This window comes from Euleptes europaea, chromosome 5, assembly GCF_029931775.1.
Source record: "Euleptes europaea isolate rEulEur1 chromosome 5, rEulEur1.hap1, whole genome shotgun sequence".
NCBI classification, from domain to species: domain Eukaryota; kingdom Metazoa; phylum Chordata; class Lepidosauria; order Squamata; family Sphaerodactylidae; genus Euleptes; species Euleptes europaea.
Genome location: NC_079316.1, coordinates 53,795,491 through 53,867,579, shown reverse-complemented (window position 1 = coordinate 53,867,579; position 72,089 = coordinate 53,795,491).

The window sequence follows — 72,089 nt, the reverse complement described above, 5'->3', positions numbered from 1 at the left end:
CACAAAGAAGCAGGGAGAAGAAAATGCAGCCTTGGACGGCCGTATGAAACCCCGCTTCAAGTTCTTGTCCAGAAATTCTCGCAGCACTGTTTTCTCGTGAGGACTCATGGCATAAACTCGAGCCTTGGACGGTTTCACATCCTTAATCAGTTCGATGGCACAGTCCGTTGTGCGATGAGGAGGCAATAAATCACAATCCGTCCCTTCAAATACATCGGAAAAGTCACTATACTCTGGGGGTAACGTGGGCATCTCCAAAGCAGCGGCGTCTCCCCCTTCCCCTCCAGGTAAATCATCCCGGCTGTGTCTCTCGCACTGGGGAGCTCCAAATACCACCTGCCTTTGTTCCCAATCAATGCTCGGGTTATGCCCCACCAACCAATTGATGCCGAGCACCACCGGGTAGGAAATTTTAGGAACTACCGTGAAGTGGATCTGTTCCCAGTGATTTCCCACCCCCAACCACATCTTGCGAGTGCGCAAATGAACCGGCCCCCCCCGCAGGTCACTCCCATCCATTTGATGGAAGTGTAGGGACTGGTCCAGTTCTCGAGTCCCAATTTTCAGACGCTCTACCACCGCCTGATCAATTAGGGTCCGGGAGCACCCGGAATCCACTATAGCCACAACAGCCACAGGTTCCCCCCCTTGGGGGTTTCGTAACACCACAGGTATCAGTAATGTCTCTCCCTGATCACTCACCCTACATGGAGCCGGTTTGGTTTCTTCCGCGGGTGCCCTCTGTGCCGGTTCCCTCACAGAAGGCCGTCCTCGTTTTTTGCCGGTGAGGGGCTTCGGAAACTATCTCGGGTACAACGGTTGTGGAGATCCGATGAGGTTTCAGCTTGCAGGGCCGCCGCCCCACGGCGACCGTTCATCCCCTCCGCTCTCCTGTGCTCCAGATTCCGAGGTGGTGTCGCCTCCCGCTCTTGTGTCGCCCTGTTGCTCGTCCCTTCTGACGGCGTGTTGGTACATTTTGCTGCAAAATGGCCCATCTTCCCACACTGGAGGCAAGCTCCCTCCCTGAACCGACGCGCCCTGTCGAGACTGTAGACTCCTCGATGTCTTCCCTCTCGCCGGGGGCCTACTGCGTTGTCCCCTCTCGCGGGCGGGATAGGGGTTGTCTTCGAAGGACGATCCCTGGAGAACTGGAGGGTAAGCTTGCGATTCTCTACCAGAGCTGCCAAACTTATCCACTCCTCCACCGATTCTGGATCTCCCAAAGTCAAACAGCCATCCAGCACTTCCCACCGCAACCCTTCGCGGAAATGCTGGACCTTTGTGGCCTCGCTCCACTCCCGTATCTTGCACGACAAAGATAAAAAGTCTTGTGCATACTCACTTACTGAGCGGGTTCCCTGCTTCAAACGACGCAGGGCAACCTTTGCCTTTTCCCCCCGGTGGGGGTCTTCGAACCTGCGTCGCAGAGCGGACAAGAACTCATCCAGGGATGCCAAAACCCTAGGCATAGTCTCTGCCGCCGTCACTGCCCACTCCACCGCTTCCTTCTCCAGCAGGCTGATCACATACCTGACCCGAGCCTCTTCCGAGGCAAAGGTCTCCCCCTGGTCCTTCATGAAGCCGGAAATTTGGAGTAAGAAGTGAGGCAACTGTGAGCTGGATCCGTCGAAAGATACCTTCAGGTCTCTGGCCGTAGGGCGTCTGGGCGTGGGAACCTCCCCAACAACGAGCGGTCCAGTAGTCGGCCGCAAATCCGTTTGGGGTGGTTGCACGGGCTGTCCAAGCCCCCTCACTGCCCCTAGAACAGCTGCGAGATCCCGCTGCAAGGTGTCTAGCTGAGTTTGCAGGTCCCGATTCTGCAGAACGAGCATCTGATTCTGTCTGCGTATCAGAGTGGCCGCTTCTGCCGTGAGGGTAGGGGTGTGAGCGAGCGTGGGGTCCTTCCACCCTTCCCCCTCTCCATACCAAGCGGCCAGCGGTCCCCGGTAGAAGTCGCCTCCTGGTTCTGACGCTGCTCTCTGCCGCTGCCCGGCCCCCGAGAGTCGGGGGGTCCACGTCAGCCTTCCAGGGACATCGGTAGGCCCGGGTGGGCGCTGCTCCGGGGTCGCTTCTCCTTGGCCAACCTCAATATCAGCGGGAGTCTGCCGACTTTCCTCTCCCGCGTTGAGCGGCCCCGAGGGTGGTACAGACATCCTAATACTACTTCTGACCCGAAAACAAAAAAGGTTGGGATTGTAACGTACTGTCAGATTCTAGGACTCCGTTGCCTCTCAGGAATCATCAACTTTACTCCAGACGTTAGCAGAGAGTTAAAGTAGAATTTATTTGAAAGGAAGGGTACAGTAATCTATGAAACACAACGTTACAATGGCGCCAAATCATTTGGAGGGTATTCTTATAGAGTACACACGCTAGCATGTTTACAAGTAACATCTTTGAAATGCAAAACATCAGAGGTTCCCCAATACCAAGAGAGAGAATTCACACCTTAAGATCAGAGCAGGATTACAATCAGGAAGTCACTTTGAAGTGGAGATCTCTCGAGCCTTTTGGCTGTTGCCTCTTCCTTCCCACGGGAAGGAGAGATGAAACAAAAGTCACCTCGCTATCCCGGGTCCGATTGCATGCCCTCGCTGACACTAGCATCCTGTATGAACTGAGCATGCATGCTACAATATGCTCCAGAATCCTTTGCAATGTGTATTGGTTCCTGGAGATAGTGGCTTGACTCTATTGATAATTTTTGCTGATGGGAGGCATTTCTATCAGTAGAGAATGACTTTCTCATCTCACAGCCCAAAATGTCCCCCAAACGCTGCTCCTGGAGGACCTGTCCAAAACAGCATGCGGGGGATCAAAGGTCAGCAGCGGGAGGGGGGACTCTCCCTCTCTCATCTGTGGGAATCTTCTACTAGATCCAATCTAATGAGTAGTTTTCTGGAAGAAGGGAAGTATGGTCTTGAAAGATTGACCTGAAATCCAATAGATGCTAGTTCATCTTCAAAAATTAGCAGAGATTGTCTTGGTGCTGTTGATGTGGAGCTGCTAGTGCAAATGAACACCGTTGCTAGAAGAGTAGCTGTGGTGGTATGTTGAAGCAAAAATAAAGGATTGCCTTGCAGCACCATCAAGACAAAGACCTGGAGTAAAAAACTTTTGTGATATGAAGCAGGTTGTAGAACATTAAAATGTCTGCCACAATAAAGCAATTAGTTTTTAAGGGGCCACAAGAATCTCTGTAATTTTATCACTGCTTTGAGTTTATTGATACCGAAGTAAACCTTAAGATCTTTCAGTTCTGAATTTTTGAATAAGGTTTTTTTCCACATTTGGGGATTGCTCTGTGAAAAAGGTTGCGCTGTTTTAATATTATCCTAAATTTGCTCACACATTACAGAAAATTTGAAATCGTGCCATTTTTGTATAGCGTGGATTTTTGAATAGAGCTTTACCCATTTTGGAAGTATTCTGTGCAAACATGAAGCAAGCAAGCAAACAAACAAACACATTTTATTTGTATCCCACCCTCCCTTGGTGAGCCAGGCTTAGGGCAGCTACCTTCATATAAATACAAAGTATAATACAAAATACAAGTATAATACAAGTTAAAACAAACTAAAATCACAACTGAACTAATAATCCTATCCCGATGGTACCCAAACTACTCCATCTTAGGGAGGATGTTATTTCCAGATGGCTGTGCATCAATTTACCTCTGTCAGTGTCAGTCGGGGAGGGTATGTGTGTAGCATGGTGTAGTGGTTCAGAGTGGTGGTTTGGAGGGGTGGACTCTAATCTGGAGAACCGGGTTTGATTCCCCACTCCTCTACATGAACGGCGAATGCTAATCTGGTGAACTGGGTTGGTTTCCCCACTCCTGCACATGAAGCCAGATGGGTGACCTTGGGCTAGTCACAGCTCTTAGAGCTTTCTCAGCCCCACCTGCCTCACAGGGTGTCTGTTGTTGGGAGGGGTAGAGAAAGTGATTGTAATCTGGTTTTATTTTCCCTTAAGTGGTAGAGAAAGTCGGCATATAAAAAACCAACTCTTCTTCTCTCTCGTCTCTTCTTCCTTCCCATTTTCCATAACTTGATAGAATAAATTAAGAAACCCCACCAATGCTCAGTTTTACAGGGTTTTGTGGTTATTCCTTTTTGTATATGTCTGGCTTATTATTCATTTCCTTTTAAGCAGTCCAATAATGAGCTTGCCCAGCATCCCTCTGCAGCTTGTCCTCCTTATATTGACATCTCATTACCTGCAGGATTTAGCTTTGACCTTAATTTGCACGGTTTTGCTCTCCCACTGGTATCCGAGTTAAACTCTCATACTTTCAGGTTTAATGGTAGGGGAGAGCAGAAATAGAAGGTAATAGAGAGAAACACACACACCCATGTCAAGAAAAAAAATCCAAATATCCCCAAGGATAATAATGGCAAATTAAAGGTGGGGAACTCATCTGGCAGCAAGCATTTTCTTCTCTCATCTGGGAACAGCAATGGAACAAGACCATACAGGCGTGCATTTGGATGTGTCATATTAGTCTAATACTGTCACTCAACCAAACAACTTGTGATATCTCTATCTCTGGAGCTTGTGGTATTTGTATCTCCAAGAAAGCCCTAGAATTGTAAGTACCTCAATGTCTGCATACTCTCATGACTGGTCTGGGAAAGCTCCACTGCCATGATTCTTACTGGTTCAAGCTTTGGCCAGTAACTTTCTCTCAGCCTAACCCATCTCACAAGGTTATGGTGAGAGGAGGAAAGAATTGTGTATACCACCCAGAGTTCATTAGGGGATGGGTAGGATAATAGTTGCAAATAGTGGGATAATAGTTGCAAATAGAATAGTTGCAAATTCTGTGCCAAACATATTCGATAGGCAAGCATATAGAACAGCTATTATCACCCATGATCCAAACCATCAATCTGGTTGGCCTGTCTACCATCTGCCTCAAATGGCTGTCAAACAGCTGTGCAGTGGCTCTAGTGATGGGAGTTTCATTTCTTTGCCTTGCATGTGCTTTTGCATCTGTGCAGTCACTGAGATGAGTCTATGCAGGTTCCTGGATGGCCAGGTTAGGTAATTAAATGGAGGGACTACACTTTCCTTAATGCTGTGTAAAAATGTGTGTGCATGAAATAACATCAACAACATGGACTTAAACAGTAGAAAGAGCAAAAGTTTAGTAGCACCTTAAAGACTAACACAGTTTCTGGCAGTGTATGTGCTTCCGTGAGCCACAGCTCACTTCTTCAGATAACTTAAACAAACAGCAGGTGGTAAGGTTTTTTTTAATGTGGTGTTTATTAATAAGAGCTGATTGACTGACTGATTTGCTCACTGTTTATATGACTAGCTGCCATGAGGTGTGCAATTACAACAGGCTTATGAAAGAGGGGGGGAAAGTGGGACTCCCATCCAACTGTGTGAGAAGGTGCATGTGTGACACACTGCTGATTGCATTCCACTGTACTGTTTCAATGCATGAGAAGTAACCTGATGAACAGGCTCAAAATGGCTGCAAACACCTAAACTGACTGATGAAAAACAGCTGCCTGTTCATCACTGACAAACAGACCATGAACTGAACTAGCAGGTTTTTAAGCATCCCTATCTTAAAATGTAACAGAGATAGCACAGTCTGACTAGTGCACAGTCATGGGCCAGATGAAAGCTTAGTGGAGAAATCTTCATATCTGAATTCGAAAGTTTTTGATAATCATACAGTATAAGTATTATATTTATGCCATGGGCTTTTGATTGACACCCTAATCTGACACTTGCCAGTCAGCTGAATGTCTCGGATCTTGACCACAAATAGATGATTTTTGCTACTTTTGTGTGTAAATACCATTTTCCCCCTGATGGATCCTAAGAACATAAGAAAGACCATGTTGGATCAAACCAAGGTCCATCAAGTCCAGCAGTCTGATCACACAGTGGCCAACCAGGTGCCTCTAGAAAGCCCACAAACAAGACCACTGCAGCAGCATTATCCTGCCTGTGTTCCAATGCACCTAATATAATAGGCATGCTCCTCTGCTCCTGGGGAGAATAGGTATGCGTCACGACTACGTCTTTTTATCATGTGCATTGAACTGTATGTATCATCTCAATAACAGCAACAGCCACAAGAGTAATAACTCTTCATATTATTCCTTGTCAGTCTCTCATTTAAATACCTAAGAATTAGACATTAGAATGTTATTTATGAAGTCCTGCAGTTGCACAATAGATATTCTGCATAGATATTGTGAGGAGCATATTCCAATAATTCCCACTGACTATTGAGTCTCATATTCTAATTGCTGAGAGCTTTTCATTTATGATAGGCCTATTTATAAAGTTCAAGAGGGAATAAGCACAGAATGGTGGGCGGCTGCCAGAATGTTTCAGCTACAGAAAACATTACAATTTTAAGGAATTAATTTCCTATCCCACCCCACCTCCTGATGCACCCAAGATGACCATAAAGATGCTGGATGTTAGAATGAATGCTTATGAGAGATGCCATCCCTTGTGGGCAACAGATTCTGGACTGGATCCTTCAGGTCAAGGTGACACACCCATCCTGAGGTACTCTCTACCCTAGTTTGCTCCTGATCCATGAGGTAACAATTACTGATGCTTCCAAGTCTTCCACAGGATGTTCTCTCAGTCATTTATATCCTCACACATCAACTCACTGAGCTTGGACAAAGTCCTCTGTAGATCATCACTGTTGTTTCAAGCAACTCACTAATTTCTACTCACTCACAAAGGAGAGCAAACAAGCCCCTCTGATTTCCCAAGGAGGCCTGTGCTTGAAACAGGAGACAAGATACTGCCTGTAGTTCTCAAAGTGGCATCCCCCATCACCCCAGGCACAGGGCTGTTTGTGTTTGCAAACCTAATCAGGATCATAAATAATAATTAATAAGAAGAAATAATGAATAATAAATATCAGACACCCCATGGCCAACAGCCCCTTGGGACTTCACACTAATCTAATTAGCAATATGCACAATTTACTGCACAAATAAACTACAAGCAGGGATCAAGAGTTCCCAAGGAAAATGACAAATGGGAGAGGTGAAAGTGTGAACAGTTGTCAAATCCCTGCATTAAAGGCATTTTCACACTTTTGTTTCACACTTAAACCAGTCCCTGCCATTACGGGCTCTTTTCTATATTCATTCCCGAGCAGATGAAGTGTGTGTTTTTGAATGTGTTTGCATACATCTGTATCTATGCGTATCTCTGTCCCTAGGAGTTACACCAGAAAAACTGCCATAAATTCAGAACAATGTGAGTCTTTCTCCAACACAGGCAGTTTCCTTATATGTACTGTTAAAACTTTTTAGTGCTGTCATTTTAATAGATAAAGGATCCAGTGCTGCAAGAGAATTTATATAATTATGAGGAAATCTCAGAAATCCCATGAAGTTAGGTGGACTGAGAACCTTGTAGCTAACATGCTCACTAGGCAGGTAGATCTACCTAAGGCCAGCTACATGACCCATACATCCACCAAAGACACAGCAAATTCATTAAGTTTGTGATAGACTGAGTAGTGGGTATGAGGGAAACTTGCTTTGCAAAGAATGTTCTACTACCAACTAATAGTGACATAGTGCCATACTATACTGTCTTTCACTTGATTGCCATCTTGTCATGTAGTTAAAGGCCACAGAATTAGTTCTTGAATGTTCTGTCATTATCATGATATGAGAACAATTTGGCCAGATAGAGGTAATACTTATAGTGATGATATCTACTGTTGTTTTGGGGCATAATAAGGTAACAAATTACAAGTTAAATCATATGTCTGAACTGGCTGTTAAAGATCATTTAGGAAGTATAAATCCATCATACCAAAGAAGATGGTTTTTTTTGCAAAACATACCCCAGAAGTGAAAAGCCCAGGAGGTACAAGTTATGTAATCTGTAGGAAAATTCTGTCCTGGACACACAGTTATGATTGCAAATTACAGCTATACACATGGGAACCTACAAGGACTTGCGGGAGGCATCTCATTTCCCCTTTCCCCACTATTTCCTCTTTCCCTTTCTTGAAAGCCCACATAGCCTCTCCCCCTTTCCTGTTTCCTTCTCCCCCAACAGCCACCCTACATTTATTTGCCACTTTGTCTTCAGGTCTCCCTCTCCCCCACCCCCTCAGCAGCCTCTCCCTAGGAAAACTATGGCCCAGTTGTACAATGCTGGCCACTGGGCCAGGCCCACTTGCATGGTAGGGAACCCTTAAGGACTTGTGGGGGTCCACTTCACTTTCCCCTGCATCCCCTCCCCACATTATTTACTGTTTCCCTCCTCCTATCAATACCCTTATCCTCTCCCCTTTCTCTGCCTCATTCTTGCCTTTTATCTGCCTCCCATTTCCATCTATATTATTTATTTATTTCATTTATACACCAGCTTTCTCTATCATGGGGACCAAAGCAGCTTACATTATTCTCCTCTCCTCTTTTTTGCTCCTCACAACAACCCTGTGAGGTAGATTAGGCTGAAAGTATGTGAGTGGCCCCAAATCACCCAGTGAGTTTCCACAGCAAAATGGGGATTCAAACTTGGGTCTCCCAGACCCTACTCTGAATCTCTAACCGCCACTCCACACTGGCTTTCATAGGATGGCTTCTATTGAACAGTAGCAAGCAGCTAGGCCTAGCTGAGTTGTGCAGATTGAGTGGTATCAAGTCATCTAGTGGTAGCTGCCAGGCCGAGGGTTGACTATATCCGGGGGGACCTGGACAGGGTTGACAACTCCAGGTTCAGAAATACGCGGATATTTGAGGGTGGGAGAAGGGGGTTTAGGGAGGGGAGGGACTTTGGTAGGGTATAATGCCATGCAGGCCACCTTCCAAAGCAGCCATTTTCTCTAGAAGTGGAATAACTGTTTTAAATAAATAAATAATAAACAAATAAGTGATTTATGTAGTCTGGAGATCAGTTGTAATTCCAGCAGATCTCTAGCCCCCGCCTGGAGATTGGCAATCCTACACTTGGAGATTTCTCAGAATCATGACTGATCTCCAGACAACAGATATTTGTCCCCCTGGAGAAAATGGCTGCTTTGGAGGGTAGACTCTGTGGCATTAAATCTGGATGAGGCCCCTCCTCCAACCCCACCCTCCCTAGACGTCACCCCCAAATCTCCAGGAATTCCCCAACCTGGAGCTGGCAACCCTACACCCAAGCCTGGCCCCTATAAGTCCTCTCTCAAAGGCCAAAAAACAGCCCTGGAAAGGATCCTGCCCCCTCCCCCTCCTTTTTACTCAGAGAACCCAGCCTAGAATGCTATGGTTGCCTAGCAACAGCCACCAAGGGAATCTGTTTGTTAAAGCTACAGGTGCTCCTTTTAACATTTTGAGGTTTTTAAAAACTCCAATGTTGTCTTTTTTAAGATTTCACATTTTTCTACAACCCTGTGGCCTTTTTCAGGTTTGTAGAAAGATTTGTCTTGCCTGTTCACAGTTCCAGTCACCAGATTTAAGTATCCTCAGATTTTGCCAACTTCACTATTAGTATATAGATTCCACTTTTCTTCCAAGGAGATCAGAATGACATTCCTGTGGTTTCACTCATTTATATTCACAACCACCCTCAAAGATAGATTAGGCTGATATAGAATCACTGATCTACAGAGCTGAGCTATATTACTTGATGTACAACTAGCAGCATGGATGAGTGGGGATTTCCACCCAGATCTCCTTGGCCCAAATCCAATATTCCATCTACATTGGTTTGGATCCATCAGAGTGCTCCCCAGATGGAAGGATTTCCACCTGTGAAATGTGACTTTCTTGCCCCACCTCCACTCCGGCTACAATCCAATATGCCCCCTGTCCATGGGAATGATCTGGTGGATCTAAGCCAACCACTCTCCCATGGAGTGATAAAACCCTGCTACATATGAAATCATTTTATCCAAAAACTCTATGCACTTTGGGTAACTTATTGCCCACAGGCTACATTCACATATGGGCTGGAGGCTCAAACCATGGGGAATAGGTGAATAGCTGTAAATTGCTTTTGACTTTTGATCACTTTAGATATAATGTTCTTCCAAATTATGTTGTGGACAGTTGAAAACATACTGTGGACTCGTATGATCCTTCCTTCCCCCTCCCCAAATTTCTCCCTCTCTCATTGTTTCTCAGCAAATGGTCATCCCATTTAAACCAAGCAAAACTCACAAAATAATGTAAATTACAAAATAGTGTGCAAGCTAGAGTACTCAAAAGATTACAGACGGTTTTGAGCTGGGCACTGTTTTATTGTATTTTATGATATTAGAAGACTAGAGACCTGAATGAATAGTTAGATTTTCTTTTTGTACTGAACATCCAGCCTAATGAAGAGTTCTAGAGAGCTCAAAAGTTTTCACACTGGTACATGACATTGGGGTTGGTCTAATTAAAGGGATTCTGTGACTCTTTGCAGGGGCAGGGTGTGTGACTGCAGACTGACATGGCTGCTTGCAACCTCAGGAAACTATAGCTTGGGCAAGGTATTGATGACAAGCTATGGTCTGCTGAAAAACAAGGGGGGGGGGAGAATGAAAAGCAAAGAAGAGTGGGGAAGGTGGAGGCTCCAGCACAAACAAGAAAATCATGGTTTGGCCATTACAAGCAAACTGAGCCTATGACTCAGCAAACTAAGTCAATGGGAAATTGAATGTTCTTCACAAATATTTGCAAGTCATCCTTTGTGCTGAGAAAGAGACTCATTAGTATCTCAGTGCTAATTATTTTCAGTGAAAGAGGGGAGAAAAGTTAGGTCAATAAACATACTTCTTTGTAGGAATTCATGTTTGCGTTCACAAGGCAGATGGTATATAGTCAGTTCAGTTCACCACTATAGCCATTATGTTCTATTTATGTTTAACTTTATTGTTTGTTTGTTCGCAGAGGGTTTTTTTTTTACATTCCTATTATTGTTTCATTCTTGAAGAGAAGGAGGATATAATATATTCATCTTTATTATGCAAAAAAAATGGTGTAGAACATTTAATAAAAAGCTGCTTCTTCACAGCCAGGAGTAGTACAGTTCGCTGTTCTTATGTTAATGTTCCTATTAAAAATTGCTTATGACTGCATTGACCAAAGAATGGGGTCAAAGTTGACATGCTGCTAAACAAAGCTGTGTGTGGCACTTTATAGATTCCCTGATTTTCACTTTAAGATGAAACCATCCAGTTAGACAGAGGCTCTGTTGGCACACATGACTTCCTGCAGTGCTCGTTCATTTTGTTATTGTGGTTTTCAAGTATGATCTTTGGATGAAAATGTTGGAATAGGCAATGACCGATGTACAAAGAAGAAGAGAAGACCCTTCAGGCATCAGCAAGAGGGCAATTAGATAGGATAGTACGGTCAGCACCTTTTCTCCTCTTAAGTGTCTTTCCGTGTCTGTCTCCAGATGTAAGACTCCAGCGCCTCATTGCGTTTCTCTCATAAGGAACTTTACTCCAGACATAATCGCGAGTTTAAAAGTTTTATTTAAGAAAGCCAGAGAGTTCAGTGGGTCCATTGAGACATAAGGCTAGAATGCAGACATGGGGAAACACCAGTACATTTAAAGGATTCATACAATAGGATTGATTAGTTTCAGGACACAATACAAAAGGGCTGAGTTGAGGCAGAGTTGCCTTGATGGTTTAGGTATAAGGAAATAATACAGAAGGTAACAGCCGGTAACTATTCACAGGAAAAACCATACATGAAACTAATGTGTGAAATAGCTAGGTGATTGCAAGGGCTCCCAGGCATTGTTCCGCGGGACCTGGTAACTCAATAACGATTAGCAGTGGCGTAGCGTGGGTTGTCAGCACCCGGGGCAAGGCAAGTAATTTGCGCCCCCTAACCCGTGGATTTTAGCACTCGAGTCTCTTCCACTAGATTAGTTAAAGAAACCCTTACCCCCTAAGCACATGTATTGTTTGTTATGAAAATACTGATGTAATTAAAGTAAAATGCATCTAAATACAAGTTTATTTTCAAACACTTTATTGAGTGCGAACATGCATTACACATTCTCCACATTTTCAGCAGGTCTATGAATACAAATCTACAAATGTAGTAACCTAGCATGGGCCATGCTATTATATGTCGTCTCACAACCATCGTAAAGAACAACAAATATCAAGAACAAAAACTAAACATCAAAATGGAACCATACCCTGGAGATGATCCAAGACTGGGCTAGATGGAGCCAGCTTCCTCAATCCTGTACCTCTAATTGTAATTCTTTAATAGAAGTGCAAGATATCAATCTGTATATACAGATTAATTTAAATTCGCCTGCTTTTAATTAGCGCAAATTTTTCAACAACGGAATTGAAATCTACATTAAAGTCTCTCTCAATGGACAGTATTGCTAGATTACTCAGTCTTTCTTGGCTCATTGTAGATCTCTGATATGTTTTAATTAGTTTAAGTTTTGAGAAACTTCTTTCACAACTCGCTGTAGAAACAGTGATAGTAAGAAAGATTCTTAATGTGACAACAAAGTTAGTTAAACTTTCTTGCAGCTTCCACTTATACACCCAGCGAAGCAAATCTAAAGCTGACCAGTTTGCAACCTGCTCATCAGGATTGACCTCCTTATACAAGATAATGTGGTGCCGAAGTCGAGTTATTTCGGTGAGCATAGATGCAGCATTCAATTCTGTGTACTGAGCACACATGTGCTGAATTTGTTTCTTAATAAAATCATCTTTTTCAGTATCCAACAATGTTTGGATTTGCAAAAAAGCAAATCTCTGGTGAAGCGTATTCATCTGCGTAGTACGTTTTTTAATTTCTGCCTGGAGCTGATCAATTGCTTCCAGTTGTTCTCTGCTTGTTTCCTGTATTAAGGTCAAGCCAGCATCGCAACTGTTCTCACCATCCATCTTCTTGCGTCTTCCAACTCTTCTCTCTGTAGGTATGCGATAGGTTTTGCATACCTGCAGAGCTTTCTCAGTTGCCTTTGACACTAGACTATCACGTTTTTCATGACAAAATAAAGCCAATGCTTTTAACTTTTGCACGCATTGATCAAGAGCAAGTCCTTCTTGCTGCAGGTAGATCTGAGTATCATTTACTTCGGTTAGTACTGGGTTCCAAAAATGCAAGAAAGAGAAAAAAACATATGTCATTATGCAAACTAAAAGACTTCCTGCATCACCCCTGGTTTCAGAGGTTTCTTCCGGCCCATCTCTCAACGCTTCCAAAGCGTCTATTATTTTCTCAGTGTGTTCAGCAAGTACGCATACAGCTTCATGCTTTGAACTCCATCTTGTGTTACACGATCGCTTTACACGAATTGGTACATGTTTCTTAAGGATATCCCACCTGTGGGTGGAGCATGAGAAAAATGCATACACCTTTTCCACAGTGCCAAAGAAAGTAACAGCCTTTGTCCCAACACCAACTGCATGCATCCCAGCAAGATTGAGCGAGTGATTGTTACATGGCACAAACATTGCTTTGGGATTCATATCCAAAATACGTTTTTGTACACCACTAATGTGTCCAGCCATAGTCGCAGCATTGTCGTATCCCTGGCTGTAGCAATGCTCTAGTTTAAGGCCATCAGCTTGCAACTTGTCACAAATTTGTTTTGTAATGACATCAGCTGATTTCCCATATAACTGAATAAAGTCAATGAAAGACTCTGTCACATGGACTCCTGAATCTTCAATATGCACATATCGAATCACTTGGGACATTTGGTCAGTGTGTGAAATATCAGGAGTGCTATCAAACATTATAGCAAAATACTTGGCCTTTATGATATTTTGAAAGATGACTGTTCGAATGTGATCGCCGAGCAGGCTAATAAACTCATTCTGGCTCTGTGGAGAGAGATAGGACACAATGTAACCATCTGTGCGTTGTACTCTGTGAAGATGTTGTTTGGCAACTGGGTCATATTTGGCGAGTAACTTGAAAGTTTCTAAGAAATTTCCACAGTTACCATCTGTATTTAAATCTTCAGAGTGACCACGTAAGGGTAAGGTTTGCCTGGCTAGATACAGAACACAATCAAGTATTCTGACTAAGATTGCCTTCCATTTTTCAAATGACCTCTGTTGTGCAAGCTGGGCAGCAGCATCAATAGTCTCCTGTTTATGCAGCCGCATTTCTAATTCTTTCCACATTGTAAATGCACTCAAGTGATATGAACTGCGCTCATGCTCTAGTAATCTAGGGCTTAACTTTCTCCATGCATTAAATCCACCTGACTTTCCAAATGAACTTTTCCCTTTAGCCTTCTGAAAAAGCATGCAAGGAAAGCAATATGCAGCATTGTTTACAGGAGAAAACACCAACCATGTCCTTAACATAGTCTCACCATTCTCCAAATGTATGTAGAACCAATCCTTGGAAAATGACCTGCCATTACTGTCTCTTGGAAACCATGCATCCTTATTCTGCAGTTCCTCTGTCCTTCGCCTGACAAGTTCAGTTTTCAAGGTTTCATCCATGGTTTCAGGCCAATAGCCAATATCAGTATAAACTTTTTGGTCAATATTTTCTGGCAGATTTGGCTGAGTATAAACATCCTTAGATGAAACTGTCTCTGCTTCTAATGCAGGAACAGGAATGTCCACCGACACAGGATCAGGATTATGAGTCTCCTGTGGTGCTGCTGATGGTCCTGCTGTAATTTCAGCAGTACTCACCAAAAACCGGTGAAGGCTTCCAACTAAGTTAGCTTGTTGCTCTGTCTCTATTTTTCTCCTTTTCCTGCCTTGTGCACCAGATTCTTTTTTGTATGGCATGATATAGGTGTAGTATTCTGCTAAAATTCTAAAAAAAAAAAAAAAAAAAAAAACACTTTCTTGCCTTGCTGCACTTTTAGCACCCCTTCATTGTATAACCATTTCTTTACTCTTAACATAATGTTTATTCACCCTCATGCCTATTGCCTTACTCTTTCAGCAAAATAAATAAATAAATTAAAGGTTGCTAGACCCACTGGCTTACATCAACTTATGTTGAGCTGGAGCAGCTACATATGGATCGAAATCTGTCTCGTCACTGTTGAACCAACCAAACATGGAGGATACTAGTCTCAATGGTTAAATAGAACTTCCATGTTCAGAGGCAGTGACCCTTCAAATACCAGCATGGGGGGGGGGGGTTCAACAAAGAAGAAGAGATGGTTTTTATACCCGCTTTTCTCTACCGTAAGGAGTCTCAAACCAGCTTATAATCGCCTCCCCACCCCCTTGTGAGGTAGGCTGAGAGAGCTCTGAGGGAACTGCGATTAGTCCAAGGTCACCCAGCAGGCTTCATGTGGAGGAGTGGGGAATTGAACCTGCTTCTCCAGAGTAGAGTCCGACGCTCTTAACCACTACGCCAAGCGGGGTCTCAACAACAGGGGTAAGTCTGGCCTCCATGCCCCTCTGGCAGGTCTTCCAGAACTGGAGGTTCTGGGGACTGAACCTGGGGCCTTCGGTATACCAAGCAGCTGTGGGACTTGCAAATACCTCTGTACTTAATAATTTGTGTTTAAGAGGTGTTTGGAAGATGCAATACAAACCTTATGCCTGCTTGTCTTTGGGCCATACTCCTCCTGTGTTGTTTAGGTGGAAAGCAGCCACTGGCTTCCTTTTGGGACTTCATGTACCCCCCCCCCCCATTCATTTTCATATGCCCAAAACATATATTTACTGTTTACTGATATGATGCTTGCTATACACCTCTGTGCACATCCTGGCCACAGGAAGCAAAGATGAATAGTAAATTGGCCCATGCTGCAAAACTAAATTAACTGTATACAATTCAAATTCACCAATTAGTAATAAGTGGAAGATGAGTTTGAAAAAGAAAAGTCCAGGAGGCAATTCTCACTAAGCATCAAATTCTAATCCACAAGTGGTTTCTCTAACAATGTGTGTGTGTGTGTGTAAAGTGCCGTCAAGTCGCAGCCGACTTATGGCAACCCAGTAGGGTTGTCAAGGCAAGACACTAACAGAGGTGGTTTGCCATTGCCTTCCTCTGCATAGCGACCCTGGTATTCCTTGGTGGTCTCTCATCCAAGTACTAGCCAGGGCCGACCCTGCTTAGCTTCTGAGATCTGACGAGATCAGACTAGCCTGGGCCATCCAGGTCAGGGTCCTCTAACAATACAGCCCGCCAATGAACAGGCTGTAATTTGTATAATCTCTAGTCAGTTCCCCAGTCCAGAGATGTAGAATGCCTGAGCACCATCACAGACTGGGCAGAGCATCTATTTCTAGCCACACAGCTGCACAGAAGGGGCCAGACAGCTCTGGTTTCACCCATTTACCTTTCAGGACGTTAAGGATGAAGAAGAGAATGGGCCCCGCTGCTGGTGAGGGGGCAGAATACACAGTGTATTCACCCAGTGAAATATTCAAGGGTTTCACAATTTCCGCCTGATAACTCCTGAGGTCATCCAATGTCAAAGTGCCACCTGAAAGATGAGATGAGAGAATTTATAAATATTTATAAACATTTATAAATATTCTAAGAAGATATTTAAAGAATAGATAACCTTCTTTGGTGTTTGAAGTTATGAGATAATGGGTTAGCCAAGAATGTGGACCCACGCGCCCCCCCAGAGGCCACTTACCGGCATCATCTTCGCCCCGAACCGCATTGAGGCGGGTGGCGCCGGCTCCCACCACCCGGGACCGAGGCGGAGACCAACGGCCGAGGCCTGGAGGAGTGCGGCGGCCTCGCGTGCCCAGGAACCTGTTGCAGGCGGCGCTCCCGGGCCGGTGGGACGGCCCTCGCGGGACCGGCGCCTCTCTCAGGGCCCAGCGCCGCCCCGCGCCCTTCAGCTTTGTCTCGCCTTCGCCCCCCACCCCTCCTTCCCCGCCGCCTCTGCTCGCCACAAACAAGACGGCCGCCGCCCTCCAGCCTCCTCTGAAACTCCCCCCCCTTCCGCTGGCCCGGCAGGGAGGAGCTGCTGAGTCCCACCCCCAAGGTGGGCTGGGCCGGGTGAGGCCGACGTTGTGGGCTCCGCCGTGCGGCCCTGCCTCAGCGGCGAGGGGGAGGGAGATTAATGCCTGAGGCGGCCCTGCCGTGAGTTGGGGAGCGGGGCCGCGGCTTTCCCGCCCCCTGGAGGCCTGCTGAGAAAGGGTGGCCGCGCTTGGCATTCCCAGCGCTGGATCAAGAGTTTGAAAATGTTATACAAAAAACACCGCTTTGAAAGGGTTTTTTGGATACCGCGGCTTATGAATGGTTGGAAGACGTCTTCACTGCAGTGAGAGAGAGTGAGTGAGTGAGCCAGGCAGGGGCAGAGAGCTGCGAGTGCGCCCCCCCAGATGTTGCGCCCGGTGCGGCCGGCCCCCCCTGCACCCCCCACGCTACGCCACTGACGATTAGCCGGGCAGGTCTCCATTGAGATGTAGATGCCGGGGGGGGGGGATGGGCAGAGGCCGAAAGCCAGGAAGCCTTAGCTGACATTTCACCTCCCCAAAGACCCCTCCCCCGGATCTCTCGGTCTGGTGGGGTAATTACGGTGGAATTCAGCTATCAGGGTGGGGGCATTCACGTGTACAGCGGGCACCCATTCATCATGGCTAGAGTTCAGGTGTTTCCAGTGTACCAGGTATTCCAGCTGGCCCCTCCGTGCCCTGGAATCTAAGACCTTGGGAGTTTTCAAAATGCTGTTCCCCTTGAACCATGATTGGAGTTGCCGCAGTGGGTTCGGGGTGCCACTCAGGGGCCGGCACAAAGGGTTTCAACAAACTTACGTGGAACACTGGGTGTACCCCCTGTAAGGTTTTAGGAAGGTCCAACTCTACGGTGACCTCATTGATAACTCAGGAGATTGGGAACGGTCCCACATACTTTTGACACAGTTTCTTACACAGACGTAAGGACCTGAGATTTTTCGTGGAGAGATAAACCTTTTCCCCAACCCTAAGGTCCCATTGGGGTGTTCTGTGTTTATCCGCCTGCGCTTTGTACCTTTCCTTCGCCTGTTCCAACTGCTTCACTAACTGGGGCCAAGTATTCCTTACTGTGTTAGCCCACGCAGCCACTTCTGGGGTCCCCCCCCCCGGCGGGGAATCAACTGCACCCAAGGGATCGAAGTCCATTCCTTAAACCACCTTGAACGGACTCACACTTGTAGCTGAGTGTACCGAATTGTTGTACGCATACTCAGCCAGCAGTAGTAGGTTAACCCAATTGTCTTGGTGGTAATTCACAAAACAACGTAAGTAGCATTCCACCACCACATTCACCCTTTCCATCTGACCATCAGTCTGCGGGTGATAGGCCGACGATAAACCCTGTTGTACTCCAACCAATCCAAGAACGCTTTCCAAAATTTAGACACGAACACTGACCCCCTGTCGCTCATGACCTTCTGTGGAAACCCATATAGAAGGAAGATCAGGTGAACAAACAGGCGAGCCAACTTGTGGGCCGAGGGCAGCCCCTTGCATGGTATAAAGTGGACTTGCTTAGAAAAGAGGTCCGTGACTACCCAAAGAACCGACTTCCCCTGACTAAGCGGGAGGTCGGTGATGAAGTCCATACTGATCACCCGCCAGGACCCCCCCCCCCCCGGAGTCTCTAGGGGCTTTAACAATCCGGGGGACTTCCCCATCAGGCGTTTATTAGTAGCACACACCGGGCAAGATTTGATGAATTTATCAATGTCCTGGCGCATCCCTGCCCACCAGAAATGTCGTCTCACCAGGTGCAAAGTCTTTATGAACCCAAAATGGCCCCCCATCTTGGAGCTGTGGCTCCATTCCAACACATCATGCAGCAGTTTCTGGGGAACATAGGTCTCATATTTAAGGGGTCCTTTGTCCTCTCCCAACTGGGAAGGGAGGGATTCATTCCCCCGCTCCTCTTGAAGAGCCCCAACCCACCTTCCTTGTACCGCATCGGGAAGTTCACCCGGCACACTTTGGCTGTTAACGCACTAGGTATTCCCAGCGATGTATTAAGAGTTTGGAAATGTTATAAAAAATATTGTTTGCACTTTCTATGTATTCCCACTGATGTATTAAGAGTTTGAAACTGTTATAATACTGTTCGCACTTTGTTTGCCCCCTTTAGCTGTGAAGACGTCTTCCAACCATTTCTTAACCATGGCATCCAAAACCCTTTTAAAGCGATTTTTTAATAACATTTCCAAACTCTTGATACATCGCTGGGAATACCTAGTGCGGTAACAGCCTTTGTTAAGTTTCTGTTTTTCTAAGATGTTGAGCAGTAGGGAAGAGACAGCTAGGGAAGAAAATGGCTGAGCAATATATACCCTACAGGTATGTTGTCCAGCTAGAACATTTAGCCCATGTATGCTCCACATACATGTATGCTCCACCTCTGATTAGCATTTCTGTTTATACCTTGCCACCAAACACTGCTTTGCTAAGATAATTAATACACACAGTGAGTAAGAAATCCCAAGTCTGTGTTCAACCCTGGGGAAGAGATACACCTACCCATTACAGATGTTAGCTACCTTAGCATAACCATTGACTGGTTTCTTGTTTTTTGTGATTAAATTTGATTTTTACATAACTACATTTCACCCTGTACTTCCTGTATTCCATGACTGCATTTTGTTCATTCCTCCTACATAAAAGATCTGTCTACTGAGGAGTCAAGCATCAGAGGAAGGAAGCATCTAAACCAGGGGTGGGGAACCTTTTTTCCGCCAAGGGCCATTTGGATATTTATAACATCATTCGCTGGCCATACAAAATTATCAGTTTAAAAATTAGCCGACGACCAACCCCCAAGCAGGCAGATGACCCCCCACACACGTGGGCAAGCAGGCAGGAATCCAACCAGTGGCAAAGGATGGTCTGTTGCACCAGCCGGGCGTAGCCATCAAGCCACACGCCGGAGTTGCTCCTGCTCTGCATGGTTGGGGCTGGATTCTACAGCCACCTCCTGCTACCTCTGCCTGCAGGGATGAAACGAGGACACACTGGCTAAGAACTCCCCCCCCACACACACACACATTTTGGCCCTGCCCCCTTTAACCCCTCCATTGTCACCACTTCTGCCCCCAGCCCTCTTGTAGTACAGAAGGAATACATTTCTCCATGGCCTGGGTAGAAAAGGGTTAACACAGTTTCTTGGGAGGTCCTAGCAGCTCTATAGCTAACGACTTCTGCAAGGAGGGGGAAAGGTTCCTTTTCTTGGCAAAACAAACTCACATCTGCCTTGAGTAGAGGCTATTCCTGTCTGTGGGAGGGTGCGGATCACCAGTCTTAGATCCTTCTGAGCTAGAGATCTGCCAGAACCACGAAGGGCCAGACCAAATGAGTCCGCAGGCCTTATGTGGCCCCCGGGCCTGACATTCCCCACCCCTGATCTAAACTATGAAAGCTTATACTAAAATAAAATTTTGTTAGCCTTTTAGGTGCCGCAAGACACCTGTTGCTGTGACAGGTACTCCTCTGTAATCACTATGTGATAAAGACTCCTGATGGAGCATTTGAAATCTCTAATTGACTAAATACAATAGGGGGAACAATTATGTATGTGCCCACCCATCCATATATAAAGCAGGGATAGAATAAACGAGCATTTGTTTGTTTTTACAAAAATGGGAAATTAAGGCTTCTATCTGTATGGCTGCACCTTTCTGCTCATTCAGGACCCTGGACAGCAATCTGTTTGAGCCAACTCATGGGAGACAAAATCCACAGAATTTTGAGACTTTCTTTGCCTCTCTAAGGTAGCAATGCTGAGGGGTTTGCAGGGCACATGCAGAGAGCTCAGTAAAAAAGTAGCAACAGTATATTCAAAGTTAAAGCTACCTTTCAGACTTTTGGAAGTCTTTGTCCCTCTTCACTGGATGTCCCTTTCCCCTGTTCAGCCTTCTTACCGGCTAGCAACACTCTATGGTTCTGGTACCACAGATAAACTATTTCATCTTAGATACAAAGATAAGAGATTTTTAGAGAGGGTTGTCATTATGACATTTAAGAATCTGAACACAATTATTAACAAACAAAATTATCTCAATTCAAACCGGACTGAAATGTTTGAGCACATCCCTATAATCGTATAGGGGTTCTGCTCCTGAATGCTTACAATACATAATCCTGTTGCAGTGCAGTGCAGGGCTAACACATATCAGAGTGCATCATGTCTGCCTAAATCCACAATTGTTGAGAAAGTTTTAGGTGGAGATAACTCTAAATGAACAATCCTCAGTACACACCAGCAAGATTTTCTTTGCAATTACAAGGAGCAGAAATGTATGCTTCCATTGGAAAGAGAAACATCATATCCTTTATTGTTTTACTATGCAATCAAATCCCTCATCACAACCCTATAATGTAGATCTGTTTAATACCCATTTCACCAGTGGGGAACTGTGAATGAGAAATAATGACTTGCTCGAGGCTTTCCAGTGAATTTATAGCCGAGCTGAGCTCGGATGAACCCAGGTTTTCTGGATCCAAGTCCAAAATACTGTCTGTTGGATCCACTACATTGTGTGTAGTCTCTGCGTACAAGTCTCTTAAAACAGAGACAAGCGTGTCTGACATTCTTATCTTTTGAGAGCATGGAACACGTAACTGAAATCATCAAACATGTTAAGGAAAAAATGAGAAAGCTGCAAACAACTGAAGATAAAAGGTCCCAGTCAGAGAGAGAGAGTCCAGTAGCATATCAGTAGGCATAAGAACAAGGAACAGCCAAGTAAAAACTGTATAAACTGTAATAAAAGTCCATCCCCGGTGAAAATCTGGGCAGGATATAAATGGAAAAGGAGGTGTGCATAAAGCTTGAATGGTGGCTTTATTCAAGAGAAAGAGATGAGCTGTCCAGGACACAATAGGGAGAGAAATAGCAAGTGCCAGTGAGGCTTGCTCAAATCCAAGTCAATGACCTCCCTCCCTGTGACCTATAGCAGCCCAGGTAAAACTGAAAACACAGTGTTCGGGGAGTGAAAAGGTGAGATTGAACTCCTACTGTAGGTTCCTTGGTCAGCCTGTGTAGCTGTCACTCAGATACAATAGCAGAGCAATCACAGAAAAATGTGTATCAGCATTCACAAGAAAGCAATTAGCCTTGGTCTCGCACATTGGTTGGGTTCACGGCCTAGCCATGCAGGAGTGTGTTGTATAGAAGTGAGAGATAAAAGCTCATATTCAAAGGGGAAGTTGGGGGGCTGGGGACATCATATGAATGGCTCCAAAGGTATTTCTGAACTCAGTCTCAGGCTGTTTGGGGCCTGTAGGACTTTTGCAACTCCAAGGCAAAGAAGTTGAAGTTCAACTGCTGTTGAAGTTGCTGGAGGAGGCCGTGAACCAGTCTTCAAGTCAGAGTACTACAGGGTATGTGCAGCTTATAATGAAAGCTGTATGGTGCTTTTTTAAATCAGGAGAGCATAAAGTTAGGATCCAGGGAAACTATGTTCTGAGGCTGAGCCTGTCCCTTAGAAACTTTATGCTATGCTGCTGTAAGGTGTATGTTAGCCAAATGAAAAGGCCCTGTCATGATCCCCCGGGTGCGTTTGCTGAGGGAGAGAGAGGGAAAGACTGCTTTCCAAAATGTTTGATTGGAGTTTTAATTTTTCTCCTCAGTTCCCTTTACTTATTTTACCTCAGTAGAAATGAGACACCAAAATCTGTACAAGGGATGGTTTTGGAGGGAAAACTATATGTAGGACAAGCATAGAACTAGGGCTGTTGAATTAAAAAAAATTCAGTATAGTTCGGATTCGGTGGAATTCGGCCCGTTTAGATTCGGGATATGCCGAAGTCCGAACTCCCCCACTTCGGGTCCGTGCAATTCGGCGGGAATTCAAAGTTCGGGGAAAAAATTCGGCCAAATAAAGCCATTAAAAACACAACCGCGCCTTTCCGCGGCTCTGGGGGGGGCATTTTTGGGGGTAGAGGTCCCAAACTTTCAACCGAGCTTCAAAGGACGTTTCTTGAAAGACCCCCCAAGTTTTGTAAAGATTGGGTCAGGGGGGCTGAGATATGGGCCCAGAAAGGGGTCCCCCCACCCTTAATGTGCATCTCTGAGCAGAGCTTGCCGCTCACGCACAAAGCTCCCAGCCCCGACAAACAGCTGAGAAGTTTGCAAAGCATTGCAACACAACTGCAAAGCAACACGACTGGAAAGCAACACAACCTTGTAAGCAACACCTTTGCAACTGTGAAAAGCAACGCCTGACACCTGGGAGTTTGCAAACCATGGAAAGGGACAGAGGCAGCTAGCTATGCATAATGAGCAGGAGGGGTGGAATTTCCCCTTTTGCATGGGACTCCAAATGCATTCTTTAAGTCACCATTTGAAAACCAGTTTTGAGCAAGCATCCAAATAGACCTAACCGCTCTTATGAATGAGGGAAAACCTGAAGACACACAACTGAAACCCCCCCTCAAACCAGGGAGAGAGAGACTCGAGGGGGAACACGCACCCAGGCAGAACCAGCAAAAGCCCCCTTTGGCTTCCCCCCCACCCACAGAAACTGCTCCCTCCCCACACACACACAGACTCTGCTTCCCCCCCCACACACACACACAGGAGAAAAAATATAGATTAAAGCCCCCAAAGGGGTCTTACTGTGGCTGTCTTCTGTTCCATCAAGAGGGGCTGGGGAGGACTGGGTAATCCAAGACGATGGGACGTTTTGCTCTGGAGATGCATACAGGATCAGCTGATCCATTCATCCCAATAGGGAAAAGGGGAAAGGGGAAAGCCCATATCTCGGGACCCCCTAACCCAATGTTTACAAAACTTGGGTGGTCTCTTAAGAAGGCTTGTCTGAAGCTTCGCTCAAAGTTTGGGATCTGCACCCCCAAAAATGCGCCCCCTGCAGCCATGGAAAGAGAAAAGAGGGGAGCCGATATTTCTGCCCCCACTGAACCCATCTTTACAAAACTTGGGTGGTATCTTAAGAATGATTGTGTGAAGCTATGCTGAAGGTTTGGGGGCTGTATCCCCAAAAAAGCGCCCCCTGCAGCCATGTAAATGGAAAAGGGGGGAGGGAAAAGGGGGGAGCCCATATCCCAAGACCCCCTGACCCAATGTTTGCAAAGCTTGGGGGTATCTTAAGAAGGTTCATCTGAAGCTCCACTGAAAGTTTGGGGTCTGTACCCCCAAAAATGCGCCCCTTGCAGCCATGGAAAGAAAAAAGGGGGGAGCCCATATCTCGGGACCCCCTGACCCAATGTTTACTAAACTTGGGTGGTCTCTTAAGAAGGCTTGTCTGAATCTCTGCTGAAAGTTTGGGGTCTGTACCCCAACAAATACGCCCCCTGCAGCCACAGAAAGGAGCAAATATGCACAAGCACCCCCCCACACACACACACACGAGGATTTCCCTCTCTCTCTTCTCCCCGGCCGGGCCGCACATCAGCTGATTCCTCCAGTACTCAATCCTGACTGATTGGCCAGAAGAAGACCCAGCTTGGCCACCGATTGCCCGGGGAAGGAGAATGCTGCTTACTGACGGTCATGCTGCTTACTGACGCCCCGAATTGGTCGGATTTATTTGTGAACTCCCGAACTCGCTGAGCTGTTTCACTTCAGAGAAAGCATCGATCTTAGATGGCTTAGATGGTACACAATTACAATTTTTAAGTTCTCAGATTCCTTTCAGTTCCCAGAACTTTTTATAGATGTTCCTATTCAGACTCTGCTGCCTAGCTAACAGGAAAGTTAGAGATTAAACAACCTCTCTTCCCCAGAGACTACAGAAGTATGGAGATTTCTCCTTAAATCTCTCTTCCAGTTCTCACTATAGAACTACCCCACTCCAGTGGCAGTCATCCCTTAACAACACACTGTATTTGGAACATCTCCTTCCCAGAGCCTATTCCCCTTTAGTGACCTGAGAAAGGGCCCTTTTCCTCCCAATCTCTGCCTGCTGTTACTCCACAGGATCTGTTTTACACCAGGAAAATCTGAACCCTCAGGTTCTCAGAGTCAAACACAGCTGCTGATCACGCAGGTTATGAAAACCAGGATCCAATTCCTTTCTTCAGAACTCAGTGAGCTCCTTAGCTCTGCCCACTCCCTTTTCTCTGAGCTTCTCTCAAAGATTAACCCTTTGTTCGTCACAGGCCCCTTGAGGAACCCGGGCAGTAGCAAGTCCTTTATGAAGCTAGCCAGTTATTAAGATGATAATCATCATCACAATACTAAGCATTTATAAGGTACTTCCAGTGTTAAATGAACTTTAGATAAGTTATCTCAGCAATCTTTTGAACGACAGCCCTATAAGACAGGTGAATAGTATTATAACCATATTGCAGATGGGCGTTAGGCAGACAGAAAGAGCAGTTTGCCTAAAGCCGCTTACAGTGCAATCCTGTACAGAGTTACTCCAGTCTAAACCAATTGGTTTTCAAGGGCTCGGAGTAGGATTGCATTTTCTATGAGCTTGTATCTCATATGAGATGTGAACCAGAAACTTCTTGTATCACAGCTCATTCTCTTAACCCCTATGCTACTTTGATTTCTAGAATGCCTGGTGGTAAAGAACATTTTTCTTGTTGGGAATGATAACTTTTTGGATCTCCATGGGAATAGGGGCATTTGTGATGCCTTTATAGGCGAAAGAAACAATTTTTAGTGGCAGACGTCTCATGACAAACCATGATGTTTCACATGATGTTTGAGAAATTCCAGTTTGAATGTGGGCAAGCTAGAAGTATTTCTGATACAGGTGACATATCACGTCAATGCTAAACCAGGAGATACTTTAGTCTAAGACATTTTGGACAAGACTCGGGAGTTAAAAAAATTTCAGGCCACCATACCATTGTCAGCACCGATCATTCCTCACTAACTCTCCTTCCTGTAATCATCATTTCAATTCTCAGCCAGTGTGAACTTAAAAGGGCAGTGAAGGTCACGCCTTTATTTATGGGAAAAACTGAAATGCAAGAACATGACTAAAGTAACAGTCCACTGTCCTTTTTTTGTAGATCCATAGTAGACCCACCTCCGAGACTTCATGTGTTGCATGACTATACACAAGCATAGACAAAGTACAACATTTAGTGCTGCTTGTAGAATTTAATATCCTGAGAACCATCGCTTTCATTTTTAAAAAAAAAAAGGCATTCTATCCGGCCAAAATGAAATCCTATATATTTCCATGGGAGACGTCAGCACTTGTTTAATTCTCTCCCGCTGAAACCAATGGAATTTACAAGTGTTTCACTTGGGGCCGTATTATTTCCCAGATTCTTAGCTCTTATGTTTGCAAAGCTGACCTTAAGACTGTGCAGGCAAGATCTGATGAAACATCTGATCCAGGGATGGGGAACAAAGGAATCAAAAGGATTTCTAGTAGCCAGGAGGCGTGAATTCAGTACCTGGCACAGCTTTATGTACTTCCCCAATAAGTAGCAGAAGCAGTATAAATTATGTAAAATAAACAAGTATATGCCAGTTTTCTCACTAACACTCCTAGTTACATTACATAATTTATTCATTTTGATTGCAGAATTTATTTTAACTTCAGAATTCAGCTTTCTTTGCTCAAAAATCTAGTGACCTGAGCTCTGAATTTTGATCTTTTTTAAAAAAGATTTTTTAGCATAGATCACCAACAATTCACCAAGACAAAGGTGTACTTTCTTATGGCAAATCTGTGGACCAAAATAGATTGCAGACATGTGAGACACCTATGAGAAACCCATTAACCTAGATGATATCAATAGTACCTATTAGCCTTAAAATCAAAGGATCATAATCCAGCCAGGTTCCACTGATTTCAGTGAGAGAGATATTAGCCCTTCTTAACTTTCCCTTTGAAATAAAAAGTGAAATCAATTAAAAAAAAATCTGGACAGTTTATGTTGATTAGTTTATGAATAAGACCCACATGGTCTTTTTCAGAAATAGGTCAGTGTATTTTTAATAAACAATTAAAGCAACTTTGGCGCAGAAACAATTATTAGATGTGGCTTCTTTTGTTTATCAAAAAGAAACAGGAAGTTCAATTCTGATGGATACACATTGGCTACGTCTCTAGGTGCTGGATCCCATCAAACACTGATCCCTATACAAGTGATATTAAGCCCACGTCCACACATTTAGTGGGCCTGTCAGTGGCAAGGACTGTAAAGAAACAAGCAATGGCTGATTTATGCACCAGTGTCTCTGCTCCATTCCAGCAGAGCTGAAGTGCCGGTTTTCCTGTACTGGGCCCCATCATGGTGTGAGATTCTGCCAAAGTGCGAGTGAGATGTGCGGTGGGGAGTGTATCAGGGGTGGTATTGTCTACACGCAAATGCTCAACTTTATGTACTTTTAACTAGAGGTGTAACAGATGGTTCCGTTTCAGTCCAAGCAGTGGAGAACCGTGCCCATTCTGCCTGTAGCCAATCAATCCAGCCACTCTGGGGGAAAACTGCAAGCTGGGCTTGGAAGTCTGGCTGCCAGCAATCCAGAGGAAAAGCTTTTACACAGGCTAATGTGGTCGGCTGCCATGTGAAACTGGGGGAAACGAGGAGGATGGGATTAAAAATACATCAACGTAAACAACCTCATGCTGGGCTTTGGTCAGGAATAATGGCTGGGAGAGGAGAAGAGCAGCCACAATTTGGAAAATTAAAAAATGTGCTTTGGCCCGAACCATTAACACCCGATCATTTTAAACTGGCAGGCATAAGGGAAAGGGAAATTAACTACTTTATGAGAAGAGAGCTGCCAATAGAGGAGTAAAAATTTGATGTTGCACAAAATGGCTGTAGCAGGTTGTCTTGGCCTTTTAAATGCTTAAGCATCTGCACATGGCTTCTGGAGCCAGCCTTCACAGCGAATTGGCAGAGCAAAGCAAAGCCCTACCCTCAGCATCTCTTTGTCTGCCTGTCTGTAGTATAATAACTTTCTGGAGCAGCGTCAAATCCATTCAAATATTTCAGCAGATGCCCTGAGCATCAATGGGCAGATCTTTCTCTGTGTTTTGCAGAAGCTTAAAAAAATATCCTGCTTTAATCTGCTTGCCATGTTACTTCCAGGTTGCAGGAAGACTTGAGGGTAGATGGGTCACACTAGAACCAAACAGTAAAGGAAGAGGATGGCAAACAGTGGCAAGCCTGCAAATCATAAAGATTTTCTACAGCCCACTGGCTATTTATGGAGGTTCACCAGGGGTTCAATTGCCTGGGACTGCAAAACAGAGAGTTGAGATGCACCTGGCAGGCCATAATATACAACTCGTGGGCTGCACTCTGCTTGGAGGGTCACAAATTGAACAGGTGACAGGGCCAGACTGGGTTATAGTCAGCCACATTGAGACCTGGAGTGTGTGCTCTCTAACTTACAGTCCTAGACATAAATGGCATGAGCTGGAAGTTGGTGTCTGCAGCAAATAAAAACTACTGCCCTGCTGACTGGGCAATGGCAGAAAACCAGCCTCCTAGTAATTATACCAGATCTGGCCAATCCAGAGGCTCCATAGTGCCTGCCAATCACATAGTCTAATGTTGTGCATCCTAAATCCGTGCTGCTCTGCCTGAAGAAAACTTTGCAGCCTGGGTTCGAGGATCACTACGGTTGTGGGATAACCAGGGTGGGGGGAAAGGCCTCTTCTTTCTTCTTTCCTTCTAGTAGCCAGAAAAGTTATTGGCAAGGCTTTTTTATCCCTTCATTTGTTTGAAGCTGTATGCCTGCAGAGTTTTAGCAGAGGGTCCATCCTTGGACCCAGCAAAAAGGGCTGTCTGCTGCTTCACTACCATCATTGCCCTGAGCTCTGCCCAAGACCCAGAGGGGTTCTTCTGCCAGCCCAGTGACCCATGTTTTTGATTTCAAGAGCTGGTAACCCTAATGGTAGCTCACTAGGCCAAGTTCCAAGCCTAACCATGAAGTTTCTATTCCAAGCTTCAGAGCAGGGGTGTCAAACATATGGCCCGGAGCTGGATCCGGCCCCTTGAGAGCTCTTATCCAGCCCGCGAGACAGCCGAGGCAGCCACCCCGCCCCCACACACACACATATTCTCAATATGGGCTGGCGGGGCATGGCCCAGCCCAACCAAGTGACATTTATGTCATATCTGGCCCTCGTAACAATTGAGTTTGACACCCTTGCTTTAGAGTCTTTGACAACAAGCCCGCTTTTCTAGACACATTGCTAATGGCTTGTACTCTATGGATCTAGCAATCCCATCCCGCATGCTGCTATTTTTTGCATCTGTCTGTATTAACCCATTTAGTTATCTGTTTATTTGTTTGTTATTCTTATATCCTGGTCTCCCCGGCAAAGCCATTGATGCCTCTTGCGCCTCATCTGGGAATCTTCCATGCAGCTTTGGGCAAATCAGTGTTCCTTCTTGGACTTCTAATAGTTGCTAAAGCAAACTATGTAAAATGATGGTGCAGCAGGAGACTAACAAACTTTCCAACACCACTGCCATAAGAGCTGAGGACTTCAAGAAGCTGTAAGCCTAAACATACTTATTTACAAATCATTTCTGCATAAAGAATGAAATGTTCCACAGAGCATGTCTCTGCAATAGAGAGTTTCTTCCCAACAGCAGGCAGCCTTATTCAAGTCAATGTTTAGGAAGACTCTGCATGGGAAGGAGATGTGTGTGGTTAGCAGCATAAATTTTTGTCCTATGTGTATTAATTTGCACACATCAAGACCCAGTTTCTTAAGTGCTGTATCTCTACCCCAAACAATATGGCAGCCTCACACCAGAAAACTACACAAAGCTGTTGTGGGCACTTGCAAAAACTTCATTGTCATGATCCTTGAGTTCTTACATTTCAGCCACATATGTGACAGGAACGTTAAAATGGGTGAGGGATGAGCGGGGAACACTGGAACGCCAATGAATGACATCCCATTCAGCCAAGAGACATTTGAGAAGCATGTCCCCCAATTTCCAAGTCCCCCCCCCAGACCACTTGCAAATTCAACATGGCTGTCAGGCCATTCCTGACCTCATTCATCAATTGGCAGAGTAATGCTGTGCTGATAAGAGAGCAAAGGAAGAGAGAGGGCGTAAGTGGAGACGCAGTGTCTCTGAAAACTGAGAGGAGGGCAGGGGGTGGAGAGCAATGGAGACATCTGACCTGGACGTTGGGACAGCAGATAAATTAGAAAGAGCATAACCCCACGGAGATGCATGCTCCAGCTCATGCAGCAGGCATTAAGGATGAAATATTTTCAGAGTAACAATTCACCTCTAACTGGAAGGACAGGGACCCGCTGACATTTTGGTAATGACTGGGGCCTGCTGGTGTCCATCTCCTGCCCGCTTTGAGAGATGAGACATGGGGAGAGAAGCACTAAGCAAAAGCAAAAGTGGCTGGAGGCCCTTCTGTTGAGCCTGTATGTGGTTCAAAGCTATACTGGCTCAGCTCATCGGAGGCAATGTTTACGCTAATATTGGCCAAAGATATCAGAGGCTGCAATCCTTAAACATACCAACCTGGAATGGCAATAAAGATCCCTGAAACCAGTGGAACACACTTTCAAGTAAACGTGTTTCAATTTGGTTCCAAGCCCATAACTTCCTATCAGGCTCTACATACCACAGATTTGCCGGGCAAGGGGTCTGTTCTGGGAGGAGAGTGGCGGGGCTCCTTTGCTCCATTTTGGCAGATTTTGGAAAAACCCAGGCACCTGTAGTCTTTCAGGTGGTTTTAGTTCTCTGACTTTTCCCCAGAGCGGGATGATGTCATCTGCAGCGCCACAAACCTTTGTTTAATTAAATACAGGTAAAATACAAGATTGTTTCACTTGAATTACAGAATTCAAAAGAACGGATCATCGGGTCCAAACTGCACAAAAGCAGATTAATCCAGAATACAGAATAATGCAGTTTGTACTGGTACATATTTATTTTACTTATTAAAACATATTATTCTGCCTTTCCTCATGATTCAAGGTAGCTTACAATAATAGCTTAAAAACATTTCCAATGAAAACCAAAATAAAACAACTTCCAAATCTCCCCCTCCCCCTTAAAAGATGCCTGCCACTCAAGTCCCATCTACAGCTCTGGCAAGCAACCAAGCCTTGTAGCACCTCCTGAACATGTCAAAGGAGGGAGCTCCCCTCACCTTCTCAGGGACGCCATGATGGAAAAGGCCCAGGCTCTGGTTGATGCCAGACAGGCCACCCTAAGTGGTGGGACAGCCAACAGATGACTCTCTGGAGACAATAGTTGACACACTGAGACATATGGAAGGAGGCAGTCCATTAAATATGTGGGTCTGAGGTTGTGAAGGGCTTTAAAGGGAACCTTGAACTGAACATGAAAACAGACTGGCAGCCAATATAGCTGTCTCAAAATGGGCAACGTATGTTCCTGGTGGTTAATCCCTGACAATTGTTGGGCTGCCGTATTCTGGACCAGTAGTAGTTTCCAGGTTGTCTTCAAAGTGTAGAGCAGGGGTGGGGAACCTTTTTTCCGCCAAGGGCCATTTGGATATTTATAACATCATTTGCGGGCCATACAAAATTATCAACTTAAAAATTACCCGACCAAGCCCCAAGCAGGCAGCTGCCCCAGATGACCCACCCCCGGCATGGGCAAGAAGGCAGGCATCCAACCAGTGGTGCACTCGCCCACTTGGTGGCACAGGATGGTGTGTTGCACCAGCCGGGCGTAGCCGTCAAGAGGCACACCGGAGTTGCTTCTGCTCCGCATTGTCGGGCCCAGATTCTACAGCTGGCTCCTGCTACCTCCGCCTGCAGGGATGAAATGAGGACACACTGGCTAAGAACTGCCCCCCATGCATTCTGGCCCTGCCCCCTTTAACCCCTCCATTGTCACCACTTTCGCCCCCAGCCCTCTTGTCGTACAGAGGGAATATGTTTCTCCATGGCCCGGGTGGGAAAGGGTTAATACAGTTTCTTGGGCGGTCCTAGCAGCTCCATAGTTAACAACTCTTCTGCAGGGCGGGGGGGGGGGAGGTTCCTTTTCTCGGCAAAACAAACTCACATCCGCCTTGAATAGAGGCTATTCCTGTCTGTGGGAGGGGACAGATCACCAGTCTTAGATCCTTCTGAGCTAGAGATCTGCCAGGACCCACAAAGGGCCAGACCAAATGATTTCGTGGGCCTTAAATGGCCCCCACGCCTGATGTTCCCCACCCCTGGTGTAGAGGGTGTTGCAGTAATCTATCTGTGAAGTTACAGAAATATGGATCAGGGTGGCCAGATCAGCTGAGTCTAGGTAATGATAGAATTGGTGAACCAGATGCTGTTGACAGAAGGCACTCCTGGCCGCCATGCTAACCTGCTTTTCAAAGAGGAAGGCAGTATCCATGAGCACCTCCAAACTCTTAACCTGCTCTCAAAAAGCCAGCTCCACTTCATCTCAGACAAGTGGATTCAATCCCTCTTGAATATCAGGCTTCTCAGCCAGCATTACCTCTATCTTGTCTGGATTCACCTTCAACTTGTTTTGCCTTAGCCACTTGACTGCAGCCTCACAGCACATATCAAATACCTATACATAGGATTATCTAGTTCTTTCTGTGATGGGCAGAGCTCAACTGCACTGGCCCAGGTGGAGCACCAGATCAGGTTCAGGGAGCTGGTGTTAACCCTTAAAGCCTTACATGGTCTGGGACCATCGTATCTGTGGGACCATCTCTTCTGGTACGCCCCCAAAGAGATTTATGCTCTGCTAACAACAACTTACTGGCAGTCCCCAGCCCAAAGAGTGTCTGGATGTCCTCAGCTAGGGTCAGGGCTTTTTCCACCCTGGGTCTGGCCTGGTGGAACTCCTTTTTAAGTGAGACTAGGGCCCTGCAGGACCTCAAAGATTTCCACAGGGCTTGTAAGATGAAGATATTCCACCAGGCCTATAGTTGAGGACCTTCCTACCTCCCCCCCCCCATTGTCATCATTTTACATTTGGGGGCCCTGACTGCTCCTTCAGGCCCACTGTGGCCCTATGCTCTTGTGATGAGCGCTTGTTTTAATTATTGAATTGATTGGAAACTGGAAGCTGGTTTTTAAATTTTTTTTAAGTTTAGTTATATGGTTTTATCATATTGTATGTTGTTGATGATGTCAGCAGCTCTAAGCCCAGCCCAGGATAGCGGGTGGGGTATAAATCGACAAATAAATAAATAAATAAATAAAATCCCAGGTTCACTCCTCAGAAGTTCCAGCTTAAAGGACCAGGCAATAGGTGATGTGAAGGACCTCTGCCTGAGACCCTGGAGAGCTGCTGCTAAGTTGAGTAGACGATACTGACTCTGATGGACTGATTCAGTATCATGTGTACCTAGCAAAGAAAACAAGGGGCATATCTGTATCACTAATTTAAACTGTTCATCCCTTATCTCCAGGGAACCTGAGAATGGTAGTCTTATGAAGGGTTTTCAAGACCCTTACCAACCTACAACTCTATCTAACACTGGTGGTTTAGATGAAACCACCATTGTTAGATAGATATAAATTTGTTACATAGGTATGTCCAGTGAATTATCTGTAGTCAGCTGCTCAGTGGAAGCTTCCACAAACTGCTGCCCAGTATGATAATCCATTCCAATACAATGGAACATTCTCTCATGGAACTGAACACATTCTCAAATGGAACAAGACCGACTGAAATCTGATTATGGAATCTCCCAGTTCTTCCCAAGCCCAGCATGGCGCATGATCCAGACAGAGTACTGTAAATCCATATTATCCCCAGAGCTACTCTGTCCCTTTGATAAGCAGTGGAAAATAGTAACATTTAAGTTTTCATGGCATGAGAAAAGTGAAAATTTATATTCCAGCATTTACAGCTACTATTTTTGGAAGTTGTTAATGTCTTTAGATCAGTGGAAAGCAGGGGGAAACAAAAGAGGGGGGAGAACCAGTATACCAGCAGTGCAATCCTTAACAGGACTGTACCCATCTCAGTCCATTGAAGTCAATAAGTTTAGCAAGGTATAACTCTGATTAGGACTGCACTACAGATTGTCAGCCTGGAGAAATATTTGGTCAATTAATTGTCCTGCTTTTACCCATTAATTGACTAATTAACTGCTTAAGAGAAATACCAGCACATTTCAATAAAGGTGATATAATCTGAGGAACTTTAATGAAAATAGTTTCACAAATAAACCATTTATAGTCTGGTAAATCATTGCCCGAATCAATAAATGTGCATCCATTGTTTATAACAATGCCATAAGCATTGAACACTCTATTGCATGGATCACATCCAATGGAAGCATGATTAAAAATTCAAATTTTCATTTTTACATTCTTGTGGTTAGCTGATCAATCATTTAATCATGTTGATTAGCCTGTGAAAACCTTTGGTTCTGGCCAATACACAGACCTGGAGAAATGGGAGAAGATAAATGGAAGCATCATAGATTGAGGCTGAGCAACCATTCAAATCAGGATACAAAAATATCCCAATTTAAGCTGTTAGAGAGTAGTATGTCAAAGTATTTTCTGGACAAAGGAGATGCTGACAAGTAAGAATTTTAGCCGATGGCTAGCCACCATTCCTCTAAACAGATCTCTTAAGCTGAGCAGTAATGTTCTGAGGTCTGTATTAGTGTGGAATATCCTCAGGGCAGCAGAAAATAGGACTGGTGAATTAGCAAGATGTACTTGTCAGAATGTTCTCTGCATAGCACACAAGAGTGCCTACTACATTTCTAATTAAAAGGGTATTGAATTTGCTGCTCCTAACATTTGATGATACTATAGCAGGGAGGTGTTATAGTTTAACTGCAGATCACATTGACATATAACTTCTCTAGTTAAAGGATCTCATGAAGAAGGACTGAGATAAACAAATATTGTTATTGTTATTATTGTTGTTGTTAAAAGCAAGGACCTCAGGAAGGCATGCATAGTATGTCTTTCACAGTAATCCTGTGAAATAAATTAGACTAAGAAATAGCTGCTGCCTGAACGTTACCCAGGGGGTTTCAACTGGTTCTCCCTGGTGTATCTGGTATACTACGTTATCTGCCTGAAATCATGAAGAACTTGATCTTGATCTGCTTTGGTTATTTCTTAACCAGTGAGAATGGTTGGGGGAAGTTGTCAAACAGAGCTCTGGGACCCAATATTGTCTCATTTTAGCAAATATTCTGGAAGGATGCAGGCCTCAGCACTTACATATAACACATACCAAAACAAGGTCCCAAAATAGGCATCATCCAATAGATCTATCTCCTAGATCATCCTGGAGCATGTTAGTAAGGAACATACTTTATTTAGGGAACATACTTAACACTTTATTTTAGGAATGTCAGTACTTTAGGCTTAAACAACCCTCACAAAGCCTTTTATCCAAACTGCTAGAGAAGTGCTATGCCACACTGTCTTACATCTCTGTCTGCACCCCTGTGATATAACTTCGGGAGGGTGCACATTATTTGTGGTATTTAGTGCCACACTCCTCTTGTGGAATATGCCATCTATCCCAATCCCATTCTGCCTTGTGGTTTGGTATAAGGCAAAGCTCTGCAAGATCAGAGGAACTTAATGAGGTCATCTCTCCCCCTCCCCCCCATACTCACACACACACACACACAAACAGATGTGGATACATCCATCCTGACTCTATCATGATATAGAATGAGGAAGCCACCTTATTTTGGGGTACCATTAAAGGGAAAACAACATTCATTTGGATGTTCTGTCCCAGGCAACAAAGCACATTGGGTCTGCCCTAGATGAAGTCTTATGTGAGACTATTTTTGTGGTATTAAGCCTGCTGTGACTCCAACCTTGAACTGGATTGGTTGTAAAAGGAAGAGAGGCAGCATGGGTCAAAGTAATTTTCATCCTCAAAATGTGATGTCAAATTCCTAGGATATTGCCAAAGTACTATTTGCACAAAGCGCTTCATACATGTTACTCCACTCATTTCAATATTAATACTGTCCCAGTGTGTATCTTCTTCACAGTTATCTATAACTGAGAAGTATCCTAGACTTCTCCCTATCATAATTGTTTGGATTATTTTAAATTACTTTGGTTTGAGAATGTGGACAGGATTCTGGGTAGTATTCAGCCAATACCTATCTCTTAGACCCTTCTTGCTGGTCATGGCATTTGACATTTATTATTAGAACATTTTTGATTAAAGGAATGGTCCCAGCCTCTCTCAAAGAGGTTGTGAAGCCACTTTTGAAAACAACCAAAATCCTCTGATCCATGTTACTTTTAGCCAGCCTTCATCCTTCAACATCAAGTAGGTGATGTGAAAGACCTCTACCTGAGACCCTGGAGAGCTGCTGCTGGTCTGAGTAGACAATACTGACTTTGATGGACTAAGGGTCTGATTCAGTATAAGGCAACTTCATGTGTTCATGTGTGGGGCATTGGGAGTTGATGGGGCCGAACTAGCTTCTTGCTGCTTAGGTGTAGGTGCTGAGTCAGTCTAGATGACCTCTTTGGAAGCCAAATAGATAGGATTACCGACTTAAAGATGGAGACTGGAGTTCTCCAAGAATTACATCTGATCTTCAGACTACAGAGATCAGCTCCCCTGGAGGAAATGCCAGCTTCTGAGGGTGGACATTAGGGTTGCCAGGTCCCTCTTTGCCACCGGCGGGAGATTTTTGGGGCGGAGCCTGAGGAGGGCGGGGTTTGGGGAGGGGAAGGACTTCAATGCCATACAGTTCAATTGCCTCTACCCCCAAATTCCACAGTATCCGGGCACTGCCCCCAGGTCTCCAGGAATTTCCTAAACTAGAGCTGGCCACCCTATAGCCAAGATGTCTAACCTGCAAAGCAGTCCTACCTGGCTGGTTTTAGCACTGGATACTAGTAGAGTATAGTCTTGATTTCCTCCTGGGGAGACAAAAGGATTGCTATTATGGAAGACAGGGCAGCAGGCATCACCATGCTGAGGCAGCAGGTTCCTCATGGTAAGAGACAAAGGAATACAGTTGACTCCTCTTCTAGAAAACCCACACTTCTGCCCTAGATTGCTGACTTTTATCTCCTTGCTCTCTACCGTCCCTCGCAATTTTTTAAAACCTTGGACTCCTCCTCCTCCTCATCCCACTGTAGTGAATCTGATAGCTGGCGATTCTCCTGTGGCCTCACTGAGCTTGAGTGGCTCTCTGCTCTGTAAGAATCTTCAGCTGTTGGCCACAATGGAGCCCAGGCTCTTCTCCTCATTGTCATGAGGTTGGTGGCTTGAGGCTTCACACTGTCCATTGTTTAACTGTCTTTTCCTGCAAAAAAAAAAATCTGAGAAAAAAAATAAAGGAGCAGCTATAAAAGCTGTCCACGGTTACACCGTAAGAGGTTTTGGCCCATGATATGATTCCACAGCTGCCCTGAAATCTAGTATCGAGTTTTAATATATCCACAGGAATTTTTATCCCATTTGGTTCATTCTATTTTATTTTATTTTTATTCTGTTAACTTTATCCTATTGATTCAAATGTGTTTTCATTCCCCCAGATGGTCCCCTTTTGCATTTGTTTTTTGAAGAAAAGGTTTTTGCTGGAAGCAATATATAACAAGGCTTTGCTGTGAAATCCACCAGGACTCTCCCCCCCCCACCCCCAGTTTTCTTGCTTCTGGATTCTCTTTAAGACCATGTTTTGAATGCAGAAAGGAACAAATAAATGAGAACATAACTGCTGAATGCAGAAAGAAACCCCAAAGGTCAGTGGGTTATAGGTATGCAGATGACAAGCTATATGATTCTGTTGATGCGATTGCTGTTCTTTGCCCATTCGACACCTGCTGTTTGCTTTCAAACATTAATAAAAGCTGTTAAAATGCCACCATATTGACATTCTGCTGCTTGTTTCTTGGGCTGCAACTCTTCGGCAGACTTGCTAAAGTTTCTGCAGTATTAAACCTTTCTGCATCTGGGCCCCTGTGTTTACACCTTCCTTTTCTATTCTAAAAGCTGCTAGATGCCATGATTTTGGCTTACATCCAGAGAAATGTCTTGCCATTTCACCTCCCTTCAGATTTTAACCAGTGGTGCTTTTTCACCAACACTCAATTAATTAATTAATTGCATTGATCGTCTCGCAGCCATAAAATGCCTTACAGCGATCTACAATTTCTAAAAACTCAGCTACCTAAGAAAGTTAATTTACTGAAATTACAACCATAAGATATGTTGATGGCTTTAAAAAAGAATTAGACAAATATTGCAGAGAATACAGTGAAATGCCTGCTCAATGAAACCTCCATATACAGAGGAAGTATACCTCTGAATATTGGAAACTGGGGACAAGGAAATGCCTCCATGCCTTAGCTTGACAGTGCCCAGGGGTATAACAGTGCCATCCTAAGCAGAGTTATACCCTTCATTGAAATAACTTTGCTTAGAATGTAAGACTGTTCACTTTGGAAACAGAATGCTGAACCAGATGGGTGTTTATTCTGAGACAGCAATGCTGTTTTTAAGATCTTGTATTTGTTAGAGATGCTACATCTTAAACATTGCTATGTGGGCTCTTGCTAGAGGACCCCTCCCCATGATACACGGTCACATTGAGATCAAGCAGAATTTAGCATGGGATCAGTGAATGGTTTGGTCAGTGGTCATGGTGGTCAAATGATTGCTTCACCCACTTTTACCATCTTACCCTCCAACCATTTTTGGCAGCGGCACAGTACTTTGCATCCATAGTCTATAACACAGGGGTGGGGAACGTCAGGCCCGGGGCCGTATAAGGCCCGCGAAATCATTTGGTCTGGCCCTTCGTGGGTCCTGGTAGATCTCTAGATCAGAAGGATCTAGGACTGGTGATCCGCCCCCTCCCGCAGACAGGAATAGCCTCTATTCAAGGCGGGTGTGAGTTTGTTTTGCTGAGAAAAGGAACCTTCTTTCCCCCTTGCAGAAGAGTTATTAGCTATGGAGCTGCTAGGACTGCCCAAGAAACTGTGTTAACCCTTTCCCACCCGGGCAGTGGAGAAACATGGCAGACACTCGGATCCGTCTCTAGTCGTGCCTCTTGGCTAAATGTTTGACCGAATATAGCAGGCTAATTTTTAAGTTGATAATTTTGTATGGCCCGCAAATGATGTTATAAATATTGTCGAAGGCTTTCACGGTCAGAGTTCATTGGTTCTTGTAGGTTATCCGGGCTGTGTAACCGTGGTCTTGGAATTTTCTTTCCTGACGTTTCGCCAGCAACTGTGGCAGGCATCTTCAGAGTAGTAACACTGAAGGTTCCAGTAAAAGACACAATCTCATTGATTAACCAGATTTTTCCAGAAGATATAACAGCCTTATTTCAGCATTGTTTGACAACAAGTTATTTCCTATGGGATCAAGAATTTTATGAACAGATTGATGGAGTAGCTATGGGAAGTCCACTCAGTCCAGTAATAGCAAACTTTTACATGGAATATTTTGAAAAGACAGCATTAGAATCAGCACCTTACAAACCTACAGTCTGGTTCAGGTTCGTAGATGATACATTTACCATTTGGAGCCATGGTGAAGAAAAATTAATGGACTTTCTAAACCATCTTAATAATATCCATCCAAACATTCAGTTTACCATGGAAAAGGAAATTGAGGGTAAACTCCCATTTCTTGATACCCTTGTCATCCGTAAATCAAACCTTCAGTTAGGTCACAAGGTCTACCGGAAACCAACTCACACAGATCGCTACTTACACAAAAACTCCAACCACCACCCCCGACAGAAAAGAGGAATAATCAAAATATTAATGGACCGTGCAAGACGGATCTGTGAACCACAGTTTCTCAAGGAAGAAACTAACCATCTAAATCACGCACTGCTAGCAAATGGCTACTCCAAGAATGAAATCAGAAGGGCCATTGAACCAAACAAAAATCAGAAAACTCAAGAAAAACAGTCTCCCATAGGAAAGGTATTCTTGCCATTTATTAAAGGAGTCACTGATAGGATGGAGAAACTTTTGAAAAAACATAACCTACAAACAGTGTTTAAACCCACCAAGAAAATACAACAAATGCTACGATCAGCAAAAGACAAAAGAGACCCCCTCACCTCTGCAGGAGTATATCGTATACCTTGCAGCTGTGGAGAAGTTTACATCGGGACCACAAAACGCAGCATACAAACAAGGATAAAAGAACATGAAAGATACTGCAGACTTGGCCAACCTGAGAAATCAGCAGTGGCTGAACATGGACTGACACAAACAGGACACAGGGTCTTATTCCAAGACACTGAAAGACTGGACAATTCTACCAACTATTTTGTCAGATTGCACAGAGAAGCCATTGAAATTCATAAACATCAGCACAACTTTAACAGAAAAGAGGAGAGTTTAAGAATGAATAAGGCTTGGCTTCCTGCCCTGAAAAACCTCCAGACAAAGACAACATTCAACAATAGCCATACAGATTAGTTTTGGATTACACACATTAACAGATCACTTCAGGATACAATGGTTCCATATCAACATACCATACCCTCATTAGCACATTATCTTGATACTTACAGGACAATACTTTTGCAGGACAATACTCAGCTCAAACCCAACCCCTTTCTGACTATATATTACTCTTCCTACACCCTTGACACTGAGAGACACTGTCCTTCAGTGTTACTACTCTGAAGATGCCTGCCACAGTTGCTGGCGAAACGTCAGGAAAGAAAATTCCAAGACCACGGTTACACAGCCCGGATAACCTACAAGAACCGATGTTATAAATATCCAAATGGCCCTTGGCAGAAAAAAGGTTCCCCACCCCTGCTATAACATGTGTGTTGCTCCAAAGTTGAGATCAAACATATCTTTTCTCATTCTTGAGTTTTAATCCAATTAACATGACCAAACTGGATACTGTGAATGTGGACTGAGCCGTGTTTGTGCTGGCACATGTCTGTGTATTTGTTTCATCATGTAGACATTTTACAAGTCAACTCACATTTACCAGACCTGAGTAGATAGAAGTTCAAGATAACTGTATCAGTAAAAAAAAAAAAAACCCTCTAAAAACAAAATACATGTAATATCTTTCTTAAGACCAACAAAAATTACCCAAAACAATCTGTGAGCTTTCAGCATCTATAGGCTGATGATGAATTCTGGAGAACCTGAAAGTTTGCACACTGCTTTGTGTAACTTGGGCTGGTGTTAAGAAAAAGTATTTCATATTGTTACTAGACCTGGTGTTACATGGCAAGTAAGACTATGAATTGTAAGCCAGGAAGTCCCCAGTTTGAATCTCATTGCAGCCACATAGGTAATGGTGTTAGCATGTTGCAGCAAAACAAAAGAGTCCAGTGGCATCCTAGAACCTACCAGAAGTAATTCAAGCATAAGCTCTCATGAGTCAAAGTTCATCAGATGAATCAGATGATGAAGTGAATTCTGACTCACTGAATTCTGTAATAAAGTCTAAGGTGATAGATCACAATGGGTAGCCATGTTAGGTATCTGAAGAAGTTAGCTATGGCTCACGAATGCATGTACCCTGCCTGGAATTTAGTCTTTAAGGTGCTACGGAACTGTTGCTCTTTTCTATTGCTATAAAGTCTAAGGTGTCACTAGACTCCAGTCTTATTTCATTTCAGCCATGAACTTATTGGATTCCTTTAGGCAAACTGCTATTTGCTGAGTCTTGCCTTAATTCACAGAATAGTAACAAATGCTAGACCACTGTTGAAAAAGTTACTAAGATAATGCATAAGATGTGCTTTGAATGCTTGAAATGTGGTACAGAATAAATGAATAATTATGATGATGTCATAAAGCTCCCAGCAGTATCTGACAAGTTCATTAGTAAATATGGACTGATCTATGGTATCTCTTGTACTAATTAACACATCCAAATCAGCATATTGAGAATGTGGATTGATTCAGGTATGTTTTCTGCAAGCATATACAGTGGAGCAATTACAAATAATACAGAGATCCTTTTAAAATCACATTCTCAAGACATCTTGGGGTTTAGTTGGGGCATCATCTCACTTAGTGATGTGGGACTGTGAAGGGGAAGGTTGTAGTATTGTGATAGGAGGGGGATGGAGTGCTTTTTAAAACTTGCAGCTGAAAATGTGCTCCCACCTTTTATCACAAAATGCGGCTGACCACACACAACACCCAAAAGAAAACAGAAGCAGCTACCATCAACAGTAGAGCTGCTTGCTGGTGTCAGGAGTTAAAAAGTATCTGTGGTACAGTATCAAATAGTGTTCAGCACAGTTTTTATTATGAGAAGTTCAGAATATGAGGGAGAAGTGAGAAAAGAACCATGACAAACATTGTTGTTTGTGGCAAGAATTAAAGTTAGGGTTGCCAGGTCCCTCTTCGCCACCGGTGGGAGGTTTTTAGGGCGGAGCCTGAGAAGGGCAGGGTTTGGGGAGATCAGTTGTAATAGCAGGAGATCTCCAGCTAGTACCTGGAGGCTGGCAACCCTAATAAAGTATAGAAATAATGTTACCAGACAACTTTTCAGAGAGCCAGAAAAATTTGTGGGAGACTGGGTAGGTGTGGTACTGATTTTGTTCAGAAATAATATCATACCCCAACAAGATTGTACTACATCTCTAGCTCCTGCTCTTTTAATATTTGCTTAGTTGGGAAGAATTTAGCAGGGGGAGGGCAGCTCCTATTACTTTGCAAGGTTTGTGCTGAGGACACCAAACCACCTTTCAAGGACAAATTCATCTCTCGTTCCCAGTACACCCTTCCAGCTGGAGCAACTATGTGCTCCTGAGTTTCAGATTGTTCCCTGAAACAGTGCAAAGCTAGGAGGCCTATAATTTGTGGGAATGCCTTGGAGATATAAATTAGAAGTTTTGCCCTCCACCAACTAGGAGGTTCATGGGGGTTCACAAGCTTTGTTCTTTAACTGATTGGAGAAAAGCAGGAAGTTTTTCTAGTTTGATGAATTAGGTGCATAAAATCCATGAAAAGATCATGAGTGAAGAGACCTTTCCCTTTTTTCATGGGGATAATATTTCATGATTTAGGGAGTGAGGATGGGGAAAAATAATTAGCCATTTGTAATTAACTCTTTTCACTGGTATTTTGTTTCTTTGTTCTGTGATGCTGCCTGGAGCCAATTTTTAAAAAATGATCGAAAATGTCAACAGAATTAATTTTTCTCTGTAACTAATGGCTATTTCAAAATGTGGTAAGCAACAAAGTTCTCCAAAGCGAGACACTGGTGGAAGACCAGGACTCCCTCTGTGGTATCAAATGAATTCTCATAAAGAAAGGGACACAGATCTAGCAGCATACAAAGCAAATTGTATTAACCGCACTGCCATTGCTATAAAACTGTCTGTTATGAAGTGTACTGTGGCAAAACAGGCTGCCTGATATGTATCTCACTTCCTCCTGATGCTATAAAAATGGTTGCATTCAGTCATGGTCATTTTGACCTGGAACCGAAAAAATGTTGACCCTGGTCCTCTCTTTAGCTGAAACCATAACTTCACTGGAAAATCCTTAGATCGTTGTCAGGATTGAGTAGGCATCGCCTGGAATGATATCAATCAAAATGGCGGTATGTTAGTGTTAAGACTTCACATCTTTAAACTGTGTATTCCCCTGGCCTTGCCAAACTAAATCCCCACTTCAGGGTTAAGATGGGGAAGTCCTCAGGATAGCCTTTATTCTTGTGGCCATTTTTTTATATGACTTTCGGCAGTTTTATCCTCACAGCTGGTGGGCACACGAGGAAACTGTGATGTCAACTCTTTCAATTTATGGGAATTTTCAGACATGCTTTATTTGGGCTCATAACTGTGTTAAGCTCTGAGGCATCTATGCCCCTATGATTATATCAACAGAACTGGATGCTGAACCGCTTGATGATACCCCAGAATCCACTGGGCTGTCACAACTGGCCCATGTTCTGCTTCTACCCATCGCCGCATAACCCAAGCATACCAGAAGACCATCAAGTCACTCTGAATCAGAGAGAAAGTATTAAGTGATTTAACCATAGAGTCTGGAAAATGCACCCACAAGTAACTGAAGATGTGACTAACACTCACAAAAATGCATTAACATATTAAATATAAAATATTATTGACATTTGTACACGCAAACAGTAATTGTACATAAATTATGCTTGTTTTTTTTACAATGGTTCCTCCTTCCTAACCAATGGGGAAAGTGATTGTAAGCCGCAGCAAGATATAAAAACCAACTCTTCTTCTTCTAATGTTTTTATGTTTTGAATGTATCCTAATTCTGATTTTAATTGTTTTAATGATGTGTTTGGGGGTTTGAGTTTAATGGTTTTAAAATGTGATTTCATCATGTATGTTTTAAATTGTTAGCTGCCTTGGTGGCTCTTGTAAGGGCAGAAAGACAGGATACAAATTTTGTAAATAAGTAAGTAAATAAATAAATAAATACAAATGAACGTTTGCTTCAGCCCTCACTATGGAAAGAACATTTTGACCAGTTCCATAAACCGCCCATTTCTTTCTGTCTGGGAGCAGGCCGCTGCCCATTGCCAGAGCACCCCCAGACTTACCCAGGAGTCACAGGATGCTCACTTGGTAAGGTTGCCAACCTCCAGGTAATAGCTGGAGATCTCCTGCTATAACAACTGATTTCCAGCCAATAGATATCAGTTCACCTGGAGGAAATGGCCGCTTTGGCAACTGGACTCTATGGCACTGAAGTCCCTCCCCTCCCCAAGCCCCACCCTCCTCTGGCTCTGCCCTTAAAACCTCCCACCATGATGAAGAAGGACCTGACAATCCTATCACTTGGGAACCCATTGGGCCCTCCTCAGGTTCCACTCCCTAAATCACCAGGTATGTCCCAACCTGGAGCTGGCAACCCTAGCCACACCCATCAGCTTCCAAGCCAGCCAGGACAACAGCAATAAGGAGAAGTGATTCAACAGTAATAATGCAGTTTAAGCCTTTTAAGGCCCCCCTTCATCCACTGCCAACAGCTGCTGGCAGTTTAGCCCAGCCAGGGCAATGAGAGGCTTCAGGTGCAGCCTCAGATTCCCCTGAGGTCTCTTGAGACTGCTAGTTCCTGAGACTTCACGGGGATCTACTAAGCATGTACAAACTGCTGCACAAGCTTTGTAAGAGGTTTAGAAGCGGGCCAGTGAGGAGGTGGCTGGGTTCTGTCTCCAGGCTGTGGGGGTGATAGGGTTGCCATCCTCCAGGTACTAGCTGGAGATCTCCTGATATTACAACTGTTCTCCAGCCGATAGAGATCAGTTCTCCTAGAGAAAATCTCCCGCCGTTGATGAAGAGGGACCTGGCAACCCTAGTGGGAGAGGCCCAGTGGAGAGGAGGAGGAACCAGGTGCTGCAAACCCCTCCCGTCTCCAATTCTGAGGCTCTGCAAGCCCAAGCAGGACAGGAAAGGGTATGACAGACAAGGGAGCTGCTGAGGACATGGGGCATGGAGGCCCCTGAGCCCCGCACTTTCAACCCCGTTAGTTGTCATATTGATTCTCTCTCTTAATGCCAAGCAGCTACTTCACCTTAGGGCACAAGGATGGGGTGGGTCTAGTGGGGAAGAATGGATACACATAATTGGAGACCAGAGGACCAGGGAGTAGCCCGTCATCATGATATGGTCTACATATGTCATTTCAGAAAGAACACAGGACACTTTTTTCAAAGGTACATTAGATCTTATGTGAGGTATGGAATCGTACATGTGGGGAAAGTATGTACGTTGCATGTTGCAGGCTTGGAGAAATAATGCTCGGGCCATGTTTCTTCTTATCCTCAGTTCTGAGAACAGGGGAAAGAACAGATCGGGGGAAAGTCAGCGATTCCTTCATCCTCAGTGTTTGTGGCTCCCTCTGGAAATAGCAGGGGCTCTTTCACCCTGCACAAGCTGGAATGTGGTTCTCAGTCTCCCAGAAGCATTTTCATTTGCAGGTGTTGAACTTGTTTGGAACCTGGCTTTCCTACCATGCTGCTTACTCTTGCAGTGCTCAGTGGGTCCTGTGGAGCTGCTACAAAAAACGAATCAGTGAACATGGAAGCAAGAGCATGCTTCCTTTAGCCAGTACACAAAATAAGGTTATTATAAACACCTCCCCCTATTCTAGTCTGCAGTAAAACAGAGAAGAGCCCTCTCCAAAATTTCTGATTCCCATGTTTTACAGGTAGGATTTTTCAAATCAGGGAATGGTGGTGGAAAACGCATTCCTAGCACACTTCAGACAAAACGTCTTGTTCCCCTCCCCCTGCAATTTGGTTTTTTTCCACTAGATATTGTTTAAAATACAGAGATTATGAGGTCAAAACATTCACAGCCAATATTTCCCCTAATGAAAAATGTAGTCAGGCATAAGTCAATGATCAAATCCATATGCTGGGTGTTCCATGCTACAGTGATTTCCATCAGACAGGACTTCAATAAATCTAATTTTGAAAGAAATTATATGCATATGATGCTGTTGTCTTACCAGCTGCCACCTTTGTACTAGTCTTTCTCCAGATTTCAGTCTCTGTGCCAAGCAAACTGCTACCATATTACAAAATCCAGCCTCAGGATATGAAATAAAGCCCAGCAAGAACTTCTCTGGCACTTTACATGTGGGTTTCTGAGCCTGCAGCGCTCACCAAATGATGGTACATAGTATCACAAATAGTGTGGACCAAATTAGCCTGAAGATATTATTTATTTACTTGCATAATTCAAGGTCGTAGATGATGGATGTAACAGCAACCAAGAACTCAACAGATAGGCTTGTAACAAGTATTGGTGGCCATCCTGTGGAACCCATTGGCATGTTGTGAATATCAACGAAATTTACTAAAACAATTACACAAATTAACAAACACTAAAATCATTTGTTTCTGTTGCAGTAGGAGGGCAATTCAAACCCATGTTTAGGTTTTGGCAGAGACCTTCTGGAATTTGTTAATGAAGGCACTGGAATGTCTATAAGATGAGAATATGAACAGCAGCCTTTTTGTGGCCACTCCGCAGGTGGCCTGGGCATAGCCAGGCAGGATCAAGAAGGAGTGGACTTTAGAATCTAGCGGTGGAGGCAGGGGTAGTTTCAACTCCTTGGGAGAAAAGGTATGTGAGTATTGGTCCCGTTCTACTGCTATCCATAAATGTTTGGTAAATTCTATAACAGGACATCTATGACAATATTTAATGTCTTGTCTGTGTGATCAATAGAACACTTCCACCTGCCATTAAATATATCCTTCCTCCCTTTGTATGCCATATATCATCCTTTCAAATGCTGCTGCCAGGAGAGAGGGCTCAGCTGACCATGGAGCAGCTTTTTAGATGTTGCAATATTATTTGGGTTTTTAAAATGCTAATGATATCTTGTGCTAACAGAATATAGCACTGATGCAAACACATACACACACATTAAAAATGCCTAGCTTTCTTCTTGGCTCTCCATATTCTTACTAATTCCCTGTTAATACATATAAGTTGCAAACAGCTGAGTAGGGCTGGATAGTTCAGGGAACAGGAGAGATGCTCCACTCACCTATCCAGCAGGTGAATAAAGAGTAAATCCTGTATCATAGCAGCTTCTGAATGCTACTGATGCCCCATTACCTATTCCCTATCCTAGACTTTTGCCAGATTCAGAAGAAAAAGGAATGTACCTTGAGGTTGCTCAGTAACTTCAGGATGCAATTTCCACTAACCTCCAGGCTCAGTACTGAAAAGTGTGGTGTGGGATTTCAGTTGTATCAGTATTAGCAAAGCATGTGAATGGAGCAACCAGTACCAAAATTTAGAAGCTCAGCTGGCACTACAGCCTAAGATGTAAAGCCCATTCAGAGCATCCTAGCCATATTACTATATGTGTCAGCAAAAGAGGACAGAGGCTGCATGTACACATTGTTGGACATGGGGCTATGTCTGAGCTATAACAGTCATTCACAACTGGATTGCTTTGTCCCCACAGGATAAACCAGTTGCAAATTACTGCTATAATGCAATGATAGTGTAATATCCAATGGTGTGTGAATGCATCCATAAAGTCTTCCGATTTTGATTGATTTTTTCTTCTGTACTTTTGGAATGTTATGTCTGGGTAGGGGGTCTGTGACTTTTCCCGAAAATGTATTCAATAGTTGAACATTCCTTGTTTGACTGTGGTGATCAGACATTAGTCAATCTCTGGGTCTGTTTAGTTCAGCAGCGAACTACTCAAATGCCTGCTGAAAGGATTTGCATTGAATTTTGGCAAAAATGCGCATGCGCAAAAATGCTGCTGACGCAAACAGATCAGCAGCCATAAGTGCCGCTAAAGACTACTTAGACCAACACCACATGGTAGGATTTTTTAAACACAGCATTTATTTATGACTGATTTATATGATTTGTGACTGATTTACCTGTCTGTTTAAACAATTGCCTGCTGAGCAGACCAGCAGCACAGCAAGGATGTGGGAAAGTAGAACTCCATCATGCTGTGTGAGAACTTGCATGCACAGAAAGCCAATTGTGCTGTACTGTGTTGTTAGGAAGGAGTAGTTGAAGCAACCTGACAAACATCCATGAATGGGTCGACGAACAATCTGTCAAAAAATTGGCTGTCTGTTTGCAACCAGCAGGACGTGAGCTGAACCGGTGGGTGTTTGAGCATCTCTTATTCTGGGACAATTAAATGAGTCAACTCTATGAGGAGTTCTGATCTGATCTGGCCTCAGTGTTGCTTCTTGACGGCTGCACTGATTTGGCTGGCACTTTTGTAGCCTTCCTTTGTGTATTGTTCAGGTTAGGGACGAGTGGTATAGAACTGCCTAGATATAGTAAGAGTCTCTAGGAAATTATCAGACACATGAAGGTCACCCACTTGCAGATAGGAGAGCAGAAGAACCGAACTGATACATTTCTGTTTGAGGGATCTTTTAGGTAGGATTACGCCTCCCAAAATGTATGAGTGCTATTCTCCACAAGTCCCTGCTTCAAAACTTTCCAGCTGATCTTCTTATGCCTGAACTGTGTGTGTAAAGTGCTGTCAAGTCACAGCTGATTTATGGCAACCCAGTAGGGTTTTCAAGGCAAGAGACTAACAGAGGTGGTTTGCCATTGCCTTCCTCTGCATAGTGATCCTGGTATTCCTTGGTGGTCTCCCATCTAAGTACTATTGTTCTGTTTTTTTACTCCAATTCATTGTACTTTTCCTGTTTCCAGCTGCGGCCTCCTCTCCCTGTTGCATCAGATCAGGACTGTTGAACCTCATCTCACCTGGATCATTGCTGGGAATGGAGCTCCTTCACTGTCCCACTTGCTGCTGTTCTGTTGCTAGCCTTTAATTGTTCCGCTGATCTGCCTCATCACACTTCCTGGTTAGGTTAGGACCATGGACCTCCTCCAGTTGCTGATTTCTCATTGACGGGCCCTAGGAAACGACATCTACCTGATTCCTTGCTGTCCCTTTGGCTAGACAGTGATGCTGCCAGCACACAGATTGCTCTCCCTCATCCAGAATATTTGTAGTCTCCTGGGTACTTGTTGTTTGCCTCTCCCTCGCTCCTCTCTGCCATTCTATCCCCCCCCCCCTCTCCAGCTGCAAAGCAATTTTGAAATCAATATTTTTCTCCTCCAGATTGTAATTGTGTTTAGGTGAATTAGGCTATAGATCAGGGTGGGATTAGTTTATAGATCAGCTTCTGGGCTGGATGCAGCTGATGTACACACATTAGCTCCCCATTCCATCTGTTTGGCCAGTGTCAGTAAATGGAAGCCTATACAGCAGCACTGGGTGGGCAGGGAGGGAGGAGAGCAAGCTTGATTTAGCAAACAAACGTCCAAAATATAAGACTCTTTTGGTGCTCTGTGTACAGGGGGTGTTTGTTTTATGGATCTCTGTGGAGCTTGGGAGTTCTGGAATAAGGACATTCCCTCAAAATAAGTGACATGTAATAGCCCTGAGAGTGAAACTAGGAAGATTGGAGATGTGTGAAACAGTAGGGAACCGGGTACGTTGGGGGGAGGGGGGAGCAAGTTGCTAACCACTCTTCAGTGTGCCAGGAGAAGAGAGTCTTCGTCTCCCACCACTATTGCTGCAGCCACCACCATTTTCTCCAGCTGTCCTGGAGAAGCTGGGATATATCTTCAGTTTGGCATCTTACCATTAGAGCCTCTGGTGGCCTTTATTAGCAACTGCAGGCAAAGGTAGCAGCACACCCAGAAGGTACAATCCAGGAAACACAGGCAGGATAGAGGAGGCATTTTGAAGTATAGCTGAAATATAGCTTGCACACCCACTAGTAGGTTGTGCAAGAGCTCAGCATCAATATGCAGCTAATATATACTTAGGGTTGCCAAAACCTGGATATTTTTGGGGAGGAGCCTGAAAAGGGGTTTGGAGAGGGGAGGGACTTCAGTGTCATAGAGTCCAATTGCCAATGCGGCCATTTTCTCCAGGGGAGCTGATCTCTATCGGCTGGAGATCAGTTGTAATAGCGGGAGATCTCCAGCTAGTACCTGGAGGTTGGCAACCTTACATATACTATCAGTCACAGGACGGTTTTGTAGCACCTATGCTTCAATACCCAACAGTGTGGTAGGATCCAGAGAGAAGAGTAGAGAATGATTGCAGGATTCCAGACAGTCTCTTTTGGGGGCAATCTGTGCAATGATGTTTCTGGTTGAAGAGGAATATACTACCTAGCAGATGCACCACCTACTTCCTGTTGCACTGAAAGAGCAAATCAGGGAATACAGCCACAGCCTTAGAAAAATGATGTGATTGTTCCTGAATTACACTTTGCTGACACCCAGTACACAACATACTACATATACAGGGAACATAGGAGTAGGATCACAATGGATAGCTCTGACCACATCCACACGTGCTTGCGTTAACATTGCCACAGAGCCCATATGCAATTACATTTACCATGTATAGATGCTGCACCAATGTGAAGCGAAGTGTCAGGGGCATAAATATGTTCCTGCTTCCCCCATCTACTTTCCATGTACACACTTGTATCATACGTACAGGGCTACTACGGTGACTTGCAAGGGAGGAGTTAAATGTTATTTACATTTTTAGAGCAAGATCTTTGGGCTATTACTCAAAGGCAAACCCATGTTTTGCCACCCCATGTACACTTAGCAGAAGATTCAGCCAATCACAGCTCCCTGTCAAGAGCACCTGTAGGACACATGTTTTTTTGCAAAAAAAGTGTTTATCACATTCACAGTTGACATTTTTAGAAATTTATTTAATTATGTACTTTAAAAATATATGATACACTCCTAAGCGGAGGTACACCCTCCTAAGCCCACTGATTTCATCTGTCTGTAGGCATAATATATGTGTGTAAAGTGTCATCAAGTTGCAGCCAACTTATGGCAACCCAGTAGGGTTTTCAAGGCAAGAGACTGACAGAAGTGGTTTGCCATTGCCGTCCCTTGCATAGCAACCCTGGACTTTCATGGTTGACCCTGCTTAGCTTCCAAGATCTGATGAGATCAAGCTAGCCTGGGCCATCCAGGTCAGGGCCTAGGAATGATAATAATTCTCAAGGAAAAAAATGACTCCTCCATGCTGGATCTCAGCCTCCAAAACCACTCTTTTAAAAAAAGGTAAAGTTAGTCCCCTGTACAAGCACTGGGTCATTACTGATCCATGGGGTGATGTCACATCCCAATGTTGACTAGGGATGGTTTGCCATTACCTTCCCCAGTCATCTACACTTTACTCCCAGCAAGCTGGGTACTCATTTTACTGGCCTCGGAAGGATGGAAGGCTGAGTCAACCTTGAGCCAGCTACCTGAACCAATCTTAGCAACAGTTTAATCAGTGTCTGCTTTGGGGTGGGTTTATTTCCAATTGCCTAAAGTTTTTCTCCCTGTTATGCAGCCATCCATAAAAAAATGTTTCTGATTTGTTTTAGTTGTGTCCTAAGGTCAACATGGAAGGCAGTGCTGGTCCAAGGCCACCAAATTAGCTTCAGAAGTTACCAGGGCTTAGAATCTGAGCATGATTTCTTTCTGAGGCCAACACCAGCTCTTCTCCTCTTTCACCAGGGATTCTGAAAGGCTGTTCCCAGCATTCACCAAGCTGAACAATCTTGTCAAGTTGATGCCTTCATTTTCCTTCCCTTTCTTTACCATAGCCCTCCACTCTGCTGGCACTTTCCCAAGCTGACCTTTGTAGATTTGTGTGGTGTCCCTTGTTCTAAGAGCTGTCCCATTTTTCAGAGCATCGAGTTTTATCTAACATAATGGGCACCACTTATTTCACACACACACACAATCCTCCACAGACATCCCTGAAGTCACAACTCCACTGTGTCTGGTAATTTTTGAATTGATACTCTAGGCTCATAGCATGCTGGGATTGAGGCTTCCTCAAGCTTTTCTCTTTAGCCCTGTCCCATGCCCACCCCACCCCCTACCATTTCTTCCCTATTTTGGCACCAGGGCAACACAGGCTGATTTACTCTAATTAATGATGCCACCTGGGTTGGATTTCATTAGCTTCAATTTACATAACTGACTGGCTTTCCTCAGCCCAAGGCCTCAGGCCCTCCATGGATCTGCCATCCTGCCAGTGGTTAAGGATGATTCTCCGTAGGCCTGACTTCTATCCCAACATGGCCAATCCTGTACTTTTCCATTAGGTCTCATGTAGTTTAAATGAGATGCTGCCTCCACAGAATGCCAATCTCGACCACTAGCTGAGAAAAACCGTTTTCCCTCCTTTAGCTTCAGTGCACCTTCTGCTTTCTATAATTAGCAGTGTTCAGGTCTGCCACTTCAGGGGTTTCCCTTTAAATAATTCTCTCCCTCCCTTTATTTTGAAGGGGCACGCTGAGAAAACAAACCGCAGCTAAAATAAGCCACTCTGTTTAAATCTGAGTAGCCATGCATGACATATCAGAAGTGAGGAGAGGCATGTGTTCAACAGAGGCAGCTCTCCGGCTCATTTTGCTTTGATGGCATCTTGTTTTTTTTCCCTGTATGGTTTTTTACAAGCATACAGCTATTTCAAGGCAGGGAGAAGTTCCCTCCCTGAAGCGAGATGGCAGAAGGGAAATGAGAGGCTACAGAGGAAGGGGTGAAGGATAAAAGATGCTGAATACCAATTTATTGTGCCATTCCCTCCACCCCTGAGATTTTTTCCCCCAGAAGAGCATATTTGACATACAGCCACAGTTATTTGATTAGATGAAATACAGACAGAGCTCAGGAAAATGCTGCCCCCCTGGTAAATGGATAGTGAGGCAGTGACATGACTTGTCCCTGGCACCCTACTCTGACTTTCCTAAGTAACCCTGTCTCCATCTCCCCTTCTCCTTATGTAGTTAGGGCCAGGATTTCAGAGATCATTTTCCACCCATAAATCAGCTGGGACAGAAAGCTAGCTCAGTTTCACCCCTCATAAATCCAGAGTGATTCCAAAGGAGTCAGTGGAGTTATTTTGGATTTACACCTGGTGTAACAAGGACTGGAATCTGAGATCCAAGATCACAGGTTTCAACAGGGGTTTCATTCCAAATCTACACAATGTATAACAGAATCTGACAGTGCCCACCCAAACCACTACTTGGAGGCAGCACACTGAGGAGAGCAACCCCCCTCTTCCTGGTAACAGAGGCCTTCTCAAGGCCCTCCAGGGAAAAGGGGGAAGCTGGAGGGTGCTACATCCACAGACTCTGTTCTTACAACAAAGGAATCTGGCACATGGAATCACACTCTTCAGGGACTTCAATGCCGAAAAGTCCAATAGCCAAAGTGGCCATTTTCTCCAGGTGAACTGATCTCTATTGGCTGGAGATCAGTTGTAATAGCAGATCTCCAGCTAGTACCTGGAGGTTGGCAACCCTAGTGAGGTCACCCGCCCGCCTGCCATTGCGCCTTCCACATTGCTGCTCCTCAGGCCTTAGAACTGGGGAAGGTAGGATACTGGCTGAGCACCATAGGTGCCTCCTTTCCTCTCTCGGAGCAATGCTCTGCCTCCCTAATTGGTGTTGAAACCCACCTTTTATTTCCCTTACTGGACTTGCTCCCACCTCCTCTGTCCTTGAGGAGCCAATCATCCATCTCTCCCCATTAAGCCAATAGACCCTACATCTGGGCCTGGCCTGTTTACCCGGTCAGGTGTCCCTCTTCAATTATCTGCTGGCTGACTCCTGTAGATTCTTATCTGCCTTACTCAGGCAGCCTGTTCCCTGGCACCTTTTCCTCCCTCTGATGGCCACAAACCAGTTGAGTATCCCAGCTTCGGGACCTCGGTGGTGGTGGGGTTTGAGTCCAGGCACAGGCTCATATCCAGACACCCATGTAGAGTGTTACAGCAACTGAGCCTCCAGATGACTGTAGCATGGATCATTGGAGCAAGGTCCTATGTCTCCAGGTAATGGTTGGCTTTAGGGTTGCCAGCTCCGGGTTTGGAAATACCTGGAGATTTTGGGGGCGGAGCCTGAAAAGGCCAGGGTTTGGGGAGGGGAGAGACTTCAATGCCATAGAGTCCAATTGCCAAAGCAGCCATTTTCTCCAGGTGAACTAATCTCTATCGGCTGGAGATCAGTTTTAATAGCGGGGAGATCTCCAGCCACCACCTGGAGGTTGGCAACCCTAGTTGGCTTCCATGTGTTATGCAGCTGGCAAAATACACTCTGCTACCAAACTCACTTGTTTCTCTAACTGGAGATCAGGGTCCAGCAAGACTCCCAAGCATTTTATGTTGTTTTTAAAGGAGAGCTTTATTTCAGCTATAGATAGATGCAAAACTCCTACAGAAACAGCAGCCAGTGTCATCTCTGCCTTGCTTGGATTCAGCTCCAGCTTGTTTTCTCTCTGCCACTTGACCACTGCTTTCTGGTAGCACTGGACCAGAATACAGAGACCAGCATCTTTGGGCAATCTGCTGTCTCTAAGCTGCACTTCCCCACCTGCAAACAGACTGAGAGTGTCCTTCTTTGCAGAGTTGTTGTGAAGATAAACCAGGCAAGAAGAAGTTTTGTAATTTGCAGGCCTGAGAAATAAATCTGAATTCATAATTAGGTTTATGGATTACACTCATGAGTTTTTCAAAACTCTCCACCACCAGGTACAAAATATTATAAGAGGGTACATCATTTTTCCTATGAGATTTGTCTTGGCTTTGTATCCAGTGAATGTAACAGCAAAGAAGGATGGTGTGTTTCTGAATGTATGTGTGTGCATGCCTCTGCCGTTCTGAAAATTATCAGAGCAAGCTGCTTTTTATTATTTAGTGTAATTTACTCTTCTCCCATTGGATTCCTTCATCCGTACACAATGAAACCAAGTGGAACTAAACCAAATAGAGGATTACGGAACTTCAGCGGGCGATGGGAAGCGAGGAGACAGTGAATGAAGCCAAGCTCTGTGCTGAGGAGGAAAAAAAGGAGATGACGAAGTCAGTGATGCACTAATATTTAAAGTGCCAATGATGGATGAGTGTCATCCTGCAGTAGAGGGAGAGAGACGAGAGGGAGAGGCAGGAGGGAGACAATCCAAACACCAAGGCAGCTCCAGGGCTGCATTCAACATCCGCACTGATCCCCATCCATTTAGTTATGATTCTTGAGAGAAAATAGAGTTGACTCTGTGCAAAGCCTTTTTCTGCAGGGCAGGGGGATGGAATTTGCATCCCTTTCTTGATCCGGTCATGATTTTTGTCCCTCCCCCTCCTCCATATTACTTCATTAAAACCAAGCAATGTACTTGAAGGTGTTTATCCATGAATCACTCTTCACTAATGAGTCAGTCTTTGCATTTCTTCTTAGCAGACTGCCAAGGTGATGGCTGCATTGTTCAACCTATACAGCGTGTATTTGCTCAGAGCAGACACACTGATGCCAAAACACGTTCAGTGCAACTCCCACAAGGCAGCTTTTCCCAGTCTTTTATTCTAGCAACTCATACAGCCAGAACGAAGTGTACCTTTGAGCCTCCACATGTGGACCCTTCTTTCCTAGCAAAGGGAAACGATGCATTTGTTGGTGCTGAAGAGCTCCAGAAAGTTGTGAACTGCTGCAGCCAGCAACTTCAGTCAGGCATGATGAGCACCAACAGAAATCCTCAAGGCTATTTGCCTGCCTTTGATGTAATCCTATGGGGCTCTCAGGGCTGCTTCTCTGGCCAACCTACCCAAACCGCTACTTGGAGGCAGCACAACAAACCCCCCTGTTCCTGGTAATGGAGGCCTTCTCAAGGCCCTCCAGGGAAAGGGGGGAAGCTGGAGGGTGCTACATCCACAGACTCTGTCCTTACAACAAAGGAATCTGGCACAGTCCTTTTACTTCTTTTACTCCACAACAGATCATATTCATTTTCCTGGATTTACAAGTAAAAGTACCTAGATTATTGCAATAAGTTCACGGCTGGCCCAAAAACTAAACTGAAACTACTAAACTGGTTGATTATTTGGGTGGTGGAAAGACTCTTCTTCCATCCTTTCCTCATAATACATTTGGCCCTGCCCCTGACCAGAGGGATTGCTGATCTTTCTCCTACTGCTCTTCATGTTCTTTTCCATAAACACATTGCCTCCAAACTTCATATTCCTCCTTTCATACTTGCACAGTGAAATAGACTCTAATTTAACCATCAAAAAGAGTTCTGAGATCATCTAGACTGATCACAGGATCAGTACAGCATTGGCCAATTAACTTTCCTCAAGTTATTGCAAGATCAAGTCAGTGAACTAGAGCTGGTTAACATGTACAAGGAGACTTTCCTGCCAGTGAGCCTTTGCAGACTGGGTTTGTGTTAAGAATTCAGCTCCTTCCTGAGCAATTCCATGGCCAAGTCCATGGCCAAGAATTTTGCTGTCAAAAACACATGCCTTTATTTCAAAAATTAATTGATCAACATTGTTTTCTAGCCAGTGTACTTAATTCATCCTCTTGTCAGACATTAAAATTAATTCAGGATCATTGGGAAGAAATTGCAATCATCATCTTATAATAAACAGACCAATATCTTATGACACAGGTTTTTTTATTCTAACATATGCTTTCATGATTAGAGAGCCCACTTTGACAGATGCATCTAACGAAGTGGGCTCCAGGCCTCAAACATTTATGCTAGAATAAAAATTTCGTAGTCTTTAAGATGCAACTAGACACTGCGACCAGCATGGCTACCCCTCTGGAATTATTACTGTGTCCTCTAATATTTCTCTGTCATGTTTCTCCTCTGTCCTTTAATCCATGCCGGTGGCTTTGTCTTGTTGCATGGTTAGTAAAACCAAGGGTTTTTTCTCTCAGAGGCAGCCTGAACTTTGCCTCACTATTATACAAGACGTGCCGATGAGAGGACTTTACTGCTTTCAGTAGAAATTGTTTTAAGGAAGTGTAGAGCCAAATAAAGCCCAGGTCCTGGGGAAATCTGAGGGGAAATCTGACTGTATCCCTTGAATTCAGCTAACCTGATCACATCTGCCAAAGCCAGCCAACAATGGCATGGAAAGGCAAAGGCATCCTGTGCAAAGGCGGTACAAACAACGGTGCTGACAAGTCAGCAGGTGACAGTCAGCCAAATCCACACTAACCCCAAGGCCCAGTAGCTCATAGTTCTCCCCCACCTCTGATGGCAGCTGTTTTACCGAGCACAAAAACCCTATGGAACAATTGGACGAGGCAGAGGGAAGAAGACTGTTTCCAATTTAAACTGCAGGGGGTATTCAGGGAGGCAGAAGGTAATTTCTCAAGCTGGAAGGTGTCCAGGATGCCAGGATTCGCACACAGGAGATGTCTGGTCTCTCAAGAGATAAACCCTCAAGTTGCACAGGTCTCCTGCTGTGCTGCAACTCACTTAGTAGCAGTCAGAGAGAACAGCAAGATTGGCTTGGGACGCAGAGCCTGTAAGGGGGCCCATCTTTCTTGGGGATGCAGGGTGGAGGGTGTAGCATGAATGCATTTCACCTTTGTCTCCACGATACAGAGGTTGATTGCCTACACACAGAAAAGAAGAGAAGGTTGTTGTTGTTTTTGTCCTGCTGTAGATCTATCCTGGACATGGACAGCTCTTGCTCTCTACTAGACTTATAATTACCTTGAAGACTAACAAAAATATTTTCTGGCAGGGTATGAGCTTTCATGAGCCACAGCTCACTTCTTCAGATACTGAGCTGTGGCTCACGAAAGCTCATACCCTGCCAGAAAATATTTTTGTTAGTCTTTAAGGTGCTACTGGACTCTTGCTCTTTTCTACTACTGCAGACAGACTAACACGGCTACCCACTGTGAATTACCTTGAATATATTAATTTCTGGAGAAAAGCTGGAGAGCAGTACATCATGGAACCAAATACTAGTATTGTCTTGGAAACGCTAATATTTTCATGGAAAGAACTAAAACACTAATATTTTTTTGGAAAGAACTAAAACATGCACAGCTTCAGGGCCTTCATTTCCAAACCCCCAAAGTACAAAAAAGTAGCATCATTGCTTTCATATACCGCTTACTGTCTAGTTTAAAATAATATTTTAATAATTGCTTTTAGATTTCTCCAGAGTTTCTAGTTCCTTCCATTTTGGGACATTAACTTTTTCCCCCTAAAAGTTTTATCTTTTTCTGGAAAAATACGATCTATTTTTCACACTGTTACGGAACCATTGGGGGAATATTACTTGTTAGGAATGCCTGTATCTTGTTTATCAGAGCCATGGCACTCAGATCATAATTTCTCTCTTGTGCCTGCCTATTTGTCTTAAGAATTTAGTCTGTCAACAGATGAAGGAAGGAGTATTCATTGATCCTCTAAAGACACAGTAATACACAATTGGATGGAGCTGTGCTCAGAGCTCATAGAAATGCAAACCAGCTGCTGTAATACAATCTTCTGCAATGGCTACTGAACCTGCAAACACTGGTATCCATTTTGATTGTGTAGTGGAAGTGCCTCTTGCAGTCAACAGCAATGAGTAGAGCAGCCTGATCATTTTGTTCAGGGGAGACTCTTACAAAGAAAGAGAAAGGAAGGCAGAGAGTGTTGTTAGTGGGTGCACTGAATGAAAAATAAACACTCCAAAATGGGGGAAAAAAGGCTTGACCCTGATCATAACCCAGTATAAAGTTGTCAAAGATATGGACTTTGACGCCACCCTTTTGACTAGGGGTAGATAAATAAGATTGCCAACTTCCAGGTACTAGCTGGCGATCTCCTGCTATTACAACTGATCTCCAGCCGATAGAGATCAGTTCACCTGGAGAAAAAGTCCGCTTTGGCAATTGAACTCTATGGCATTGAAGTCCCTCCCCTCTCCAAGCCCCGCCCTCCTCAGGCTCCACCCCAAAAACCTCCCACCAGTGGCGAAGAGGGACCTGGCAACCCTATAGATAAGTGAGGACTTTGCTTCCTATAACTACTTGTACAGCACTAAGCTTCTTCCAGTTTCTCTACCACGTATCCCATATGGAAATAACTGCTTTCAGAAATAAAACAACTGCTTTCTCCTACACCTAGCTAAAGACACAAAAATGGCCAGCTCTACCTTAACAAAATCTATGTACCAACCAGACCACACCTACAAGGAAGAGAATTTGTTAGGCTTGAAGTGGCTAAAAAACAAGCACTACAGAGTTCAGTAGTGTGTAAGATGGGGAAATACTAAGGTTTTGCTTACTTAGGAATAGAATAAATCAAACCAGTAATAAACATGCTAGTTCAGACTACAGACTAGCCTATTAAAATTTATTCCAACTGGCAATCAACAAGGTGTCTCAGATCAGACTGGTCCTAGATCACCCACTCGAACAGTGAGATGTTTGTCCTACGTGTGAGGTCTTCACAAGGCTCTGAGCAACTAGCTTTTCCAAAGCTATTCTGCATTGCCTTAGTTTGCCATTTTCTCAGATGAGGAGTGTCTTTTGTAGGTGTAGATGCTCACCAACCGGTTCAGGGAAGTACCTGACAAATGTCTTGCAGTTGCTCCAGTGACATCTATGTCCTTATATTCCTCCCAAGATCAAGAACAAATGAGAAGAAGAAAGAAGCAAAGGTCATGGAGGTCACGAGAAGAGAAAGCTTGCTGACCCAGTTAAGTTCTATAAATACAATGCACAGCCAGTACAAGGGAAGCTGGTATGATCCAGAGAGAAGGGCGTAGTAAAAATCCTGAAAGACAATCAAGAAAGTGAGAGAGATGAGCTGGTCTGTCATCCAACATTTCTGAATGCTTTCTGGTCAGCCCATCCTGCAGCTTCTGTTTTTCTGCTGTAGGCAGTTTTATCTGCCTGATAAAACTGCATTTTAAAAGGGCGCCATTGTATAACAGTGTAATGCCCAACAAAGTCTTTATTGTAAAGGGCATTTAGCAACGCCTGCTACTTATTGCAATATTTTACAGCCCAGGCTGTTTAGGAACCCTCGTATATAAAAATAATCTCTTCAGCCCTGTGGTGCTCATGACAACCCGAGAGTTAATCTTTCCCTTCACGTTTCCAAGAAATTCTTTGAGGCTAGGTGGTTATTATGGTTGCCGCTGCTGCTGCTGTTTTTCCTCACCCTGGTATCTGCTTCTACGGCTGGTAGCAATCCACTGCATCATCCTCTTGTCGAGTGCCAAGGCAGGGCAGGGGATAACGAGCAGCCAGAGTCATCTCTGAGGCCATCCATCATCGCTTGAGCTCTTTGTTCTGACAGCTGCATTTTGTCTCCTAATTTTAGAGCAACACTCCATCAGAAAACCAGGAGAAGAGAGGATCCTCGGCTTTTGATTGAAGAGGTCGGGCAAGAAGATGCATCCTCCAAACCACCTCGGGATGCACGATGGCTGGGAGTCAGTGTTCTCCTAATTCCTGTCCTGAGCTCTTGAGAGTAGGGCTGCCAGACTCCAGGTACTAGCTGGAGATCTCCTGCTATTACACCCGATCTCCAGCTGATAGAGATTGGTTCACCTGGATAAAATGGCTGCTTTGGCAATTGAAGTCCCTCCCCTTCCCAAACCCCTCCCTCCTCAGGCTCCTCCCCAAAAATCTCCAGGTATTTCTCAACCTGGAGCTGGCAACCCTACTTGAGAGGCCTCCTAGTCTGCACAATCTTGTGTTTTGGTTTCCACTTCTGTTTCAAGAGGATTTCCCCCAACTTATTAACAGCCATAAATAAAAAAAAACCCAGCAATGCTTGATCATTGCCTCGTGTGTTTTTCTAATGTATTTGTTGTCTTGGCTGCACTTTGATGATCAGACAAAAAGTTCATTGACAGAGTGGCTGTGTTTTGAAATGAGGTTGATCACCTAATCTTAATGCAAGCAAACTGGATAAATACCTGTCTGGGATGCTTAGGACAGTGGAAGCTTGCCAGTCTAAATGGAACCAGGTAAAAGACCTTTCTGATTCTTTCTATCCCCAGAGTACAGCAGAAATAAGGTCAGGTCACATACACTCTCTTTTGACCTTGAGCCTTTGTTTTAGGAGTTTTGGTAGGGTTGCCAGGTCCCTCATCGCCACAGGTGGGAGGTTTTTGGGGCGAAGCCTGAGGAGGGTGGGGTTTGGGGAGGGACTTCAATGTCATAGAGTCCAATTGCCAAAGCGGCCATTTTCTCCAGGGGAACTGATCTCTATCAGCTGGAGGTCAGTTGTAATAGCAGGAGACCTCCAGCTAGTACCTGGAGGTTGGCAACCCTAGGTTTTGGGGGGTATCCTATGTCTAAAGAATTGCTGATCTGCCTATGATTTCCCCCATGACATCTAGCATAATGCTATGCTTTAGGAGCCTGTTGTTGGTATCACCCATTCTAAACTTATGTGGTTCAGCAAGTCTTATATAAGGTATTGCAAAGTTCATGGGAAGAGTTTTCAGCTTTGTTGTATGTGTTTGAAAATTGCTGTCCTGTCCCACTTGCTTGTTTTTATCCCTAAACTGGCAGGCCCAAATGGACATGACTTTTAAAAGAACCTCTCTTTTTCCTTTAAAGTAACCATGGTGAAGCATGAGGAGGAAGGCACAATTTCAATTAGTGAAACTATGTGAGAGCTGTAATGTTAGACTCCCTTCTGCTTCACCATGTCACCCTGGTCCAAATTGGGTACCTATAATTTATCCTTGAGAGACAGAGATCCATTATCTTTGTCACCTCTGTCGAAGCCCTCACAGCATGTACTGCTTCTTGATCCTTTCCGCATAGTTCTTAACTTCCACATTCTTCATCGCTACTCCCTCCCTCTCAACCTTCTTCCGCTGCCCCCCATCCTCCTTAAAGTCCAGGGTACAATCTAATGATTTTAACTCCATTTCTGCTGGGGCCCAACAGGCAAAGGATGAATAAAATGGAAAAGAATCAGACCAGTGAACTTCACCCAACAAAGGGATCCAGCGAACAAACAAACAAACCATATATGGACGGATCAAATGGCTGAACTGGAGGCATTCAAGTCAGATCTGATAACAAGCATAAGGCATGAGAGAGGCTGCAAACGTGAGCCGATTCCCACTGAGACAAATGGGAAGTGGGATTTTGTCACTTTCCCTGTGAAAAGTCACGTTTGCCAAGGGAAGCAATGAAACCTTAAGCCCTGGATCAGGTTCTCAAACACTTTGCAGAAATATCCATGGATGGCGGGGCGGGGGGGGGTCTATATTCTGTTATGAACAATCTAGAAACTGGCCCTTTTTTGCTATTTTTCCATTGCCAAGGAAAATGCAAAGTATCAAAATACAAAGCTTGTCTATTTAACATAATGGATTTATCTCTATCTCATCTCATTGTTTATGTAAAATGGTATACAAGGTGTTTGGCGTCCAAGGCTGTACAATTGCATGCGTGCTCATTCCTGCAAATGTGAATATTTCCAGCTGCACTGGACAGACATATGGGTAAAACCATGAAGAAGAAACCAGATGTCTCAGATTTGAGAGAAGCTGTGGAGATAAAGAAATTTCTCTAAATGGAATACATGCAAAACTTTCCCTCTTCATTGACTGTAGTGGAGGACTATGCTGTTTGTCTATTACATGTTATCCTGCCCCAGTGGTTAAGCTTGGAGATAGTAACCTGCTCAAGGTCACCCAGTGAGTTGCATGACTGAGCGGGGATTTGGTCTCCCACATCTTAGTACAACACTCTAACCTCTACACCATACTAGATCTCGATACGTTTGTCTATTGATAAGTTTCCATTCTTAACTGTAGCCGTAGCACTGCCCATAGTTCAAGATGAGAGCAGAGTGGTATAGTGGTTAGGAGCAGTAGACTCTAATCTGGAGAACCAGGTTTGATTCCCCACTCCTTGACATAAGCCGCGGACTCTAATCTGGTGAATCAGGTTGGTTTCCCCACTCCTACACATAAACCAGCTAGGTGACCTTGGGCTGGTCACAGTTCTCTCTAAACTCTCTCAGCCCCACCTACCTCACAAGGTGTCTGTTGTGGGGAGAGGAAGGGAAGGAGATTGTAAGCTGGTTTGATTCTCCTTGAAGTGTAGAGAAAGTTGGCATATAAAAACCAACTCCTCCTAGCACATGGGATGTTAGGATTTCCTGCAGGCAGGTTTAGATTGTGCTCCGAAAAGCTACCTAAGTATGCTTCTGAAATGACACATCCAGAATTCAATGCTGAGATAAGTCCTAGACTGCCCACCTCATTCTCTGTGCCACGAGGTAACAGGAATTATGTGAGGAGGTAAAAAGCCAAGTTACCATCTGGGCAGAAAAGATCTGACCACTGTGATGCATGGCCTGATTACAACTAGATTAGATTACTGCAATGTGCTTTCCATAGGGCTGCCCTTGAGAAGTTCTCAGGAGCTTCAATGGGTACAGAATGCTGCTGCTAGGATTTGGACTGGAGTGGGTCATAGGGAACATATCACTCCAGTCTTGGCCCATCTAAACTGGCTCCCAATTTGTTTCCAGGCATCATTCAAGGTGGTGGTGTTAACCTTTAAATCCCTATATGGTTTGGCACCTACATGAAGGACCACCTCCCTCTTATAAACCTACCTGACCACTGTGATAATTGCTTGGAGCGAAAATTATGAGGGCAAGAAAAGTGGAAGCAACATTAAATAAGGATTTGGGGGGGGTATAAGGGAGATGAGGGAGGAACTTTAAAAAGGTAGAAAGTTAGGCAGGAGGAGGACTGGGGTTTGCTGAAATAGGAAGCCCCAGGGAAAGGTGTGAAGGGTGGAGCCCCCCCTTGTTATGGTAGCTGAGGTATAAATGGGGTGGAGCCAGGGTGAGAAGGGTCACTGTGACAAGGGAAAAGAGGCTCACTTGCCTGTCTTGGCTTGGAGATGAGAGACTTAGCTGCAAGTGACCTCTCCTACTCCAGCAGTGAAACGGAAACTCTTGTGGGTACAACTCACTCCCCTGGTCAAAGAAGACATTGCTTTCCTTGGTTGGGAACAAAGGAGGCTGCCTTGGTTTCTGTGCCTGTTTACTGTCAGAAACTCTCCCCACCATTGTATTTCTGATTATGGAGCAGCAGAGAAAGGGAATAATGGGGGGAAGTAACGAAGCTCTATGGGTCTCCATAGTGACAGGCCAAGTTTCCCCTAGACTCCCTTCTCCTACCACCCTGTTGTCCCTCTTTCACCAGCTGTACTACCACCAAGAATGCTTTAGCCTATGCCTCTCACAATGCCTAAAGAGCCTATTAGTACTACTGGGGGGAGGAGAGGAATGTGTGTGAGGTTACTTGGCAGTAATATTATTATTTTACTTACAAAATTTGTATTGTGTTTTTCTGCCCTTACAAGGGCCACCGAGGCGGCTAACAATTTAAAACATACATGATAAAATAACACTTTGAACCCAATAAAATCAACCCTTTCCCAAACATACATCATTAAAACAATTACAAAACAGAGTTGTAATATGTACAAAACGTTAAAACAGCAATTAAAACATTGGTCAGGAAGGACATATACTTCAGGTAGGGTTGCCAGGTCTCTCTTCGCCACCGGCAGGAGGTTTCTGGGGTGGAGCCTGAGGAGGGCGGGGTTTGGGGAGGGACTTCAATGCCATAGAGTCCAATTGCCAAAGCGGCCATTTTCTCCAGGTGCACTGATCTCTATCAGCTGGAGATCAGTTGTAATAGCAGGAGACCTCCAGCTAGTACCTGGAGGTTGGCAATCCTAACTCCAGGCAATGCTTGTTGTAAAAATGTGAAAGAAACAAAGTTTGAATTTCAAATTTCGGTATTACAGCTTGCTGTCTTATAAATACTCTGGTTTTAAGACAAATGGTGGGTTTTGCCCTTCTCACTGCACCAGTAACTAAGGTCTTTTATGTATGGCTGTTTCCCTCGCGGTTACCCCTCTGATGACTTTGGGTTTTTGTTTTGATTATGCATGCTGTTTCTGACCATCAGAGGTCGCCTCACTCTCCCCCTGCATTTCTCAGCATTTTGCTGGCGTTTTCAAATTTGAGATAAAACAGGTCTCTGAAAACGGGGGGCAAAACGCGGGGAAACCCAGGGCGAGAGCGAGGCGACCTCTGACGGTCGGAAATGGCATGCATAATCAAAACGAAGACCCAAAGTCATTGGAGGGGTGACCGCGAGGGAAACAGCCGTGCCTAAAAGGCCTAACAGTGGTGCTGCCACAGAAGAGTCTCACAGCCTCCCCTCTGAGAGAGTGGGAGGGAGAAGAAAGGAGATGTTTACTCTTTGAAGTTAATGGAGTGGCTTGATGTGTTAATGGGCTATTTACCAACCTTGCCTCCTCTCTGACTCCTTTTACAAGTGAAAATACTTCAATTCTCTGCTTCGCTATCAGGATGAACCAAGAAGTGTGCCTCTGGCTGTCCTCTGCTGTTCATACCCACAGAAGTGAACTTTTTTTTTGTTTAAGGATCACAAAGAATGAATGGTGAAAAATTGAATCTCGCAATTTTTAACATGTTTCTGTTTTTAATTACATTTTTCCTGCTTTCAAAACTTTCTAAAATCTCCAGCAAAGTTAATCACATGTTCCTGCAAAATCAAACTAAAATGAAAAGTGGGAGAACCTGAGACTCCTCACAAATGCAAAGGAAACATTTTGTGATATAAGACAAACTGGGTAATAGGATTTATATCATCAGTTCCTGTTGCTGAGTATGCCTGAGTTTTTACATATTATCTGCTCTGGTTGTCCATATGGGTTGTCCATATGGGTGGCTCAAACAACTAAACATTTTGTGCCTACACAAGGCATATCCCTCAATTACCCCATAGTGGACATCAACCTACACACTAGTCTACTAGATGTGATTATGGGCCAATCTGAGTGAAAGTCTTCAGATAAAGTCTTCTGAACTTTATTTGTCATATGACAAGCCCAAGCACGCCTGTAGATTATAACGTGATGGAAAGAAGCCACACAACAATTGGATTAAAGTTGTATGGATCCATTGTGATACATGGTATCAGTTCTTTGGATGATATTCTTCTGAAGTTGTTTCCCAGTTCCTTATTCACATTCCTAGTCCCTTATTCTCCAGTTCAGCCAAGATATTGATGAGGATGTATGATTTGGGGTGGTCCAATGCTTATTTTGCCCCCAGTTATTTAATCTTCAATTCTCCTGGGAGCACCCCAGTTTGGTGTACTTATAACTAAAGCCAGACTTTGAACTGGTGAATAGGGTATACCCTGTGGTAGGGCAGAGTTCCCCAGGTATAGGGGTGTATCATTTGGGGTGGTCCAAAATTTATTTGGGTGCACAGAGCTGTTGAAATGTAAATATCATATTTGTGGTTGGATTGGAGAACAAGGAACTAGGAAGTGGGAATAAGGAACTGGGAACCAATGTCTGCCTCAATGTCTCCTCCACTTCCTGGACCACATTAACTAGATCATTGCTACAGTCAATATCAGGAGTCAGCAAAACCCTAGACTTCCCACCCAAATGTAGAAAGAGTGTGTGACAACGTCAATGGCCTAGATTACATTGAACATGAAGCACACACGTGACTAAGCAATGTGCACCCCAGTCCTAGAATCCCCCCTAAAATCTGTTTCTTTGGGCTGGAAAAATGGGGGTTAGCAATACCAAATATATATATGGGGATCCATTCTCTATTAAGTGATTGAGGGGGGAAATCTGCCCAAGCCATTGCCATGGGTAATCAAATATACCCCACTATTTTCTGTCCCTTCCCACTTCCCTGTATATGCCTCTATCTTGTTCAGCCCCCCCGCCCAATCCACTACACAACAGGAATATCTTACAGCTGCTCCCAGGTGAGCAGGCAGCTCCATGGATTGATGGACGTGCATTTGAAAGTGTATCCTTCCTTTCTGAAGGCAGATGCTACAAAGAAAATCTCATGCAGCCTTTTGGATTACAGTGAAATGGATTACCGTGAAAATCCATAGAGTTGCACAGCCTGTTATTGCAAAGCTGTCCACCTGTGTCTAACCACAGATGGGCGATTGTAAAACACCATGTGAGAGATTTAAGCATGTTTCCCTTCATGACAACACCACCTGCTATGGTGAAAGGAGTTTAGGATGTAACACATTGGCAGAATTAAACCTGTACCATCAATTATTCCATGGGTGGGAGAGGTGAAAAAATGGAGAGATGCCCCACTGCCTGGTTAGCAACTGCACAGTATAGGAGGAAGAGGCAAGGGAGAGTTTGGAGCACAGTCCAGTCATAGGGCATAAGTGCAGAGGATGCCCTGTGGTTCCTTCCATCTCTATGGTTCTATGACTCTATGATTCTTTAGGATACCATTCAGGATGTTGCTGAGCTCAGAGGAGGAGGCAGCCCCTCAGTCATCACTTGCCACCTTGATAGCTTCAGAAGGAAAAGAGGGAGACAAGTCACTTCTGGGAGGAGGGAGAAGGGAAAGGCATACAATTCCTTTAACTAGCCTAATTATAAATACTTTTGTTTCATTATAGCACTCTTTGCTTGGGGGGTCATTTTTTATATAAAATAAGGAGGATGGGGGCAGGGTAGCACCTGTGATGTGATTTGCCCAGCCAGAAGTAAATATGGCTAGGCCAAAAGTGACATGGCACCACTGTGGGCAGGAAGTCCACCTTCCAAACCTGTTGGAGATCTACAAAAGACCTGTGTGGCTGAGGTACAGGGCCTCAATAGGAACTATGGGACTGACAGAGAAAGCTGTCTCCGTTCCTCTGGGAGGAAGCCTTGACATGCAAGGTGACCCAGCCAGATTTCCTGGGGTGCTCCAGCCAAACAGAGGCAGTTAGCTGGTGGATGCGACCTCCTCTTGTTGGTGCCTCATATGTCAGTCATATGTAAGAAATGGTGATGCTGTGAACACATCCCCATTAGAATCAGTGTTATCAAGAGATGCTTGACTTAGCTCTCTGCCTCTCAACATGGAGGTTCAATTTAACCCCTTTTAAAACTGTTAAAAATAGGTGGCATCAGTGTTTCAGTAAGCATTTAGAAGCATGTATTGAGATGCTCTAAAAGTCTTTGGCAGGGGGTTCAGGCAATCTTCAAACATTTATTGTAATGCCTAATTTCTAAATTGAGACATTGAAGAGCTCTTGTTGGACTGAAATTCTACTTTCTCCCACTGGGGCCATCATCTGATTCTTCTTTTGTGTTAAATTAGTTTTGGTTACTCCCTGATGAGGGAAAAGAACTAGACCTTCTCTTCTTGCTACTTCCCGTGTGCTGTGGGTAAGCCCAGATTTGAAGGCAGATGTCTAGGTTAAGCAGTCCAAGTGCTTAACCTATTTTTGGATTGAGTCCAAATCCTCATTCAGCCATGAAGCTCTGAGGGTGGCCGTGGACATGCTCATCTCTCTTTTGTCAGTCCCATCTTGCTTATTCATTTTGGTGATCGGCTGTATCCTCCTTTACAATCCGGAGGCTCTTTGCATACAGAGCTGTTGGACTGCTTTTCTCATAATACATTGCCAAAGTCGGAAAACATCTGAAAAATGAGCCACAGTTTAAATATCTGCAGAAGAAATGCTTTTGTTTCCCTGGGCTTCCATAATGTTATCATGATCATGATTACCACGATTACACATTAATCAGAAGAAAGTCTCACAGAATTCAGTGCAGCACCAAAACTGAAGTGTGGCCAATTTGGGTCACTGGTTTGCCCCACCTAGGAACTTTTTGAAAAACAGATTTTTTAAAAATGTGTCATGATATTTCCCATTTAAAATGATTCCATTTTAGAATAACAATGTTTCTAGCTTTTTTGAAAAAATTCCAGTGACAGATGGTGCTTCCTCTGCTCAAAACCCCCCTCACTTGATGCAACCAGGTCTGCCACGGAAGGTTCCCCTAATGCAGTGATTCCCAAACTGGGCTCCACAGAGCACTTGGTGCTCTGCAAAACATCTCCTAGTGCTCCGTGAAGAGACTGGAAAGAAAAATACTAGTGGATCACTATTATCCTGACCATGCTTATATGAGTGATTCTGACCCCCCCTCCCTTTAGCTTCTTTGATCATGAGTGATTAAAGGGGTAACTTGAGAAAGGTTCCTGGTTATTTAAGGAAGGAGTTTCTCATACATAGGTAAAAGCTTCTGATCGACAACAAATGTTTAACCCAACTTAACTATTTACAGTGTTTCAATTTACAGATTATTAAAGAGACACAGAAAACTTGGGCTATATCTCAGTTATAAGAATTTCTATTATTCATGAGAAAATACACTGATTTCTTTGAAGCCCTCCCTGCGCTCATGATAGCTCCAACTAGTAAAGAAGGCTAACTAAGGCCCTGATTCACTGGGATTTACTTTCTGGTAAGTACACTTACAACTGTAAGTCTAAAACCTTCAGATCGTGAAAGGGTGTTTTGTTTGTTTTTTGTAAACTGGCACATTTTATTTTGCCAAAATCCCAAAAGTGTATGCTTTTAGAATTTAAAAATGTGCCAGTGGTGAAAAGGCTCCTGCTCTTTAAAAGGGCTGCTTCAAATGGAAACTGCTGAGTCCAATTTGGCTGTCTTCTTGTCCCCTGAGCTCCTTTCACAGTCCCTCCCAATTTCCTACTACTGCTCATTCTTCCCAAGCACTCTCCAGGAACAAGCCTTCATTACAGATAAACAGTAACTAATTAGATTTGGAGTTGATAATGTAGGTGACCTTTCAGAGTGGTTTGCTTGGCCTTCCTATGCACAAAGCTCTCTCTTAATATTAGCTGGAGTTTATTTACAAATATGTGGGACGTGCGGCTGCAATTAAAGTGTTCCACATTCTCAACATAAAGCCGTTTAGGACCTGTTCACACACGAGGATTCTTCTCTAAGGGAGCAGCCCTTTCCAGTCTTGGTAGGGTTGCCAGCTCCAGGGTGGGAAATACCTGGAGATTTGGGGAAGGGAGTCTGAGGAGGGGGGGGTTTGTGGAGAGGAGGGACTTCAGTGCCACAGAGTCCGATTGCGGAAGTGTCCATTTTCTCCAGGGGAACTGAACTTTGTCACCTGGAGATCAGTAGTAATAGCGGGAGATCTCCAGCCACTACCTGGAGGTTACAATAACAATAGAAAACCTGTGCCGTATATAACGTCGTTGTGGAAATTAGCAGCACGAAAGGCTCCAAATAAAATCCAACTGGAATTACATCACAAAACTATATTGAGTGAAGCATTACATCATGCTAAGTAAAACAAAATCAAGCATTACATCATGCAGAGATAACAAACATATGCGGCTAAGACAATGGCCCCAGTGCAACAAGCTGGTAAAGTGGGGCGGGACAAATCCTTCTACTGTCTGGGATGGTCAAGTCGCAAGTCCAAAGAACCAACAAGTAAGCAGGACGGAGAAAGTTCATGTAGAGGAGAGGAGAACGCGTGGCTAGTCGCTGGTGCGCGTTTCAAAAAGGCTTTCTTCAGCTCCAATAAAAAAGGCAACGTAAGCTTTAAAGTCCATATGGTGATAAGCTGGTTGTCAAAAAGACCGTCAACTGTGAAGTGTAAGGTGTTACAATGTCACTTATACAATACATACAATACAAAAGTCCATGTGGATACTGTAATACAAAAGGAAACTTACCAAAATGCGTCTTAATGAAACTCAATAGCGCATTATACAAGGATCCGCGGTGGGGAGCTAACAGGAAGGGAGTTCTTATATAACTGCCAGTATAGCTTCTTAAAGAGACATGACCCCTAATTCAAAAAGCAACCCCGAAATAAAAATGTAATTATATGAAGCATGACAAATCGAACTCATTATTTAAACCCTTAGGTATAAGAGTCTGAAAGGCGTATATTAAACGAGATTCTTGCTGCAAAAGAATTTTCTTGGCATCTTGAACGTGAAAAGGTTTAGATTTAAATTGCCAAAGAACAAAAAAGAGTAGGTCTGTGTCAGCATGGCGCGCATGGATGAAATGTTGTACAAGTGGAGCCTCCAGATTCCGTGCGCGAATTCGCGCACGGTGCTCACCGATCCTAAGACGGATTGGACGGGATGAGCAGCCAATGTACATGAGACGACATGGACACAGAACCGCGTACACAGACATAGGGGTACCACAATTGCTAAATTGGCGAAGAGTATAAGAAAATTTTGGCGAGGTAGAGTGAACCACTTTGATAGGTAAACTGTAAGGACACATAGAACAGTGACCACATTTATAGTGGCCAATAGTTTGAGATGGTCCTTGAGGTTGGTACACATCTGTTTTTATGAGCATATCTCGGATAGACAAAGTCCTTCTCATACCTAAGATGGGTGGTTGAGAGCAACCGGGAATAGTGTCCAGCAGGTGCCAATGACGATTCAGGATCTTTTTGATATCGTGAGTCAAATGTGAATATTGTAAGGAAGCTATAACTCTCGAGTCAGACTTAGGAAGATTGTAAGTGGGCGGATTAGACCTGTCAGTGCCCAAAAGAAGGGCACGAGATCTAGAGAGGGTTTTATGAAAGGACCGTCGAATGACCTCGAGTGGGTATCCTCTTCTTTGAAATTTAGAAGACATGATGTCAGCAGCAGCAAAAAAATCTTGTTCCCTAGATGCGTTCCTCTTAATGCGTAGAAATTGACTAAAAGGTAGATTTACACGTAAGTGTAAGGGATGAAAGGAAGAGAAATGTAAATTGAAACCTGCATCTGTAGGTTTGGTAAAAGGTTTAACCGCTAGGGTATTGTCTGGAAGCCGGAAGATGGTAACATCCAAGAAAGGAATCTCGTGTGAGTTGATACAGCCAGAAAAGTCCAAGGCGCTATGTAAGGAATTGACCCAAGAGGAAAAACTGTGAAAGTGATCACAGTTAGAGAGAATGGTACAGACGTCATCAATGAAACGCCTGTACCACAATACTCGAGAAGTGAAAGTCTCAGAGGGAAAAAGGAGCGTCTTTTCAAAGCGAGCCATGAAAATATTAGCAATCGAGGGAGCGCAGGCTGCTCCCATCGAAACGCCACTGATCTGTAAGAAAAAGACCTCCTGGTAACGAAAAAAGTTGTGCTCAAAAAGGATGTCCAGAAGACTCA